The sequence below is a fragment of the Chamaea fasciata genome, unplaced genomic scaffold (assembly GCF_029207755.1).
Source record: "Chamaea fasciata isolate MVZ Bird 193981 ecotype frontalis unplaced genomic scaffold, bChaFas1.0.hap1 SCAF_4, whole genome shotgun sequence".
Classification (NCBI taxonomy): Eukaryota; Metazoa; Chordata; class Aves; order Passeriformes; family Sylviidae; genus Chamaea; species Chamaea fasciata.
In genome coordinates this window covers 3674552-3735499 of record NW_027094089.1, presented here as the reverse complement: position 1 = coordinate 3735499, position 60948 = coordinate 3674552, and the positions used below count along the sequence as shown (strand labels likewise).

General features: G+C 40.7%; 1 protein-coding gene across 1 annotated transcript; it reads left to right on the top strand.

Annotated features, from left to right (window-relative positions):
• Nucleotides 1-11618: 11618 nt before the first annotated feature.
• ENC1 (ectodermal-neural cortex 1) lies at nt 11619-24723 on the top strand. The gene is made up of 3 exons (XM_066180739.1): nt 11619-11757; nt 16391-18204; nt 21660-24723. Exon 2 carries the CDS (start codon nt 16403-16405, stop codon nt 18170-18172), a length of 1770 nt encoding a protein of 589 aa, XP_066036836.1. The 5' UTR covers nt 11619-11757; nt 16391-16402; the 3' UTR covers nt 18173-18204; nt 21660-24723.
• The last annotated feature ends 36225 nt before the right edge of the window (nt 24724-60948 follow it).

The window sequence follows — 60948 nt, the reverse complement described above, 5'->3', positions numbered from 1 at the left end:
CTGTTGAAAAGAATCTCAAGATTTATTGGGAAATATTTTGGAAAAAAAGCATTTTTAAGGGATAAAGAAAACCTTACAAAATATTGAGTTTCAAAAAAACCCTCCAAACAATACATTTAAATTGAACTGTGGACTTTAAGAGCTGCAGAATGGTTTTGATTGTAGTTAAACAGTAATATTTTCTTTGTATAGACCCTAGTAACAGATGTTCCTTTTTTTTTGGCAATCTGTAAGTAATCTCTTTTGTTCAATGAGCTCTAAGGCTTGTCTATTGTATTTGCAGTTTAATTTGTCAGAAGTGGTCAGATCATGTTATTTAGCTCCTGCTTCTTTTGGTCCTTAGTATTTGTATGACCTGGATGCTTTGTGTAAATGTTCCTTATAGGACTGCTATGAATAAGTGGTATCAAAACTAGACTGTACTAATCTAAAATGTCTCTTATTATTAATTTCAGCACTTTGTTTGGTCAGCTGAAGAGTGCTTAGAAAGCCAGCTTTGTTCAAGTGTAAATAGGGGGAATGTGCAGTCAAATGGCACATGGTGCTTAGAGCTGCCACAACTGATGCTGACAGGGCAAAATGGCTTTAAAGCAACCTCCTGGGTGGAGGAGTCTTGTGTTGCTCACATTTCGTCTTCCTTAAGTAGTGCATGTGTACCACCATATTTCTGCTTTCCCTCCCCGAGGGCTGTTGAATGTTAAAAAGAAGCTTGGAGATGGCTTTTTGCCTTGGCTGTAGCTGGAACTGGAGAAAAGGAAACAAAGAGAGGAAGACAGTTTAAGCCATATCTGTCTGCTGCTTTCAGTTCTGCCAAGAGTTCCTATGCTAACATGCCAATATTTAAAGAAGATTGCATAATATTATTAGGCATATGTTTTGTTATATGTAGACCTAATGTTTTTAAGAATAATCACACAAGAAGACACCTCAGTCAAAAATAAACACCTCTAGAGAAAGGATCTGAAGTCATAATTACACATTTTTATAAAGCTCAAGTTGATTTTCTGATGGACAATGAGATTTAAATCTAAATATTATCTTATGTTTCCTTGATTCTTCATTCTACTTCTGCAAAACTATGTAACTTTGAATCTTCCAATGTCTATTTTACAGGCTTTGCTATTCAGAAAGAAAAAGGAAAACACTTAGGTCCTGAAAGGGGGGAAAAAAATGTCAGGAAATAGGCTTGCAGATAGGAGTTTGATACTATATATACATGATAGTATAATGTTTTGGGGTTGGTTTTTTTTTCCTTTCATAAGGCAAAATGGTTTGAAGTTTAGAGATGTGTCTTCCAAGAAAAGAAACATGTAGAGAATGTGGTGGTTTGCTGAAGGCGCCCAGTTCTGTAGCCGGCAAAGGCAAACGGTAACTTGTCTCTACTTAATGAAAGCATGATTGGGTGCCTAATAAAATGACTGTGTAATACGGTATGATTGGCAGTTCCTGCTTAGGAAGCCAAAGAATAAAACAGCAGAGGTGTTGACATTCACTGGCAAATTCCCTCTGACTTCACAGGAGCTGGGTTTTAGTCTTAAATAAATAATGTTGAAAAAATGTGCTTCAGAAACTTTGGGTTAATCTGTTGGTTCAGATCAGGGTAGAGTGGATAACTATGCCTGCAGGCATTAACAGGTCAGACCTATCTTTTCATGGTTGTGGGATTTACTGAAATAAGTGCATCAGATAGGGTGTGCAGTACCAAAACCTATCAGGGTGGAATTTGTGCAATCCTTCCAGAATCCATCCATTCCCAGGGTGTGACTGAGTATATTTTGGCTGTGCAATTGGCAGGCTTCTCTCTCTGCAACTCCTTTTACCCTTATGGACAAATGCTGCTATGCAAGGAGGGCAGCTAAGGGAAATGTGTGTTTTTAACAGCTAAGGCACATGATCTCACTGTGCAAAGATGGAGCAAAACAGGAACGGTGCAAAGAGGAATATATGCAGAAAGAAAAAATGCCATTGTAATGAGTTTCTTAGGAATGTGTTTATCTATAAATAAGTAATTGTACCATAAGTAATAAAAAAGGGGAAAGGAATGTATTTAAAGAGGGAAGGGTGTAGATTGTTTTATATTTGTGAGCCTAGGTAATTTAAATGCATGTCTGTTTCACTAAGCATTATTGCCTAACTATAATAATTAGGGAGACATAACCACATCTCCAATCATCTGCCTACTATCTTCAACAAAGCCAGGATGTACTCATTCCTTTTTCAGATATCTGAGTTTGTTCATGATAATGGATTGACTAAACTGAATTTAACATCCTTTCTCATGATCTTTGGGCAGTCTCTTGCCTTGCCTGATGCCATATGGTTGCCACCTCACCACAGAGAGAGTGGGGAGAGATGGCTGCAGAACTCAGCCCAGATTTTACAACTATCACAGTTTGAAAAGTCAACTGTCACAGTTTGAAAAGTGAGGTCTAAATCATTATACCTAACAAGTACAAAGTTGAAGATTATGTTAACTCCAGAATAGTCAGTGCTGTAACAGTGGAAGAAGAATGAAGTTTTAAAGAGATTTCCTCTTCTTATAAGCCTTGTTGAAAAAAAATAATTCATTTAAATATCTTTTTCTTTTGGCTCCTTAAACAATGGGCTGGATTTTTTTTAGCTAATTTCTCAGATAGGAATATATTGGGACAGGCTGAAATATAAAAATGTTTAGACTTTAGTAAAAGGAAAGATTCGACAAAGTGTCAAAAGATTGCTCCTTGTTTAAATTTATTATAAAGATCATGGACAAAGTTTTATGCTTTGTATTTGTATGGGCTGGGAGTCCTGTGTTTTAAATGTATTTTCATTTCTACAGTCTGTTTATTGAGGTGCATTAGCATGAAAAAGCAAAACCACATCACATTACTTACTGCATGTTCTAGAAGTTCACACATTAATGCTGTTTGGTGGGAAATGAGATGAAGAAGTCTAGAAAATTTAAAACTGTTTTGCTCTCAGGCAACACAACTCTTTTGCAGAAACTCATCTTCACTACACTGCTCAGAGAAGCAACATAAAATAATTCTATTTATTAATTTTATAGAAACTAAATTAAATCTGCTGTGTCAATCATAAAGCAGAATTCTAAGTTGTAGGAGGGGTTTTTTTTTTTGTTTGTTTTGGTTTGGTTTATTTTGGTTTGGTTTTTTAAATCTGTTTTTTTCTTTTGATCTGCTTATGATCTGGGGTGATCAATGGCATTTAATGGAACCATTTAAGATTTTTGTCAGGCATTTTATATCTCTAAGATTTTCCCCATAGAGTGGAATGTAATCTCGAAGACCCCCAGCAAATGGAAAGTTTCTTTGAAAGTACTTGAGCAGGAGAGAAATAGAGGGTTTTTCCAAATTATCTTAGTCATAGAAGCTCAGGTGATAGTCTAGCTAAATCTTAGGATTCTGTTTGCATATGAATGCAGCTTTTATTTGCATTAAAATCTGGTAGTTCTATTAATGCTTATTGAGTTTTTCTGTTATTTCTAATCTTCATTTGACTGATGATAATGTAAAATTTACTTGAGATAATTTTGATGTCAAATTTCCAAATCTGGTGAATTTTCATGTAATTGGTCATCCATAAATTTCTTGTTGTTGTTGTTGTTGTTGTTGTTTTTTGTTTTTGTTTTTTTTTTTATTTCTAGATAAGAAAATGTGACTATACATGTACAAACACAAGCTCTGGCTAGGCCTGTGCATACTATGTGTATGTGTACATGTACCATAAATGTACTGGCATGGGACACAAGCTGAGACTAGAGATATCTGGTTAACTATTACTTCTGAGCTACTAAATCCATTTACATGTATTTGACCACTGCTCTGAGTGTAATACTGTTTCAAGACTGTCAGCCTCTACTCCCATCTATTTATTGTGGTATGGCAAAGCTTCCACATATTTTTCTATCCAGAATACTTATGATATGTGCAGTTTATCACAATAAGCAATGAATTTCAGCCATAGCCATCACAGGATAAGATTGCTTCCACAGCTTAATCTGCATTGGGCCTTTGAGGAAAATTTGAGATTTTTCCATCTCTTATTTGGATGTGGTGAGTCACTAGGCTTTGTTATTCTATTTGAGCAAAATTCTAAGTTCACATATAGATGAAAGCAGATTCTGAAAAGGAAATTGCTTGTTAACTGAAACCTTAAATAGTTCTCTTTAAGAAAGCACAAGTGATCAGTCAGCTATCTTCCAACTATGCACCTCAAGTTCTTTCTAATTTAATGTATTACCTCTTTTACATCTTAACACACAAGACTTGTTACAGAAGACAGAAGCTGTCTTTTGTATTTCCAAACTACTGTCTTTTCTTTAAGCCAAAATATACAAATGTTGATGTGCCAAGTGGCTCTTCAGGCAGGAAAGTAAAAACATGTTCAAACATGTCCTGGAGATTGGGAAAAAATGTGAGAAAACATTTAGCTCAAATAAAGTATCAACAGCTTCATTTTTACAACTTGCAGCAGCAATCAGATGTCCAATTAAATTCCATTAGCCTAAAATAAGACCGAGCTTTGAAGACATAAATCAATAACCAGAGTAAATGCCACACCGACTGTGTTAAGAGAATTTTGAAGCTTTACCCACACTACACATTCTTCTGAGTTTAAGCCCTGTGACTTAACTTGGCCATAGCTAAACCATCCAAATGAACATTTAGAGAAAAGGAGTAATAGGCCTTTTCTGAATATAGTTCACCTAAGATATCTGGTTTCCTCATCCTGGTTGAACGTGTAACTTGCTAGGCTTTCCCTGTTATAATGAGACATATCTTCACTCAAAAAGGTTTTGCTGCAGACCTAAATTCATCACACTGTACTAACTGTGAATTAATCTTCTACAAAGGCTTAGTCATTAAAAAGATAAAATAATTCAAACTACCACCATGAACAATTTAAAACCTCTGCATAATATATGGGTTCTGGGGTAGAATCAGATTCACTGGTTTCCTGTGTACACAAGAACAATAAAGTGTCAAAGTACATAAACAAGTCTTTTAAAACAAGCAAACGTGTCCTTTTAAGTCCTTCTCATTAAACAGACACAGCCTGATTTGGATACTGAGGCTACTTGTGCATTTAGTGCCTGAGAAACAACCCCTGCTGTAGGCATCATGTTCAAAAGTTTGATCTAAACCACTGAAATACCAACTCCATAGGACAGATTTCATTTTGTTAAAAAGTTTGGAATCAGATTACTTAGTCCTCACAGCCATCAAACTTCACAGATTAAAGCTAGATGAGTGAGTCTGTTTTAACCTTCTCATGTTCTGCCAAGAGCCTTCTAAAGTGTTCCTTTCTTAAGTGTTCTGAAGTATCTGTAAAAATGATACTTGAGAACATCCAGAATTAATGTGGCCTCAAAACTACTAATAATGCTGTTCCAGATGTTTGTGGTGAATTGCTGAACAGGAAAATTAATAAAGTCATACTTACACAAACAAGCTTGCTTTAAATTACTTGTCCAGATCTGTCCTAAACCCACTAAAATCAGAGAACTCTGTACTCGCCTTCTCCCTAAAGCAGTGGCCTCTAACAAATCATGTTAAGCTTCCTAATTTTTTAATGTATTCTTATCATCAGACTTGTTAAATTTGAAACAATATGCACGTTACAGTTTTCTTTGGTCTGTGGACCATTTTCCATAACCTCATGGCCTGAAACCTTAGATGTAGGTATTTGATAATGGAAAGCATGACTACAGGAGGTTTGTTTGCTCTCATTTTAGTTTGATACAGTGGATGATAATAGCACTGAGGCATAGACTATTGACAAGTGAGCAACAATCTGGAATTATACCTAAGATCCTGATCTACCTATATATATATATATACATATATATATATATATATATATATCTATCTCCATAAGGACACATTAACTCAAATTCTCCTGGGTGCTGAAAAACAGAAGGAGCTGAAATTTTTCTCTCATGTTTACTCTTATTCACCTGAATAAATCGGATAAGTTCTCTCAGCTAAGTATGAGACAGAGTGAGGGCATTTCAACCTCTATGCATTGCCTTCTTTTTCTCTGGTATCTGTCTGTGTATGGCTTGTCTTCTTCAGCAGGCCTGAAGAAGTGAATAGCTTATTCCATCCTGACTTGAGGGCAAAATATCTTCTAATGAGTGGAACAGTGAAACAAGTCGCTAAGGTAAAATGTTTTGGGTTCTTTTTGTGTTTTGAGACATACATGTCTGTGTTTGCAGACTTCAGTGACTCAAAGTTGCAGCCCCAAAAGATTGTATGTATTTCCATCTAAAATCCTTATCCTTAAACACATTCAATGAAGTCCTTAAATAGTCCTTAAGTATTAAAAGTCCTTAAATACCTTTCAATGTGCAATGCTAGTCACCAATGTAAAAACAGCAATTTAGAAGTGAATTACTGTTCTTAAAATGCCAAAGCAATTGTTTGAATGAATACATCTTTGTCTTCCTGCTTTTAATACTAACATGAAAGATGAAGACAACAAAAATGTCTCCATCATTTAGACATCTCTAGATGACATGTTGTACCATTTAAGTTATATAGTTCCTTCTTAAAGACTAAACATCTGAGAGAATATTACAATACATACCCCTATTCTCAAAGCCTCCTTAGTGTTGGTCAGTTCGGGGTGGGGATGGGCTGCTCAGGAGAAACTGGCCCGTGGTCCCTGGAGAAGTGAAAGATGTGGGAAACTCCTAAATTCTTATGCCGAGGTTGTTACAGCATGGAGGCTTTTCAGTGCGGCGTGGTAAAACCTGAAATAAGGAGCCAGTTTAGATGTCACCACTGGGGGCCACTGCTACTTAGCAAGAGAGAAGGAAAGGGACGATGCTGCATGGCCTGGAGTCTGCACTGCCGGAGATGGTTCCTGCAGAGAGGCAAGAAAATGACCCAGTTTGGAGTTGCTTAAGAGATGAGAATAGCCAGCAAAGATATGCACAGGGAACTGAAATTTCCTGACAATGAACATACAACTTTTGCCAAATGTCATCATGAGTGATGGCAGAAGTGGCAGCAACCACTCATTCTAGCAATGGTATTCCCAGTCCTATGCTGATCCACACATCTATGGGAAGGGCTTGCATATCAGTAATAATTGGGACCCCTTACTAATCAAACCTGCTCAAAAATAGGTCATCATCATCATCATCATGTTCTATGAACAGCAATCACTTTTCTTGCTAAGAAGGAGAACAGACAATATGGAATAGATGAAAATGTTTTTATGGCAGACTTTGAGGAGTAAATGGAGAGCAAGACAAAATGGAAAAGGATAAGATGGACAGAGAAATTACGTGCAAAAGAGGAGTGGCTTCTCCTTAGAGTCTTGAGACATATTTTTTTTCTCCATATTACTTATCTTTGTAAGTACATATTGCTGGAAATATTGATTCTGGACTAGATGTGATAGATTTTACAAGGGTTTCTCTGAAGAATCAAGAAATTTCAAAAGGAAATCTTTCTCACTCCAGACATTCATAATGATTACATCATTTACACCCAGACTGATCCGTCTGAAAATCTTTTGTACAAAACATACTCATGGAATGGAAACCAAGGCCTGGCTTTTCCTGTCTCTTTCCTATAATATGATGGCATGACTCACCAACTTCAAATGGGCTAATGTTCATACACTTTAAAAGTGACAAGGGACTCACACCTCACAACAATTTAGCACACTGATATTTTGGAAAGGAGCAGTTATGTGTCACACACAACAATATTTTCCCTTGCACGCTGCTGGTTTAGACAGCAGGCAGGTATTTTCTCTTCTTTTTGGTCTGAGCTGTCATGACATGAAGGAATGACATCTAAGGGCCAGCCTGACTGAATATAATCCTTTTGAAAACAAACACGCACACAGACGGGAAAGGCAGAACCAGGCAAAGAGGGATTTCTCACCTCCAGCACTGGTGGACAAACTGTTGTAATTGCTGCTAAGAAATACGGAGTGTTGACCTCCCCAAACACTTTTAATATGTCTATAGGACTAAACAAGCACTATAATGCGTTGCGCTGTATCCACACAAATCTGTTTGTGGGCCAGCCTGCAGAAGCACATCAAAGGCAAATGATAAGAAAAGCAGGTGTGGGTCACTGAGTGGTGTTCCAGACCCCATCCCCGTGGGAGAGCTCTGGCACTGGTACTGCTATTGTACATTGTTAATTAAATCATTCTAATTAATTCATTCAAAGTGTAAATTAGGAAGGAAAGAAGATAAATTACACTAATACATTTAACCCCATGCTGTTTATTTAGCAGTTGAACAAAATAATGTGGTTAAAAAGAGTCTAACAAGGCAAAAGCCCAAGACACAGCTGTTTAATAGCATTAAAAATGAGATCTCAGACTGTGCTGCAGGCACATACTGCCTGTTTGCATTTAAAAGGTTTGCCAATATAGCTGTACTGGCAAACCCTGCTAGTTTAGATGCAGCTGATACTAACCAAACAAAAACAAAACAAAATACATATTTCCATCTCTTAAGTGAAATAATCTGCTCTGGAAATGGATTATTTTACCAGTACAGCTCTGCCAGTGTTAGAACACTTGCTGGTGCTACTAGGGTAATCTGGGAGATCTTTTAGCTATATAGTTATGCCTGCAAAACATTAAAGTGCCAATAAAGCCATATGATAAAATTTGCTATACATTCAAGGTTCCAAGGACTTGTCTCAACACAGAAGCCAAACCAATTTAAATAAAGAGCAAAGTGAAATAATTTAGTTAATTCAGCAGTGTTCTCTGCATAGCAAGCAAGCTGGATTTGAGCTGAATGAAGATTTTCCTACCCCAATGTTTTTAGTCAAATGTGGCACTTAATTCTATTATTTTCATTAAAATGAGAATATTTAAGGGTTTATATTGACATACTCATTCTTTCAAACTTATTAAAACAAACAAACAAGCAAACAAAACCAATCCTAAGAGAATATCAATTTCACATGACTCTAGAAGCTGAGGCTTTGAGAAAAGGGCCAATTATCTTGTGATTTGTGATAAAATCATGATATTTAGTAACATTGAAAAGATCCTATCTATCCTGGCATACTAATACCAGGAAAAACATGTTTGAACTAGTTCAGTGGGCATGTTAAACTATGTCCTGGAATAGGCTAGGCCAGCTTTGTTTTCAGCAATGTCAAAACACAGATTGGCCCATCTACAAAACTGGCTTAACCAGAATACTGCTTAACTGTGATCTGACTTAGTTCTCAGACCAACATAAACCAGGCCAAAGATTTGCTTGGACCGAGTTAATTTCTTGAGTGTTTTTTCCATGCTAGCAAAACAAGCATTCTTGTTCTAAATGCGCTGTAAGGTCTCTTCAGACAAACCTATCTACTTCTAAATCTTGTGCAGAAAGGAGAAGAAACTCTTCGGGTGTTTTGTCACTTAAGCATAAATAAGAGCTCATTTGAGCACATCCAAAAGAACAACTGCTGTAGTGTTTAAGTATGGAGTGTGGAATTCCTTTTTCTTCTCATTTTCTCTCTGCTCTCACCAGTATCACTGCTTTACACACACAGAAGGGTCTGGCTGGCTGTGTATTTGTTTCCCCAACAGATGACTTAAATCTTCATCCAGTCATTCTGCCCTGATTAACTTCAACAGGTTCCTCATTTCATGGAAAAAAAAAAAAGGAAGATCAGTACTTCATCTGGTCATTCGCTTACGGGATTATTGCCCCATTTTTTTCATGCAGGGTATTGCCCAAATCTGCATGCTGTGGGCGTCTATGTTAATCCTGTATGTTGTCTTCTCTGTGGATCTTGTTTTTCATTACCATTCCTTACAGCTATAGTTCAGCTGTTGATAAGAAATAGATAGGTAACGTTATTCCATCATTTCCGTTTATCACCCATAGTGATAACTATGCCTGTTCGAAGTTTGTCCTAATACTGGAGGAAGCAATGTGTCCCAGTGTTTTCAGTTGGATAGAATGAGATAATCTGACTTTCTGGCACCAGATTGTGGAAGATTCACCATAATGGACAGGATTTGGGTGGAGCCTCTGCAGGTTTAGTTGGGGGGAAAACAGGATCAAAGCATTTTATAGTTATGTTACAATGAAAGGAAAAAACTGGACTAGTAACATGGACAATACAATGTGCAAAAAAGGTTGAACATTGACAGTCTAATCAAAATCCTCTCCAGGTACATGACTCAAGTGTACATTGGTGTCCATGAATACCCCTTGTGCAAGGTTGTTTACAATTTACAACAGCTTCTCACACCTAAACAGCTTTGAAACATTCTTTATTACACACAGACGTGCAAAATTTTTAGGCCACGCAACCAACCTGCAACACTTCATGTTGTAATAAAACAATATTGTAAAAAGAAATAATCTATGAAACAAATTAGTCTTTCATCTGCTCCCTGTTCAGCTATGCTCTCCAGGCTTGCATATGCCCACAGGCTGTCTAGAATTACAGATGTGTCCTGCTGTACACTGAGTGTGTGCTAATCTGCAGACTCTGGAGTCCAGCAACACAAATATAAATAACCCTCTGCTGGGGCAAATTGTTTGCAGGCCATTCTTTTCTTCAACAGGAGAAGTTCGGGTGACATTTCATTATGAAGAATGAGCAAATTCTCCAAACTATTCAAAAAGAAGCTTCCTGCTGGTGCGAGTAATTGTTCTTATCTTCCTTAAAGCGTCTTTAGACTAATACCATTGCTTTAAGTGATATTAGCAAATAGTAAACTAGCAATATGTGCAATGTTTAGTACGGTACTTATGTTTTTCTTGTACAGAGTCACATAATACCATCATGTAAACACTGTTGTTATGTCTAGAAGATGGTTATTGTTGAAATCAGCCTTTTGCAGAAACGCGTTTTTCACATACTATGTTAATTGGGAAATAATTAAAAGCAGGCCTCCCTTTGTCCTGCGGCGAAGGACTCCACTGGGCACCTCGGAAGCGGCAGCTGTGTGAAGACCCCCGACAGCGCAGTGACCGCAGGGCCCGCGGGAGCTCCGCGGCACCGCCCCGCCGCGGGACGAGCAGCGCCCGGCGGCGGGCTCAGAGCCCGCGATGCCCGGGCTCCTCCGGGCCCTCCCGGCCGCTCCCAGGGCGCCCAGGAAGGAGTTTCCCACCCTCTCCCTTGCTCGGTCTTCGCCACCCAACGGGACACGCCACAGGGACCAGGAGCCCTCCCGTCCCCGCGGCTCTCCGCATCCCGCGTAGCTATCTCCGTGCGGCGGGGCGCGCCCCTTGTTCACCCGGAACGCGGTGCAGGAGCTCCTACGGCCCCACGCCGCCCCGGTCGGGAGCGGGGCAGGGTGGGCAAGGCAGGAAGGAGAGGCCATCCTGCAACCCCCATCCAGGGCGACAAAAAAACCCCCACACACCTTCCCTGCCGCTGGCCGGGACAGCAACTGCGAGCGCGCTGCCCTCGTCCTGCCGTCCCTCCCCCGCCTGTCACTCACAGGCTCTGCATAAAGCCTCCCCCCGCCCCCCAGCCCTTATACCCCTTCCCCGCTCCGCCGCCGGGGCAGAGCTGCGGCTGGCGTGCCAGCACCAGCAGCAGCAGTAGGAGCCGCCAGTTCTCCCCTTTCTTCCGTCCCTCTTCCCTACCTCCCGCCCTCCTTTCCGCGGCCCGCCTCCCGCCGGCGGCAGCAGCTCCGCCCGGCTGCCGGCACTGCTGCTCGCTCCGCGGCACCGCCGGTCCGGCACAGCCCAGCTCCTCTCCCATGCGCGGCGCTCCGTCGCCCAGGGACCTCCGCGCTCGCCCGGGAGCCGCTGCTGTAAGTTGGTACCGCCGGCACGGAGGGGAGGCGGAGGGGCAGAGCTGGGGGCAGAGCTGCCGGCGGGGCTTCTCCGGCTGCAGCCGGGCTGTCTCGTTGGTCCCTGGCACAGGCGGACCCCGGCCCTCCTCCGCCCTGTCCGGAACGCCGGGTACTAGCGGGTGGGTAGGCATTCGGGGTGGTTTGCTATCTCCTGTACAGGCTGCCCCGTACGGAGGCTGCTAGCCTCTCCGGTGGGTTTCAGCTTCCTGCTCGGGGCCGGTCCGGAGCATCCCTCGGCGGGCGTGAGGCAGGGCAGGGAGTGAGCGAGCGCCTGGCTGCTCCCTGAGCTGGCTGCGGCGCTCCTCTCCCTGCGCCCGTACAGAAACTTTTGCACGTGGTTGTTGCTCTGTAAAGGAAACCAAATGCATTTTTAGCTGCTCGCGCTGGTTTTTATATCAGTCTGGGAAGAAGCTCTGCGAGTTTCTTCTCAGAGAGGGAGTTATTTAGGCGTTTTGATAGGACGGGCTAAGGGGAATTTAGAGTTGCATTTCTTTGTTTGCATATGATGAGCTGTAGTGCGTTCTAGCAGGAGCAGCGTGTTCTGCTTTCTGTCTCGCTACAGGTCCTAGGCAGCCCCTGAGCTTGAAGACTTTAGGCAGTGTCACGGTTTGCCTCTGCCACACTGATAACGTCGGTGCAGATTTAGCAATTGAAAGCGGTGTTAGTTACATCGATGGGATAATTGGCAGATTTCCTCTCTTTCAGCTGTTTCGCTGATTCTAAAGAAAAACGCAACCACCGCTGTGTAATTACACAGTCGTATTAAAATGAGCGTGCATCAGGGATGTGTCAGTGATTTGAAAATACTTAATTTTTCATTTGATTTAGGCTGAGACCTGCATGCTATAGAACTGTTAAGTAGGACAAGGAGCCTGTTGTTTAGTCTTAAAGAAGTGTTTACTACTGGGCTGCTGTGACAAGTAGCTTGTTGAAGTGTAATTATAAATCAAAGTCTTGGTTCAACCTCTGTTCCTAGATAAAATCTATATCTGTAGTTTACTGACCACTTGTTGTCTTTTACGTACAAATACTATTTCTAAGGGAAAAAAAAATGCCTGAAGGGAATTGGCTAATATTTTTCAAGATGAACATTTGATCACTGACTGTAAATTACCTTGCTGAAGTTTTTAAGGCTTGCATAATTTCCAGCACCAGAGAAACTGGAGCTGTCATTTTTGCATTTTAGTGTTCCTACAAGATTCTGGATTGACCTAGTTGCCAGAGACTCAGAAAGGCTATTTACAGAAACACTGCCTGTTAGTGAATGTTGCTACTTGATTCTAAGGGTGTTAGTTCAGCTAGTCCATGTGCAGTCTCGTCTCAGCATCACACTGGAGGAAAAAGATGTGTATAGATATGTATCTTTGTTCTTTTCAGGGAAATATGTTAGCTTATCTTAAATGTGAATTGGCATATTTTGAATTCCTCTCAGTAGATGACATTATGATGATAAAAGGCAATCTTACAGGAACAGTTCACTACCAGCAAGGATGTGAAATGTCCTTCTCGCTAAGAGACTAAGTCTTCTGTTATAGTAGGGTGAAATGCTGAGTGCCTTATTCAGTAGCTGTTTGAGAGGGGTTTTTATACAAATTTTTAATTTTTTTTTTACAGTGGTATTTGGTACTATGGCTGTGGGTGGGCTTTAGGTAACAGACAGTGATCTGTTCGTCCCCTCTGCATGTGGTCTGTAGTTCACTAGCCTCCACTGTGTGCATAACTGCAGGGTGGGTTTTTTATGTTTGCCTGTATTTTGTTGTGGTTGTGGGCTCATTCTGAATGGTGCTGAACAAGCATTGCTCGTGTGAGTACACAGCCTGGTGAAAGATCTAAATGCCTGCATCTGAAGGCTCTGATGTGAACTTTACCTGCCCCATTTCTGAACCCTGTGTGCATGATGAAAGAAAGTTTTCAGTATACTCTGAAATCCCCCAATATGTGGGGGCAAAGAAGAGAACCTGTGTTTTCATGGAGATCCTGACATGCCTAGACTGTGATGTCTACACACACATTCAGTTAACTGGAATGGAGGGTGGGGGGCACTGAGCATATCCAGATACTGTTTATTCTGTTGTTTCTGTTTCATCAGTGGGGTGTTTAGCTCCCATCCTGCTCCCTGGTGAGGAACCTTGAAAGAGTAACTCTTCAGTGTAAGGAAAACCTACCTGTAATCCGGTGAATACTGTGCCTTGCATCATAACAACATTTAAAACAGTAAGGTGCCTGGAAAAGTTTGAAAAATTTGACAGTCAAGTGTTCAGCTTCCTATTTGTGTCTTCACACTGCTTGTCTACTAGTATTTCAGGCCATGATCTTTCTGTAATCCTTCAGTTCCAGGAGATTTCAACCTGTAAATGGTCACTATCTTATTTTTGGCTATAGGTTAAGTGGGTTATTTTAGTCTGAGATTAGTGCTCAAGATCCTCCAATGCCATCTGGGTATTTTTTTTGCCAGACAATATAACTTCATTAAAGGCCATTTCATTTTCCTTGTAAAAGAGTTTGTGCTTTGGAGACATACTAGCTGCCTTAAGTTGTTCTGTGCTTAGTGCATTCAATAGATTGGCCTAGGGAGCACTGGTATTATATCTTTCTAAGCTTTTGAATGGTAGAGTGAGACAGATGCTCTGCCTTGTAGCTCTGATGCATAGGGCTCCTCTCTGTTTTGGAGGACTTTGGATTGTGCACCATATATTGGGCAGTATTACCTGCTCTTTTAAGTTAAGTTTTATCGGGCAAATTGTATTCCATATTAAAGGAAATGGGCTATGCTAGTTTTACAGTAAGGTGTGTCTCTACTCCTTACTTTAGGTTTAAGGGCTTTTTTTCTGTAACTGAAGAGAAAGGTGTGTCACAAACTTGTGTTGTTCAATATGGTGAATCAATTACTTTACATTAGCACAGATGGTGGTACTGGCTGTGCTGCAGTTAGACTGCAGGTGTTGCATGTTTCATGTACACAGATTGCTTGTTCTGAAATGGAGTCTGCTGTCCAAATTAAACATGTGGTTTTGATTTTGTCAATGTTTCTGGTCATATGAATCCAGAAAAATACATGTATTAAAAAGTGCTGGTTTTGAGGCTTGTAAAGCTCTTGTATTATGTTGAAGCATGAAATGTGGGAATGAAATTCTATAGTTCTGTACTGCTTAAAGATGCTCAAGTATATGAAAATGTCTGTGTGAGAGCAAAGTATATCCACATTAAAATCTTCACAAGTGGCCCCAGGTCATGCTCTGACTTAGGGCACTGCATGCTTTCCAGGTAGACCTTTTGGCCAGTTCTTTATTTGAAGGTGCAGTAAAAAGTACTCTGGATATGCAAATGGCATAGTAATTAGACAAGTTTGGTTCTTGGCTTTCTCTGAGTTTTCTCTGCAGTTTGAAGAGAGAGAAGTGAGGTTATTACAGTACCAGTCACAGCCACAGCTTGCACAGAATTCTGTATGTTTCACCTCCTACTACTTGCACTGTGGTATTCTGACCATTAGCTTTATGTTGCTGTGAATATTCCTCTCTTATCCTATACTCCACATAGATATGTGTGTATATATATATATATATATACACACTATGTACTATTTTGATTTGACTCTTAGTTAAATTTGGAAACTTGCTGCTGTAGTTATACATAGAGCTGCATATCATGGCAAGTAACAATAACATTCACCTCTAAACAGGATCTGAGTAGTGTTTTGTTGGTTAGGAACAGGGCAGGGCAGGATAGGATGTGTCTTCTGTTTTATGCTTCCTCAAAACTTCAGAATGAACTAATGGATTAAGCTTTGAGGTCCTGACTCTCCAGGTGTCTTCAGAGGCAGTGTCTCAGTGACTTTGGCCGGTAGTCAAAACATGTTTTTCTGTTGACCCTGCTATATCACTATAGCAAGCAGACACTGAGTTCTGTGAAATAAAGGTGGAATCTGTAGCATTTACTAACCTTTTTTTTTTTTTTTCAGTTACACAAGTCTAAATCTATGGTGGATACCAGAGTTTTATTTTTAAAGTTTGGGGTGGTTTTTTTTAAAATTTTTTTACTCTTTTTTTTTTTTTTTTTTTTTTTTTTTTTTTTTTTTTTTTTGGTGCAGTTGCATATGGAATCACTATACCAAAGGGAAGCTTCCTAATGGGATTAGTAGGTTTTTGTTCCCTATGCAGCTTTTGACATTCCTTAGGTATTCTGTCTGGTAGCTCTTCCTGCTATGATTCAGTACAGGAGAATGTTTCAAGCGTGTGCATGTGTACGTATGTAATGAATCAGCTGGTCTAGGTTGGGGAAGGGTGAGAAAATCAGTCCTGGTTCATTTTCTTTCTCCAGCTTACTTGCTTACTGTATTGCTATGAAAGTGGGAGATCAGGTTTCCCAAGATAAACCTGCTCTTGGGCAACAAATTTAGACTATGTCATTTATGAATCTCACCTTACAAAAAAATAAATGCATGCCAGAGGTAGATGTAATTCTCTGTCCACTCAGCTGTAAATGAAAGCTTTTTCTCTCCCATCCTATAGTGAATAATAGACACGCTTTTTGATATGTAAAACCAACAACGATTTTGACCTTTATTTATATCCAATTTTTTTTTTGCTTGTAGGTGTGAAACAAAATGTCAGTCAGCATGCACGAGAATCGCAAGTCCAGGGCCAGCACTGGCTCCATAAACATATACCTGTTCCACAAGTCATCCTATGCTGATAGTGTCCTTACCCACCTAAACCTCCTCCGTCAGCAGCGTCTCTTCACAGATGTGCTTCTCCATGCTGGAAACAGGTCCTTCCCCTGCCACAGGGCAGTGCTGGCTGCTTGCAGCCGCTATTTCGAGGCCATGTTCAGCGGAGGACTGAAAGAGAGCCAGGACAGTGAAGTCAACTTCCACAATTCTATTCACCCAGAAGTCCTGGAGCTTCTTCTGGACTATGCATACTCCTCCAGAGTTATCATCAATGAGGAAAATGCAGAGTCGCTGCTGGAGGCTGGTGACATGCTGGAGTTTCAGGACATTCGGGATGCCTGTGCAGAATTTCTGGAGAAAAACCTTCATCCCACCAACTGTCTTGGTATGCTGCTGCTGTCGGATGCTCATCAGTGTACCAAGCTGTATGAGCTCTCTTGGAGGATGTGCCTTAGCAACTTCCAGAGTATCAGCAAAAGTGACGACTTCCTCCAGCTGCCAAAAGACATGGTAGTGCAGCTCCTTTCCAGTGAAGAATTAGAAACTGAAGATGAGAGGCTGGTGTATGAATCAGCTATCAACTGGGTCAACTATGACCTGAGTAAGCGTCACTGTTACCTGCCAGAGCTGCTGCAGACAGTGAGACTGGCCCTCCTGCCAGCCATATACCTTATGGAGAATGTGGCCATGGAAGAACTTATCACCAAGCAGAGGAAAAGCAAGGAGATTGTAGAAGAATCAATAAGATGCAAGTTGAAGATCTTACAGAATGATGGAGTGGTCACCAGCTTGTGTGCCAGACCCCGAAAAACTGGCCATTCACTTTTCCTTTTGGGTGGCCAAACCTTTATGTGTGACAAGCTGTATTTGGTGGATCAGAAGGCGAAGGAGATCATTCCAAAGGCTGACATCCCAAGCCCACGGAAGGAGTTCAGTGCTTGTGCCATAGGCTGCAAAGTGTATATCACTGGGGGACGAGGGTCAGAAAATGGAGTCTCCAAGGACGTGTGGGTGTATGACACCCTTCATGAGGAGTGGTCCAAGGCCGCTCCCATGCTGGTAGCTAGGTTTGGCCACGGCTCTGCTGAACTTAAGCACTGTTTGTACGTAGTAGGAGGGCACACTGCAGCAACTGGCTGCCTTCCAGCTTCCCCTTCAGTATCCCTAAAGCAAGTAGAGCAGTATGACCCCGTGACCAACAAATGGACCATGGTTGCCCCGCTGCGGGAGGGAGTAAGCAATGCAGCTGTGGTCAGTGCAAAGCTGAAGCTGTTTGCTTTTGGTGGTACCAGCGTGAGCCACGACAAGCTGCCCAAAGTCCAGTGCTACGATCAGTGTGAAAACAGGTGGACAGTGCCAGCCACCTGCCCCCAGCCCTGGCGCTACACAGCTGCAGCTGTTCTGGGAAACCAGATTTTTATTATGGGTGGAGACACTGAATTCTCTGCCTGCTCTGCTTACAAATTCAACAGCGAGGCATACCAGTGGACTAAGGTGGGGGATGTGACGGCAAAGAGAATGAGCTGCCATGCAGTGGCATCTGGAAACAAATTGTACGTGGTTGGGGGCTACTTTGGCATTCAGAGGTGCAAAACGTTGGACTGCTACGATCCCACGTTAGATGTATGGAACAGCATAACAACTGTGCCCTATTCGTTAATTCCCACGGCATTTGTCAGCACGTGGAAGCACCTCCCCTCCTAACTGTGTATGTGTTGGCAATTACGAGTTATCAGGTAAGAAATAACACCTTTGAACCTCACTGTAATAATGGTTTTCAAAAAACTTTTCAGCAGCAGCTCTGAGGAGAGGTGAGTATGTTTGATGCAATTTTATATCTGAATCACCTCAGACACGTGTGTTCATGGTCTGCTGTCAGCCAGGCACCATGGCTGTGACAACACCAGATCCTGGAAGCAGTTTACCACATACCTTGCATCCACTTTTACAAGGCCTTTTCCTGCATGATTTGGATGCAAAGGACTGAGCAAAAATAACATTTTCAACTTGTGGGGAAATGCAGATAATCTTTTGGAAGTTGACTCTGGCTCTTAAGTACTAAATGCATGTTAAACAAAGGTTCCAATGCCATTTTTCTGATGACAGATTAGGTGACTCTGCATCCAGTAACAGTACCCAAAAAAGATAAAGTAAATTCTGATCTGAAGCCTGATAGTTAATTCACTTGAATTTCCATGCAAGCAGCCTTTAGATAAAGCTGCTGTCTTATGATAGGAGCTTTACAGGGAGTTCAGGCCTAATTTTCAATCTCAGCTAGACAGTGTGGTTGCATCTGCATGGACTAAGTTTGCATTTTCTCCATTGTTACACTTTAAAATACAGATTTTTCAAAATACTTATGCTTATATATGTTGAACTAGGTATAGTGTCAGGAAGATGTGTAATTAATATTATAGCCTGAAATAATTACTAGTCTATAGTACACACTGTTCCAAAACAATTTAATTATACATAATAGGCCAGGCTCTTACCAGATGCAACTTCAGCATTGTATCTTCTCACAAGCAAGTCTGAATTTGGTCTTGCGTGGTTGGTTGTTGTGCATTTCTTATTTTTGGGAGGAGGGGGAGAAGATTTTTGCTAATAATCTGTGTATTTTGCAACAAACCTGGCAGATTCCCATTTGTGTTGTGTTGCTTTTATTCCTCACTTCCTTTTTGTGGCTTTAGTACAAAATCAGTTACTGCTAGCCAAGTAAATATAGTGATGTCCTTGATCCTAAATAATCAATGCCCTGTGAATGGTAGGGGGTTTTTGAGGTTTGAGCAGTGTATATTGTACCCATGAAGGAAGGCAGGTTATAAGAAAATGGCAAATAAATACAGTTGTAGTAATTAAACAAGCTACCCATATGCCTTTGGGTTACCTAAAAGTCCGGACTGAAGAGGTTCTCCACAATGTAGGAAGAAGAACTTGTGTGTAAAGACTTCTCTAGGTTCTTCTGTTTGGGACAGATCATTGGGGAGGTTTTTTGGTGTTTTTTTTACAGCAGTAGACTGACTCTTGCAGTAAATGCAAACCCCAGAGGTCATTGAAGCAGTGTAGATAATGAAGTTACTCTTGTAGCTGCCTTTCAGTTGATTGGGAGTTTTGGTTGAGTAAAGAGCACAGGGTTGGGCCCATGCAAAGCAGCAACTCTGCTTTGAAATCTAGTGTGAAATTGAGCAGTGTTATGCCATGGTGCTCTTCTCTCAGGTGGTTGTTTGCCTTGAAAACACTACCTCTGTGCCTTCTCCCTTTTCCCCTCTTCCTGCTTTGTTTTTCCCAGACTTTTCTTTGGAAAGCACAGCAAACCCTAGAGACTTACGACGTCCTGGTTACTGGCAGTAATTCCCCCTCAACAGCAAATGGAAGCCCTCATTTCTGTGTGTCAGCTTCCTCCCTAGCTGGGAACTACATCTCGATATCTTCAGTTAATTTGTATTATTACTGACTTTATGCGGTTCTCAATGTTATCAGAACAGCAGTATTGAATGCCTGGACTCAGGTCTGTGCCAAGAAAAATATTGACTTATTCTTCTGAGTCTGGCTTAATTGTTCTGGAGTTTACAGTGCATGAAGGAGTGTTTTATTTTGAAAAAGAGCTCTCCGAATATAACGGTGCAAAAAGCTTTCCTTTACTCTGCAGTATCTTGTTAAAAGCCAGGGTTTTGTCTTCACTAACACACAAGATAACTGGCTTAACTAGCACACAAGATAACTGGATGTAGCTATAGACTGAAATCTCTCCAGTGCTGTGTGCTCATCCAGCAAGTAGGTTGTTTTTTTTCCTACTGACTCCTGCTGCTTTGTCAGTGGGTGGGAGAGCCAAAAAGGAAATTACTTGTGATTACTCTGTTTTCATGGTGCTGTGTGGCCCCAATCTGACAGCTTTTAGGAGGACTTCAGTCTGCTTTGTCTTGTTCTTCAAACTTGGGAGTTTTGAGTCCGGTTTTTTCCCCCTGTTTTAGAATTGTTTATAGCTTTTTTAAAGCTCATCCTATGACACAAAACGCTGTTTTGACTTCAGTGTTGATAGTCTCTTTTGATGGGAACAATGTCATGCTATGATGAAGAATGCCTAGGATAGACTAATCAGCACTGAGTGGACCCTTTTTTTAGACATAAAAAAAATAGCCCACACTTGCAGAAACACTGTGGACTGTTATGTAGGCTGGGTTGTTTCCTGTGGGTGTTCTCTGTTGTTCTTAGACATCACAGCCTGAGAGAGATGTAGTGTGTTCAAAGGATCCGTGAGTGCACTAGAGCTCATTTGCATTGTAATGAAGTAGGATTTGCCTTCTAAAATTCTAGCAGTGCTGTCAGAAATTATTGTAATGAACTGATGATGGTTTGGGAGCTAGAATTTTGATACAGCTTCACAGTTAAAAAGCAAAGGACAATCTCAGCACCCAAAGGCTGAGTTTCTCATTGAATAATTGATTTTATAAAGGACTCTGTGATGGCTTTATTGGTGAATGGTATATTGCTGTGTAAAAAGAAGTAAAGCAGTATTCTGCTTAAATAAAGAGTAGATGTATTTTAAATAAGGGAATTCTTTGGTCCTCTCACTGTTGTGAGTAAATTCAGTTCAGAATTTGTTAAGGTGAACAGAGGTATTGGGGCAAGACACCTTCACCTTCCCTTCTACTTTGCTCCAACCAGGTTGTTTTGGCTAAGGTGTAGAAAAAACTCTGCACTGAGTGTTTGTGTGGATTTTTGTGAAAGAGGAGTTACAAAAGGTTGTTTGCTTGAAACAAATCCACAAACTCTTAAGATTTTGGGGGAACATAAAAATGCGGAAGTATGCAGGATACATGAGATGTCCATCGTTTGAAGTGTATAAGGCCACTTTGATTTAGGTTTCAAGTGGCTGAATTTATATCCAAAAGATTAGTCAGTCTTTCTGCAGTCAATAGGATGGTTTGCAGGGTAGGATTAATACAATAATAAAGTCAGACTCTGACCCTAAATAACTGTGTTCCTGACTGGTTTATGTATTAGTAGTTGGGTGTTGCACATGAACCTTGAGGTTCAGGGTGGGCAGGGCAGCCCATCAACTAGGTTGTATCCTAAGCCTAGCTTTTAGCTTTTCTTTGGCATTTAACAAAAACTTTATGGTATATTGTTGCAGGAAAACCTTTTAAGTCATTTCTCTCTCCTTTCCCTCCACCTCTTCCCATGCTTTTAGTTTACTCCTTTATTTGGAGAAGAGAATTGGAACCTCAGATGTGGAGAAGTTTTAATGAAGAAAAATAATTCAGCATCTCTTGCATTTGAAGAAAATCATCTGCACCTTGTAAATTATCCAACCTAGACGTGAAAGAATGGGAGAAGAAACCCCTGTCTTCAGTGCTTCAACACGTGGTTTAAATATGAATGGACAAACCTGTGATTTGCTTGTGGATTAATGCTGATGTTAATCAGTCCTTCAAAGATGAAAATAACAGAGACAGATCTTCTCTTAGCTGTGCACCACACAGCGCTTGATTTCCATGGACCCCACTGTTTTTATGTGAAATTCAAAATGGTTGTCACCTCTCCCTGTGGTAGTTTGAAGTGCCAGTGCCAGCTGCAGGGGAAGCAGGCCAGGTCTGAAACAGCAAGATGCTGCTGTGAATGAAGATACAGCAGCATTGCTGCTGAACTCTGCTGGCTGGAGTGTGCTTGCCTGTGGGCAGTGCCTGCAGCATCTGTTACACCTTGTGTTGCATTGTCCTGTGTGCAGTAAGAGACCTTCTGCTTCATAAGGACCAGTCCAGTGATGAAATGTTTTTGCAACAGTGGGGAACACATTACATCCCGAAAATACTCACTGTTCCTGTTCCTCCCTGTATTTATAATTCAGTCTGTCCCTTTCCTATTATGTTACTTGTTGTAGATATAGTTATTTATTGTTCAGTGCTTGCATGCTGAAACAATGCCTGCAATTGTCTTCATGTTGCAAGGGCTTGTGTGAATTGTATGTTTTGCACATATTGTGATTGCTGATTTGCTCTGCTGCACAAAGAAAGAAAACTATTGGGAAACAGTTGGAGGTGGGAGGGAGGAGTGGCTTCCCAGTCAGAAATTGAAGGATTACAGGACAGGATTTTAAATACACATGTGCTGAAGGAAGAAGCCATGGAGGTCACTTTCTCAGGCCACCACCTCCTTGAGTTGCATGTGGTGTGTCGTGTAGATGGTGTCCTTGGAACATTTCATTTGTTGGTCATGCCTTTCAATTTCTAACCTGGAAATAGCCAAAGTCTCTTGCAACACACGCTTTGTGCCGCTTCCTGATTGCAACGCAAATACTGTGGAAGAGCTTCTGGATACCAAGCCCAGATGAAGTCATTGTCCAAACTTTATTTATTTATTTATTGGTTTGGAGGAGGGTTACCTACATCATAGCCACATTGTCCTGAAGGAGTGGAGAATGGTGATTCAAGAATAAAAACAAAAAGAACCTCAGCATAGGTTAATGATGAAGTCTTAAGAAAAGAAAGGAAAAAAAAAAAGAAAGAAGAGCAGCAATTTTGCACTGACTGGATTGCCTCATCCATCTGGATTTCAGATCATCTGAGCGGCCAGATGTCAAAGAACCAAGTGCTCTAGAAAATTTCTTATGGGGATAGAAAGGAATTTCAAACCTCTTATCTTAAGAAAAAAAGAAAAGCCCTCAAACTCTGCTGCTTTTTATTTTTGTTATCCTGGTGTGTCTTTAATCACTTGGTTGCTCAGAAGCCTCAGATAATCCTGAGAAACCAAACTTTGATTTTTAAATAAAATTGTTTCTTATTATTCTGGTCTTTGGACAGAGATGAAGCTACTCTTTTTCTTAGGAATTTCAGAAGCTTGTGTTTCACAGGTACTTTCTTTGCCAGATCCTGTCATGAAGCTTGTATTGTATTGTGTTTTTTCTTAAATGTTTCTGGAGCCCAATTTAACTGGCACATTCAGTAACATGGTTGATGTGTGCTGTGGTATAAGAAAACAGCTGCATGTGTGCATGCAAAACAAAAAATAGTCACATTGGTGATGCTTGCGTTTCTCTCTGTGACAGTGATGTAGCTGTATTTGTGAAAGCTTTGTCATCTGAAAGTGTTTTCATTGGTCACTGGAAGTTTCTCTGCGCTGCCTTACATTTGATTTGCTGTTTGGAGTAGACTCTCTACATTTCAGAAATAAAGTGTTTGGAGTTCTGTGAATACTGGGAGAACGTTGATTAATCAGCAGTCATTTGCAGTTTTTAAAAGGGTGAGTTCCAGCTAGATGTGATAAAATTATCGTTCCACTGATGAAACTGATTCCTTGAAGTGGTAGATTAAAAAGTATCTAAACCCACAGCCTCTCTACCCTTGTGTCCCCTTAGATGACCTTTAGCAATAGGAACACAGATTAGGATAGTCTCCTTTCTAAATCTCTGTACCTGCACAGGTTGACATGTTGAAGGAAACAGCCTTGAATTTTTGTTGCCTTTCATCTTGTGGATCACTCAGGAGTGTGAAGGGAGCCATAAAATCAGACTTCCTGTGTTTTGCATGTCCTCTCCCCAGGCACTAGCAATTACATAAGATACAAGGAAGTAAAGAACTGGGTCCCCAGGGGCCCCCGTGTTTGAGTAAGGACATGTAGCTTTGAGATCTGTGTTCTCTGTCAAGCTGATCAGAGTCCAGAGGTGAAGCTGCCTTGCATCTGAATGTTTAGCTTATGAAATCTGTTTTGTAGCACTGTGCAGCTTCCAAAAGTGGGATGAATCTTCTGCCGCTGTTTCCAAACTTATGGTCTGCTTTCAAGTCCTCAATTAATCCCTGTGTGTAGGCTGACGGAAACTGAAGTCAGGGTGAGCCTCTGGCTCTGCAGGGAGTACACTAGGCTCTTGCTCTGTGAACTGTTGTGGGAATCCTGGCAAACTACTTGACCATTTCAGTCCTGCAAAACACCCCGGACTTAGAAGCAATTGCAGTTCACAGCAGAGTGCACACAAAAACCCTGGCATAGGATGGGAAGGTTCCTCTCATTTTGCAGGCTGGTTACTGTAGAATCATGTAACAAATGACAACCTTCCACTTCTGGTATAATTTGCAGCCCCTTTTTGGTATGTCTGACACCTGTCTGAATAAGAGTGATTAGAAACAGAATAATGTTCCCATTCCTGGCCATTGAAGGTATGGTTCATGTGCTAAAAGAAAACTGCAAGTAGTAGAAGTAAAATTGTCTATGTTGTTTGCTACTATGTCTTAAGATTTTGTAAAGCTCACTTTTTTTCACAATGTGAAACTGAAGGTCAATAAATTATTAGATATTTCCTCTCCATGGAATGTTTATTTGAAGTGTTGTCTCTTCCTCCCCTCTTTCCTCACCCTTAAATGCTTTGAATCCTTTATAATGCCCTTTTTTATGTCCTCTTAAGCACATCAGCAACATGCAATTAAATGCTTTGGTTTAAGCTTCTGCTTCAGCTGTGCTTTCCTTCCCTTTGTTCTCTTCTGCTGCTCTTACTATGATCTCTATCTCGAAGTTCAGCAGTTAAAACTCGGAGAGCCTCAGAACATTTAAGAACAGGAAATGCAAGTTTGTTGGTGCTTGAAGTACAGTTTAGTTAGTGCCTGATACCACTTGGAAGTGGAATTAGGCATCTTGAATCCTTTCTAATTATTCTCAAGTGAGAAAATGCTGGCTGCTTGTAAAACATTCCAATTGTTCTAAATACATGTATAGTCAAACTCTTTGAAGTTTTCATCTCACCTATTTTTTTGTGTACATGGTGATGATGTCTTTCTTAGTATTGGGTGGGGGTTTTTTTGTTTGGTTGTTTGTTTAAATACCATTTTAATACTACTGATTTTCTACACTGGCTTAGCACATCTGGCCTGAAAGTGTTGCTGAACACTGTCCTGATATAAAATAGCAAGTTTTCAGACATCTTCTAAACTACCTCTATTAAAACTCCTGCAGCTCCCCTGTGAAAAGGTTTCTTTGTGTTCTTTCTTTGCTCAGAAGAGTTGGGGACATAGTATTAAATTACTTTCTGGCCTTGGCATGGCTTGGTTAACCTGTGTTTGAGATATTTGCCATCAATTTTGGCGGGGGGACTGGGACACTTAGAGAACCTTTAAATATGAAGAATACCAGAAGAAATCAGCCTTTCCACAGACCAAGGTAAGGTTAGATTAGTTTCAGTGCTTATTGCAAGATCTTTGCTGGACAGTAACCTGTGTTAGTTTCCTTTATTTGGATTTCAGCAGGGCATGGGATGCTTACAGCAGCGCTGGGCATGAACAAGCTGCTGCAGAGTGATTCAACTGATGTCATTTTAGGGCACTGGGTTACTAAATCTATGTGGTCATGGATTCACACTCCTTTGCTTGGAAGTTTTCCCATACTGGAGGTTGTGATATTTATGGTAAGAGTGTAAGAAAAAAAAAATTACATTTAGGTTTTAAACAACTGATGATCTGTACAAGACATCTGCAAGGCATTTGATTTATTATATTAAGTATGGAAACTAAATGCCTTGAATGATTAGAAAAAAATCAGCTCATTAGCATTGACTGTGGCTTCATCAAGCATCCTGGGATGATCAGCCCTGACCTGTGAAAATCTCAAAGGCCCTGTTTATGCTGGTAAATTGAATATGTCTGGGGATGGTCTGGCATGGAGACCATCTGGCAGGAAACAGCCTTGAGCACTTTGAGAAGCCACGTGTCCTGGCAGGACAGGGTGGCTGCCTTCAAACTGCTTGCAGTGGCTACTGGGGTGCTCTGGCTCCTGAACCCTACCCAGGAACACTCCAGAGGGAGTGCAAGTTTGCAAGGGCCAAAACCACACTGGGGCTTCTGGATTGATTGAGCAGAAGTGACAGTCTGTTCTGTGCCTGGAAAATACAGTTTGATAACAAATGCCATTGTCCCAGCTGGAACATGTGAGTTCCATCACCTTTAAGTCCTTGATAGCTGGTCAGGCTGATGACTGGTTGGATGGCCAGGCATCAATGACCTATATGCCGGTGGAGGTGGAGGGAGGAAGGAATGCTGTCTCTGAGTGACACAGATCTTGTAAGTGGGAAGGATGGGTCCTGAAGAGATGGAGTCATGCAGCTTCCTCAGGTTCAAGGACATGAAGATTTGGAAGTGCAGAGAAAAGTGGGTAGGAGTGTCCACACTGTAGGTGAAAAATACTTGGTGTGGCCACAATATTTGGTGGCAGTGCCCTGTGGGCTTTGCAGCAGGTGCATGGTGTCCCCTGGTTTCCAAAAAAGAAAAGGGAGCAGAATTTTATCAGAGCCACAGCACAAGCATGCACGTGGTAACACATACATTTGCCCATAATCCTGGCTGTCAAACACTGAATGAGACAAGTCACTTTTATTATAAAGTCCCCAGTTTTACCCTGCATGGCCTCATTTTTGTCCCTTACACCTCTTACACCCACATAATTTTCTCCCTTCTGCAGTGTGGAAGGCTGTGATCTGAAATTGTCTGTCTTCTGAGTGTGTGTATGTATATAAACCATACAGAAACATAAATACCATAGAAAAGTCATATGTTTATTCAAATTTTTGTGTTTATGTGTGACATGAAGCCAAGTTCAGACTCACTCAGTAGTAACATATGCACATACACAATGTACACAAAGACCATCTGTCTTCTGTGTGTCTTTAATAATGGTCTGTGAATTTTAAAGTTTAACTATTTGTTAGAAACTGTTCATTTAAATATGAGAATTACCCTTAAAACAAAACATGGTCCATAAGGCGTGACTGTGAATTAAAATAAGTGGCTGAATAAATTACAAATCTCTTTCATAATCATGTTTAGACAATGCTTCTGGCCTGACAATGCTCTGACACTCTCAGGAAACCGAACTAGACAATGTGTTTTTTTTTTTTTTGTGTGTGTGTGTGTGTGTGTGTGTGTGTGTGTGTGTGTGTGTGTGTATGTGTGTGTCTAGTTACCCTAGAAACCATAATCTGTATCTCTGAAGCAATGGGAAGCTATGAAGGAGGCAAAGCCACAGGAGTTTCTTCCAAGACCCCTCCTAATCCTTCTCTTATGTTATCAGACATCCAGTAAATTACTTAGTGCTTCGTAGTAGATGAACTTCATTAGATATTTTGTAATCACTCTAGAATTTGTGGGCCATGCCCTGATTCAAAGGAAAACTTTATGGCTGTGTTACTTAATTGCAATTACAAATTTATACCAGCCAAAGTCACAAATACAAACTTAAGATTTTACAGACCTGCGGCTCTTTCCAGGAGATTTTAACATACCTCACACATTTCATCCCAGGCTGCTTTGAGAGACTGGCTGTGAAAACTTGTCATCTCATTCATGTTGTTTATTGGCTTGAGAAGGGTTAAACTATTTACAGAGATATTGTCTCCCAAGACTAACAGAACTAGGTCTAAAATAGGAAGGACTCACCATCAGATAAACACACACAACTTGGCTTTTTTACATAGCAGTGAGGAACAATAATTCTTCCAGGCAGATGGTTACTCTTTACCTAAAGAGTGCTTATAGGTAGCAGACAAGTTTAGGGATTTGCTGGTAGCACAGAGTATTTACACAGACTTAAAATGTTATCCTGCTCCTTGGCATCCGTCCCAGTATGGAGAGGTACTGAGCAAAAAGAAAAATGCTGATTGGACTTTTGTCTTAGAGGCAATAGGCCTTCTTCTCTGTTCCAGGAATAGAAACATCTTGTCTAAAAACACTTGGTAAGAGTGTTTTAAAGCCTGGGGGTCCTGTAAAGGGACTCAATCAATGTGGACTTCCTCCTGGGGTGAATGGCTGGCTGGAGTGGCTTGGTTCAAGGTTTGGGAAGCAGCTGTGTGAGAGGACACTAGTGGCTGGTGGAAGTGTCCCTGAGTACACAGGATAGTGGTCCACCTTTTGTTTTCATGTGAATGTATCCTTTACTTTCCCTCACCCCATCTTTGCTCTTCTTGTCCATGCCTGTGGACATGATTCCATAAATTCCTCATACAGCTGTTGCCCAAGGCCTTCTATTTGGACAGGGAGCAGTGAATGCTGGAGAATTAGGCGGAAGGGAGGTAAAAAATCTTTTGAAGGCATTAGCTTATGTATTGCCAGTGAGTATGGCCCAGGAGCTATATACCATGACCTGATAATCCTGCAGAGTATCTGCCTTTGTCCTGCTCTACCTGTATATCTCAGGCACACAGCTTGTAGCTATTAGCTGTTTGCAGCCCTGTGTGGCACAGACCTGTGCTTAGCTGTTTCTGGTTAACTTATCAAAAACCCTGGAAGCAGGTGACACCTGATGTCATGTTAGCCATAAAAGGGTTAGGCATCAGTGCTGATGTATGTCCTCTGTATGTCCTCTTCTGGCTGAAGCATGCCTTTCATGTTTGATCCTGCAAATGGAGTTCTGGAATAGCTGGGTGGATGCAGATGCTCTTACAAGGTGCTGCCTCACCTTGCTCATGAGTCTCTGAACACTTTCCTGGTTATTGGGGGTATTTTATGTCTTGATTTATTGGCTACTTTGCATTTTCAAAAAATAATTTGAGTTGGTACAAGCAATTCCCTCTCCCCCACCTCCCTACACTGGTGAAAATATCTCCTGTTTGGTCACAGAGCAGCAACTGTCTTTCATCACCCGGCGGGTTTTTTTTTCCAGATTTATTTGCCAGTTTCTTTGTGGTGGATGTTCAGTTTACTTGATTTTCTATACAAAAGTGGATTTTTTTTTTTTTAAGTGTGAGTTGACAGTGGCTGGAAAATCCTGTCTGTGTCCTCCTGGCCACAGCATTGCAGTGTGCTGGGTGCCAGGGGATGAAGGGACATCATAAGCTTGGCTTAAAAGCAGCTTCCTGTGGGAGACGCTTTGGTTCTGCCTAGGGACGGAGGTGTTGTTAATTAAAGTGTTTAGAGTGGCACCTTGGGAAATATAGGAACTTTCTTCCAGTTGGAGCAAACCTAAGAGCCTCCAAGATGCTAGAGGAAGTTTCCTAGGAACCCAGGAAAGATTTTGTGGGGTTTCTTCAGTGCTCACAGTTGTTGGACTCAGGCACGACTGGAGGGGAAAAAAAAAAAACACCTCTTTTTTGTCATGCGCTTTTCCTCCAAGAAAACATGACATTTGTGGTCAAGCAACTCTATTTCGTTAACCTCACACAGTGCATTTGGGTCTGTACCTGAAAGTTATTTTATCTGACAAATAAATGCCTATAGTAGAATAAATAGATATCTGCAGTAAAATATTAACTTCTTGATCAAAAGCACATAGACACCTATGGTCCATCCTGCTGTTATGAAAGGGTTGAGCACACTCACCTCAAGTTTCATCAGGGTCATGTTGAGTTGCTGCTTGTTGTTTTTAAATTGAGACCACAGGCAGTAAATGGGAAAAATGACCAGAACTGTTAGTAGCCCCAGAAACTGGGGATGTGGACCTGGATCCTGACTCTGCTCTGAGGCTCAACTTCAGATAATTACACATGGAGCTGCCAATGTGCTAAGGCACATTTTCTCACTCTTTGCAACTATTTTGGTCCCTAGAAGTACAAGTAATTTCTTTCTCCTGCTTTAGTTCATTTCAAAGTTACAAGCATGAAAATAGTATTGTGGTAAAAAACCCTCCAAAGCATTAAAAACTGGTATGGGTTTTATAAATTCAGATATGAACCAGCTGGCTGTTTAGATAACTGTACGATCAAGCCCCCATAATAAGAATATTTAAATAAAAATGTATAGCAGTAATTTTTAACTTTGTTGGAAAGGTAAATACTGGATTAATTTTGATCTCTAAAATAGAAAAAACCTTTTTCCCCGCACTATGTCTGTTGAGCTAATCTGGTTAAAAGCTGGCCTATAAAATGCCTTAGCTTTCCCCATGTATTCTCAAATACAGTCTTTACCCTGAAAGCATGTCTGTGTGTGTTTAACTTCACACAGCCTGAGTATTCCTTTTGAGATCAGTGGATTAATTCAGAGACCACAGTGTTAGCAAGCATCACTTGCAGGATTGAGGCACATGCTAAAAGGAAACAATTTCATGAGGAAGCACTGCAGACTACTAAAATGAAGTGCAGAGAAGGAGCCAAACTGTAATTTTTTACTGAGGCCATCAAAAAGATTGGTCCATGGAAAAACAGATTTTACTTTCACGTATGGGTGCTTGAACAACACAATAGGCAGAAATCAAATACAATGACTTGGAAAATCCTATCTAAACAGAACCATTTCAGTACTTTTAGATTGTCACTGTCAGAATCTATCTAGCATCCTTTTCTTATCACACTATATTAGTTTCTTTAATATGCTTTATTAGTTTCATAAAATGCAGAAACGTAGTGTTCACTGAATATTCCCATCTAGACAGTGATGTGTGCATTTAAAAAAATTATAAATTACTTTCCAGCAATTTTCCAAGAACATTTTTCTTTTCAGAATAAATAGGAGGAGACTAACTACTTAGTGATCTTGACAGCCCAGTCTTAGAATTTACAATGTTTATGAAGAATTAGATGCAAAAACCTTAAATATATTTCTTTCTGTTCTTATGGTGATGAGAGCTAGTGATCCACCCATTTTCTGTTCCTCTGATGGAGATGTGCTCAGTGAATGTGCTGTTAGCATTGAGCATGTCTTGGAATCGGATGCTTGCACCAGGGCTACAGTCAGGCTGGGGCAGGTAGTTGTTACTCTAGCTCAGCATCCTGCATGGATTAATCACCTGATAAAATCCATCAGAGCAGTTGTGAGAAGCCCTGCAGCAGGAATCTGTGACATAGCTCACCTTCCTGAGGAGTTTCTCTTTGCTTTCCTGGGTCTGAGTTTCGTTGAAGTCACTGAGACTGTGTGCTGCCTCACCTGGAGCACTCTGCAACCAAATTCAGAGTTTTGATGTCTGCCAGCAGCCACAGTTCAGGGAAATGCTCTTTCTCCACCTCATTTTTCACCTGAGCCTGCAGTAAGGGGCAGAAGATCTTGAGCTGGAAAATGGTGCACCTAATAATTTTGTAGTTTTATTGGGGTGAAGACTGAAAATGAGTGCCTATCCAGCACACTCAGGCATCACACAATCACCCTTTCCCAGAAGGGCTGAGATTGGAAAGGGCCTCTGGAAATGGTGCAGCCTCACCCCAGCTTCCAGCAAGGTTGGTCATAGCAGGTTGCTCAGGGCCATGTCCAGTCAGATTTGTGTATCTCCAAGGATGGATATGCTACATCCTTTCTGGGCAACATGTACCAGTGTTTTACCACCCTCACAGTAACATATTTTTGCTTATGTAGAAGTGGTATTTGTTATATTTCAATTTGTGCTCTTTGCGTCTTTTGCTGTCACTGGGCCCTGCCCTCGAGTCTGGATGTGTCTCCACTCTCTCCCATCAGATTATATATCTCTTCAATTTAGCTGTGTTTTGAATATTTACAGGTGTTTCTCTTTTTAAAATTATCTGCTGAAATGGCACAATAGTAGAAAGAATGTTTTAGTGCAGTTTGCAATGAATATGTATGGTTTACATAACCTAGTACAGGCTACCTCTGACCCATATAACCAAGATTTGACACTAAATTAAGAACAATGTATTGTCATATACCTGCTGAGTTTAGAGCCTCTTGTGGGGCAGGCAGTATCCATCAAACCACAAACTCCCTCTATTATTGTGTCTTCTTAATGGTTGGGCTTGGTGATCTGAGGGATCTTTTCCAACCTTAATAATTCTATGATTCTTTCACAAGGACTTCCACTCTATGAACCCTGAATTATACTGATAATGTATACAAGATATAGTCAGCTTCTCCACCATATGCATGTATGTATTTTCACAGTACAACAAAGAAAGGATGAACATTTTTGTGATAAGGCATTGTCCTGACTTTGTGATGCTTCCCAAATGCTATCCCAAAATTATCTAAAACTTTCTAAATTTGCCATTTCTTCAGAACAGTGAGAAGTTTTATTATTTAAATTACTGATTTTTCTTGCTTGTGAATGCTCTGCTTGTTAAATACACAGTTTTTTCTACTTTTCTCAAAAGACATGTTTTCCCAAACCAATAAATAGAAGAGCCACTTGAATCTCTTTTCTGGAGAGATCCCTTTTGAAAGTTTCGTCCCAAAATTTGCCCTAAACCAGGATAGGCACCTAAAAATCACTGTTATTTTCTAGACAGGCTGTATTTTCCCAAAGGACAAGGCAGATAATCTCTGGGATTGGGGGGGGGGGGGGGGGGGGGTTGATTAGCAAAAATCTGTGATGTTTGGAAGGAAATTATTTCCTGTTGTTATCCAGTAAGTGACACTTTGTGCCTGTAGATGGATCTTGATTCTGAATATTTTTGGTAACGCAGTGCTTACAAAGAAATTAGTAGGAAATGGGTATGCGAAACAGAGCATGACCTTATTCAGACCTAGAGCCAACAAAGTACAAATCTTGCTAATTGTGCATTCTTTTGGCACTGAAATATTGTAGGCAGAGAAGGTGTTGTTGAAAATTCTAAAATTATAGTATGAGAGGCTTTTTTTAGGAGGCATAAGTTTATTAGTGAGCAAATACTATGTGAGTAAAAATATCTCCAGAACAAGGAGAATTTTGTAGGGAAGATTCAACACTTAGATTTATATTGTTTCATTTTTCCATGAATTTCAGCCATAATCTTTCACCTACTGTTTTTGAAGCATGACAGTTTTTAAAAAAATTTATTTTCAACCAAAAAATTGAGTGTTATTTCTTCAAGATATTTGCTATTAAAAAGGAGCTTAATAAAGTTAAAATGTTCACTTCTTTCTCTTTGCATTAAAGAAAGGTGATCATAGTGCCACTGGCCTGAGCTACAAAGGGTTTCATGAGCTGTAGGACTATCAGATCAGTGCTGAAAATCTTAATGTGAATTTCAGTTTCCAGCCTCCCTCAGGTATCACTTAGTGTGATTCAGATATTCATATCTAATCCTGCTTTCATCTGATCATACATAATCTCTTTGCAGCCTTCTTAACAGAATGCCTTTTGGTAATAAGGCCTGCCAGAGCTGTTCAGGAACTGGAATCTCTCTGTCTCCAATGGAAAAAATCTCAAACTTGCTGGCAACATTGAATCTGGAATTTAAATTAATGCAAATTTGTATTTATTAGCTTGAGAAATTAAAAAAAATCTCTGATGCTGCTACGTCTACCAAAAAGATACATGTTTTTAGATCTACAGGAGTGTCTGTACACTGTGAAAATGTACCATTACATCAGCCCATGTTCTCTGCAGGACTTCCTGACTGCAAAGCCAATGAGATTCAAGTCTAACTGTTGTTGCTAAGAATATTACAGGTACATCTGCTTGAACAATCAAGTGAAAACTTCAATTTTGGTTATGTAGAATAAACAAGTGGAAGCAACATGTTCTACCACATAATGTACGAAGAATAAGAAATTGTTCCTCCCATCTGGAGGCAATCTTCCTGAATGCTGAATATGACATGCTTTGAATAGCCTCCTGTTCTGGGTCCAGTTCATGACAAAGTATTGGAGAGTTTGGCTAAGAGCTGTGTACTGCATTACTGTCCCTGCTGTCAGCAAGGAGGAGACTGGGCTGTTTGTGACTGCTGCTGAGGACATTGTACAGGGGGCATGCTCTGTGACCTCTCTGTGCTCTTCCCTGTGAATTTTGGAAGGATGAGGTTTCATAATTCTTTCATCACCAGAAGGTGATGGGGAGTTGTGATGTGCTCCAAGGGAACTTCATTAGGCACTGCTGGGAAACATACCCTTTTGGAGAATTTGGGAGCCAAGCAAAAGAGCTTCTTGTTTCCCAGGCGAGAAACAAAGGGCTGAGAAAATGGTGGGATGAGGAAATGTTCATGAAAGGTGGCCTTTGTCAGCAACTTTCACTTCTTGATTGATGCTGGGCGTTGGAGTGACTTACACAAACAGGACAAGCTGCATGGCATTGCACTTTGCTGACTTCAACCAGAGCAGGTTTTGCCTTTTGCATGTTGTGATCAGTTTTTGATCAGTGAATTGAGACAGATCACTCCTGTTCAAAAGTATGCAATGAAGAGGTAAAAGCATCCTGTTACAAGAACAGAATCTACTACTTGATCAGTAATATCTGTAAGTTAATAACTTTAGGAGAATGTAAACTTGTCCTGGCAGAAAGTATGCCTAGACCTGTTGTAAAATAAAGCGCAACACGTTAGTGGTTTAATTTACTGGCAAACGTGTAGCCCATGGGTTCTAGTTTGCTCAGCCATGGGAAAAGCCTTGGTTGTCAGTTCCTCTTCTTGCCAGGGTAGAAGTGACGACAGCTGAAGATTTATTTGTCTGTCACACTTCCCTCCTATGAATGAGGAAGGAGTCCAAAGGGATGATTAAATAAGCAGAATTACTTAGAGGAGATATGTGAAAGGATGGAGGAAACTGAGGTAGAACTTTTCAAAAGCTAACCTAACTGGTGGAGAAAGAAACTTCCCAGCAGTGACAACTACGCAGAGACCAGGGAGCAGAGATAGGAGACTACTCCTGCTGGAAAAGCAAATCTCTCTGAGATAGCAAGAACTGGGTGCAAGGCAGACAGTCCTCAGAAGACCAGGAGTATAGTTTTCAGTTGAATTCAGGTCTGTGAACACAACCAGTGTAGGGAGCACCACCGTACAACTTGTCTCAAGGTCTTTTATGCAGCCTCTATTCCAAAATACTCATCCAGATTTTACCAAATGAGGAAAAAAAAAAAAAGGCAGCTGATTTGGTACAAAATGCAAGCAGTTAAGATGCTTTTGTATCAGATTTTATCCTGTTTTCACACCTATCTGCTAAGGTATTGCAGCTATTACAGTAGTTGAAGGGTTTCTTCATAGAGTTGCATCGTGGTGTGTGACTCCTGTGTGGTGTTCTGTCAGCTCACTGAGCACCACAGGTGCCTGACTGGAGTCTGCTTCCCAAGCCCTTCCACTAGAAGATTAGGACTACACAGCCAGGAAACTTTGGGAAGGGAGAGCTGGTATGCAAGAGGGAATAAGTAGGAACGGGCTCTTTAGAAGAATCCAAAATTAACTTTCTTTGAATCAATGAATCAATAAATTACACTTTTGCTCGCATTCAGTTGACTTCTCTGAATCAAAGCTTACCATCATGTGTGTATGTACACACATATAAATAGAGGTGTAAACGTAGAAAGCACCCTTGCCCTCATACTCAGCTGTCCTTTGCAGCACCCATGTGTGCTCAGCGCACTACTTGAATTCACTCATTTTTGTGCTGATAAGGATGGAGTAAGAAGTTGAACAGGGCAGAAGAGGCATCTGCTTTGGACTTGAATTAATCTTTCAAATCCAGGCTGTGAGCTAGAGAAGTATTATCAAATTAAGTATTTTATTATGCAGCAAATCACTGCAGATGTTCAGAATATTACATTTAAGAGGACGATTGCAGCACTATTTTTTTTAGCAACAAGGACATAATTTAAAGTTAGTGCTATATTCTGTGGCTAGACCATAATTTTTTCTGTTCATGGCTTGGACTGACAGAAAGTTGTGTGGGCATAGATAACCATTTTCTAAATCTGAGGAATTGAACCTTGTAGAGGGCCAGACTATGTTAGCTGAAGCACTAGCAACTTGCTGAGAGTACCAACCTGAGCCCAGTGCTACTTGTTGGCTTGGGGGAGGAAGACAATTCTGCCTGACTGAATGACACCCAGCACACAATTTAGCACTGCATCTGAAAGAACTTCCCATAAATGATAGGATGCCTTATCAAAATGCATTTAAAATCTTGCCTTTGGGAAGCCTGATTTTGCAGTTTAGGATCTAAGAACAGCCCAAATGTGCTTCCCTAGCTGATATATGTATTTTGTGCCCACTGATCCCAGGAGCTGGATGGTTTCTGATGTATTTGTTCTTACAAGTCCACAGTGGAAGGCTCCCTGCTATGCTTTGGCAAAGAGGGACAGAGAATCTTGTGTGGGTGATTCTACTGAGCAATCACTTGAGTAGAAGGAGTCACAGGGATGTAACCATGCAAACTGTAATTTTTACTGTTTTATGCTGTGATAACAACAGGGTTGAAAAAGAAGTTTGTGGTGTGGGACAAAAAAAAAGTTCTAATTTTCTGGAACTTTAAATAGCATGCAGACCTTTGGACCACCTTACTTTGAAAAACAATGAGCTGGATGGCCAGAACAAAACACGAGGAAAATTTGTTTAAAGTGAAATATCTTGACATGCAAAGATCCCACATACATACTTCTTCCCTGATCAGCTTGACAGTCAAAAAGTTGTGCTAATATTGTACCTATGCTACGCAGTCCCTTACTGCCCTTCCACCTCTCCAGCACAGTGTCTGCCAAGGAGTGAGTACCTGGAGGGTCCCCTGCAGCCTTGGTGACAGGGTGACCTGCCATGCAGCCAGCACACATGAGAGAGAGCCCAGCTGTGCCACCACTGCCGGGGCACAGGGCTCTGGTGAGTTCAGTTGTGTCCATGTAGCTGTCAGGACACATGCACCTTCCTTTTCACCCTCACTCTATCAAAGGAAACAAGGCATTTCAAAACAGAGGTGCACATGAGCTAGTGGATAAACGGAAAATCTCTTCTTTTGGTTAGAGCCTAACCAGCATTTTCAGCCCTGCATTCTCATTCTCTCTCACTCTTTTTTTTTAATGTCTCTTCTGAAAGAGCTTAAGAAAGAGTCTTTAATTAACCAGTAAATAGAGTCTCTTGCCACTAAGGAGTAGATTTAGAAGATCCCTCTAATTACTGGAACCAGATTGATTGCAAATACCAGTTTGGTTCCTGTTCAAGTGAAGTGAGGTTCTCATAAAATGTTACAGAAAGCTTTCATTTGCATCATTCTCGCACTCCAACCAGCATTGCTATTACATAAGGGGAGGACTTGTTTAAATCCATATGTTGATGCAGTTCAGTTGTTTGAACTGGAAGGGCAGGAGAATTGGATTCACATGACAGCTTATGAAATTTAAAGTGGAATTCTCACAGCTGATTTCTTGTCGTGTGACTGTATGTCTCACAGTGTGTCTTGGCAGTCCAATTGAACCAGTCAGAAGTTGACCATGAACATTGTTTTATTACGTGAATTCTCTAAGTCAAGGTTTATAAGTACTTTGGAGAACTTTCTTACTGACATTCTTCTAGAACCCCTACCTTGAGCTGTTTTTTCTTGTCTAACAGAATTACAGAATCATTTATGTTAGTAAAGACCTCTGAGATCATTGAGTCCAACCTTGTCAACTAAATCATGACAGTAAGTGCCACATTCAGTCATTTCTTGAACACAAGTCTTCCACGAAAGCACTGAGGACTCTCAATGTGTTGCTGTTTTCCTTCCATGCTTTGTCCCCTCTACTAAGGTATATAAAATTATGTTAATTTAATTTCTCTTAATGCTTGTCCTTTTTGGAATCATCTGGTTTAAATTTTGATTTCCTGCTTAGTATGAAACAAGTCTTTTCTGCCTGACTGCATAAGGAAGTCACAAGTCATTAACAGCTTGTGTTAAACTACACAGTTGGGATACACAGTCTGCCTACAGTGTTATGTTTTGCTAAGGTGGGAAAAAAAATATACTGAATGCTGCAGACTAAGAATGATGATTGATTTAGGGAGATAGTAGAAAGACTTTGCCCTGTCCCAAAAATCATTTACATTTGCCTGAAGAAAGTCCAAACTAATGAAAAATACTTCCATTTGAAACATCAGCTCCCCTCCAGCAGCAGCTTCACTGGAGCTGCTTGCTCTCAACACCAGAAGGTGTTGTTAGAACAGGTTTGACCAGTTACTGCAATTCAGAGAACTGTTTAAATAGTTTTATACTAGTGTTGCTGGATTAATCTGTGTGAAAATACCCCTATTGCTTCAGTCACCACCACAATGTTCTAAGATGAGCCTTCACCTCTGATCCAAGAATTATTGCCTGCATTGGTGCCTGGGTTTAGCCCAAACACTGTGTCAGCAGCAGCAGTGCCCAAATTCCCAGCTCTACAAGCGTGGGATTGAGAAGAACTAAGGGAGTGGGAAAAAAAGTTTGGCTGTAATAGCTATGAAAGAATACAATGAGATCCTGTGGCTCTTTCTGCAGGAGAATGCTCTCCTCTTTCTCTCTCCGTTGCTTCAGGGTGTGTGTCAGTCAGCTCTGTTTTTGGATGTAATTTCAAAACAGCTAGTAAATAATGAGCTGTGGAGGAGAAGGCCTTCAGCTCTTAGTAATGACCAAATGATAGAAGGAAAGGATAGAGAGGATCAATGGCTATTCATTGGGAACAATTCACAGACAGGGAAGGGAACAGAGTAGAGGCATTCATTACTAGGTGGAGAACAACATGAACAGAAAAGATCCAGGCCTGCTGGGGTTAATGGCTGCAATATCTCTATCTATTATTGAACAAATCAAAAGCAAAATGTAATCTGTTTTTGCTGTAATACCATACGTCAATGTATCTCACCTCACAGCATGCAGATGTTTCAACCTATGCCCAGAACAGGTTGTCCAGCATAAGAAACAAGAAAACAAGTGTTGTTTTCAGATGTCAGAGAATAAGAAAATAGTGGAAAGATCAAGTGGAGATACATGTTGGGGGCTTTGCTGTTATAGTGCTCTGGAGGAATTACAGACATCAGGCTATGGCTGTTGATTCTTAAGTGCTTGATGCATTTCTGGTTATTTTATTCCTCCTTATGGGAGAATATAATGGGAATGTTCTATTTTCTTTCTTTCTCCAAAATCTGATCAGAATCAAATAGACTGAAAGCCGATAAGTGGATACATCAGCCTCTTGTTTGGCCTACCAGCCAGGTATTGGCAATCATGTCTGCCACTGATTTTATCTCACAGATCTCTTCAACAAGCCCTTGTGGTCCTAATATATTATTCCAGAATTAGTACTACAAATATTCATGTGCACTTTGGTCTCAAAGGAAATATGATCAAGTTTTCACTAGAGGAAGAAAAAGGCTAACAGCTGAAACTGATTTTTTGGATAAAACAATAGCAGGAGGGTTAGTGGCTTAGTCTCTGGGCTCATAAATCTCTAGTTAGAATTCACTGAATTCTTGTTTCTCATATGTAAACTGAAAATGGATTTTGCAGAACTGCATGAGGGTTCTCAAACAGTGGATATGTGAAGAAGTCACTGAAGATAACAGGTTACTGTACATCATCTGATCTGCAGGTTCCCATGCCTGCTCCTCCTCCATGGTCAGGGTGAGCTAGTTTGAAATTGTGTGCCCCTTGATGAAAGATGGATGAACCACTTTTCATTTGCCCAGTGATATTGTGAGATGGAAACATCCATAAAGGGGACATGACTGTGGGAAAAAAAAATTGACTGCTGGCTTTCTATTCAATGGCTACATGTTATGTGTCCTTCTCCACAGGATCATCCACTGGAGTACAAAGCAAAGTCCAGAAAATGCTAATGCCTGTGGCAGCTGTGCTGTGCTGCATTTCTGTCTCCTGTGCAGTGGTCCCTAGTAGTGGTTAGTGCTTCAGATACATTCTCTCCTGACTAGTGGAAAGATGTATTCTTCTGGGGCTATTAACCCAGCTGACTTTGAGGAGATCCCAAAAACGGCAGCCACCACAATGCCTGCTCTGTCTCATTTAGTATACTGGCTGGTCTTCAAGCATGCACCCCATACAAAGGAAAGCACAAAGGATTCCTCAGCTCTTTGAATTCTTTAAAATACTGCAACTATTTCCATCTTATAAATTTGCTCTTGCTTAGTCCTATCCTAATTGTGATCAGGTTGGCTAGATAAGCTATTGATCTTTCATCTATATAATATGCTTTTGGCCTGAGGCAAAACTAGAGTTGCTCAGTAATGTCAGAAGAACCAAACTAAAATAAACATCCACTTCTGATGTAATTTCTCCAAGGCTTTCATTTGTATGTAAAATATTCAATCTAGCTGAAAGCTGTGGTAACCTCTTCAGGCAGTGGCTTTTGCTTTCCTTTGGAGGAAGACTATTACAAGGATTATCAGTCGAAGCGACAAGGTGCTTATTCTGCTCTCATTTCCACCAGCCTGGATCAGGACTAATTCTATTGACTTCAAGGATTTAGTGGCTGTGAGGGAAGAATGTGGGTGAAAAGGTGCTCACAAAGCTGCAGCAGCATTTTGATGCCGATTAGCACTGTTAAGCATCAGCAATCTGCTGCTGCTGCGAGCCAGAGGCTTTCTAGAATTAGTGAGAGTGCTCTGAGCAACAATAAAGAATTCACTTGCACGAGGGCAGTGCTTTTAAAGGGGTGTTTGGTAAAATATATACCAGAGTCATTCCCTCCATTTGTACTGCCTTTTGAAAATCCACTTCTTCTGTTCTGTTTTGTTTATATGTTTCTCAAGCATTGATCTTTACATTTGAGTTTAACATTTCACTTCCTATCTTACTTCCATCCTGTCAAATAGAGTTTCAAATAACTGGAACCACTTGTCTTTCATGATCAAAGCGATAGAGAGACTTGTGTTCTCAAGCTTTCTTGGCAACATGTCAAGAACAAACCCTCCTTGTGCGTAATATATAACAATATGGTTTGTTGCACTGATATATTTGTTTGAAGAAGTGGTAGCTGCATAGATTTTAGGAAGACCATGAGAAATATAATTTAAGAAATACAAGAAAAACTAAAATCAGACATAGAGGGACTTAATTTTGCTATAGGGAAACAGCAGATTCATGGGTTGTAAGGTCAGATGGGACCTTATATTCTCTAATTTGACTGGCTGTATAATTTAGGCTAAAGAATGCCTTTTTAGTATTTCTCGCAGCGGGATTACTCGTGCCCTTCATAAACTTTTCCAGTTAGTGATATTGCTTAGTAATTTATTAAAACTCAATTGCAATAATATAAAATGCTGAGTAAATTTACCAGTTATTTTTCTGATTTCAGATGCTGTGGGGTCAGTGACCTGCAAAACCTTTATGATCCCTGTGTTGTGAGAAGAACTCAAGGGCTGAAGTCATGGTGCCCTCTGAGTCTCAAGAAAATCTATAGGTCAATAACCTTTTATTTCTGACCTTTTAACTGGCTCTAGTGGGCCATGAAGACCGAAATGCCAGTTCTTTCAGATTCCTGGGAAGCTTCAAGCCTCTTGAATCTAATTCTCTCTGAGAGTTTTGCTCTCATATATTCAGGTCACTGATACTGCAAAAGCAACTTGCAACCATGTGCGAGGGGGAAAATTTGGGGCATCCAGGGTTGGGTGACTAGTGCTACACAGCAAACTCAAGGCAGTTGTATAGCTTGGGAACCACTCTTCTGCCTGAGAGCAACCCATAGCCTGGTCTCACCTGACCATGCATTTTCAGGAAGAACAGGGATGCAGATTCCTCATGTGTTTTGTCTGGATGAAGACAGACAATTCACTGGTCTGAGAGTAGCTTCTCTCCCACTCTGCTGTGTTCTCCACTGTAAACTGCACTTCCATTTCAGTCATTCTATCTTTTCCTTTCTTTCTAAGAATGGCTTGTCTAATTATGCTAACATTAACTGTCTATTCTCCTAACTTTTCTATTAATGCCTATTTTGCAGGCTTCTAAATGTTATAGATTGCCTCAGGACTGTTTTGAAGACAACTTCAAGACATGTTGACTTTGAGGGATTGAGGGATAAAACTCTAATTTTGTTTAATGCCACCGACATGCAGCCACTCCAGAATGTGGAGAGAAAGGCTATTTTTTCCCCATTTTTTTATTTCTCCCCACCTGAAAATCATCTTGAAATCAAATAGGATCCATGTTTTAGGATCTCTTCCACTTCACCTAGGAGAATGAAAATCAGGGGTGGTTTAAAAGGTTGAAACCAGGAGCTGACCTCTTTGAGACTTGTCTCTTGTTCACTTTTTGAACAAGTGCATGCAGATACACCTACACATCCATCCATGATGAATGGGGAAATACTGTCATGCAGAGTCATATTCTTTTATTCTGCTTTTCCTTCACTAACAGTTGCAGAAACCATTGTCATTTGCAGGGTAATGGTGTCCCTCCTGTCTCAGAGAGTAGGGAAGACCCCACAGAAATGCCAATACCAGTCTACAGTGATTGCTCCCAAGCAAAAGTATAAAGAAGTATGAAAGTCTCATCCGAGACCTCTCAAAACCCAATCCTATCAGGCACTGAGGCTGAAACCTTGCTGGTGTTCCAACTGAAGAATGTTCTGCAGAGCACAGAGGGCCAAATCACTTGTGTGCACTCAGGTGGATCACAGGTACTTTTTAAGTGCCTGCAGCAGCATTGGTGTAGAGGGAATAGCATTCCAGAGTTATGGCTGTAGTTTCAGAACAGATCAACTGCTGACCTACACTTCTTTGTGGGCTATTCTGTAAGGCCTCCTTCTTTTTCAATATAAATATGTGAAAAAGACTATGCTGTCATACCTGTATCCATGAAGCCTTCCTTAAAACTGAGAAGCTGAATCCTATTTGCAATATAAAAATTTACTTCCCCTTCATCTTTGTACTCTGAGATAATTGGAACATGTATTGACCAGAGCTGTGGAAGATTCAGAAAAGTAATTTTTTGCCATTTAAAGAGACTGTAGGAATCCCTGAGCACTGGCCAGCTCTAAAGGTCTGAGTGCACTGTGGGACTCTGCTCAGTGCTGCTCTGGCAGGAGGAACATTCAGTGTAGTTACTGCCTTCAACACAGTCATTCCTGATGGCAGCTGGTTTCACTGGAGCTGTCAGGAGCCTGGGGTCAGAATGACTATTCCATATCCTGCAAAATCGACTGCTGTGGCTGTCTGGGGCCTTGATCATCCCAAGGCTCCAGCAGACCAAGTTTCTACAGTTGCAGTTCTGGGTTGTGGGTCACTGGACAATGTTGTGAGAGTAGTTAATTGATCTCTTCAGGTTTGGCTATCTGGGTCATCACTGAAAACCAGTTCCTAGGGAGCGTTTCAGGGCCAATGATCCTAAAACATCTACAGTCCTTTTCTGATGCACTAAATTCCTGGAGCAGTCTCATCTATGACAGCTCAGTGCTATGTTTCCTTCCTGTTCTGAACCATGGGCATGCTGGAGTAGGCTGGTGTGGGCAGGAGTCTGTCCAGACTTATGGTTGCAATTCTTGGGCCAGCTCCAGGACTGAAGCATGACAGGACACTTTCCATCTCCATACACCACCTCCTTATGGGTACACAGGACATGACATTTAGTTTCATTGAGGAGCAAATCTGTTTTGTTTTCAGTGTTGTATCAAGGACTGGATCTTTTTTGGAATGCTCTTGAAATAATCTGGATCTCTTCAAGAGAGCCCTACAACTGTTAGAGTAGGATAATCTCAAGGTACCACTTGGTTTTGAGTGCTAATATGATTTTTTAAATGGAGACAGGTATATCTTGCACTGGCCCAGCCTCCTGTTTATGCAGATAGAGTCAAAACCAGAGCCTCCTGAGACACATCACAAGTTTTCCATGGACTTTGGTGGGATGCCAGGAACATTGCTGCCTGAGACAAAATGCTACTACATAGGAAAAAGCCAGGGTTTAAACTTCAAGGACTTACACACACACAGACAAGGAGAGTTTATTTGCATGACAAGCTCAAGGGTATCAGCAAAATATAAGGATAAACTCCTGCTTATCTCCTTTGTGAGAGAAAATTCTTAAAAAGATTGAGTTGGAAAATTTTTCTGTAATGAGAAGCATTATTGCAAAACTCTGATTAATTGAAAAGGAATCTTTCTTGAGAAACATAGCAACTCTGTTGAAGACATAGTTAGCAAAAGTTTCTCACAAAGAATTGGAACTTCATAAGTGGGTGCCAGAGAAATGGGAAAGGAAGAAATGGTGGAACACATACATCTGACTCTACGGGATCAGGTCAAAGATCCTATTTTTTTGTCAGGTTGAATCTAGATGCCTATGGAGAGAGGTTCAGAACATGGAATACATATGATGAGCCTTCTTTACATACTTGGAAAAGACATGGAAAAGACATGATGGAAAGACAATGAGGAGAGAGAGAAGATGAGCACATTCAAGTCAGACAGCAGCCCTGGGGTAGGGGCTCTCACCATCAGGCCCTGAGTCTAACAAAAGTCTGGGCTTCAGCCAGTCGGGGCCTCCCAGTAAGTGAGCACCATGAGGAGTGTCACTGACAGTGTGTGTGTGCATCTTTAGCCTTTCAACAAGCATTCATTCAGATTTAAAAAGAAAACATTTTTCAGAACTGTTCAGTCCCTCAGGATATAGAATTTGCATGCTGTGGCCAGTTCTGGGCTTGTTCCACCACAACTCTCACCAGTAATCATGTTAGAGTCAGAAGTACCTTTCCCACTGTGGTGGCAAGGAACTTTGTACAGGAGAGCTGTCTTGATCATTTCCTTTGCTCTTCCCATCAGATCATCAGATAAGTTCCTTCCTCATGCTCTTGGGTGTGGTGGTACTGTATCAAAGAAGATCATTACCACCTTTGATACAAAGGCAGCGCAGAAGTGTGATCTGCCTGGCTAAAAGAACAGTACCTATTAATAATGAGTAAATATTAAGCACAACATTTATCACAGTCTGGGCAAATGATTTGCACAGCTCTTTAATAAGAGGAAACACACAAGGACTGGGAAATCTGGATTTCTCTTGCAAATTCTGAGGCACATCTGCTTGTGTTGGTACCTGTTTTCACTGCTGGACCACCACACTGTTTCTCACCTTAGAGCTTGGTTCCTTCCCCAGTGATTCAGGTAAGACATTTCACTGGCCTGATGACATATCCTGAGTGTTATAGCAACAAATCAAAGGTTTTGGAACAAAGAATTCATGTGAAATTATAGCAACATCATTTTACTGTGGCAGGCTACTTTTCTGATATCTTCGAATATGTATTTTCCTCTATAATGCATTTGTGCTACATTTTATATAACTAAAGGACACAACAAGAAAAAATATGTCCTTTTTTCCATCCCCATTTAGGACTTTTTTTTTTTTTTTTTTTTTTTTTTTTTTTTTTCTGTCTTGCACCAAATTCTGATGTGCATTCAGCAGTAGAAAAACAGTTTGGAGTGCAAAACTGAAAAGTGATAAAATGCTGATCATGCAACAGCAGGGATCTAAATGTCTTTAATATCTAGTTGGTTTAGAGTGACATGATTGTGAACCATGATTGTTGGGCCTGCAGTTAATATATGGTATAAAAAACCATCTGATTTTATAGTCTATAGTTTATATATATTGACCATAAACAGTCCACAAATGCAATGATTTTCCTAATTTCAAATAATATGATACAGTACAGTAATAGGAAAGGTTGCAGTCAAAAGTATCCTTGACGTGTTTGTGCACATTTCTCTTCTTGATAAAATACTTTTGCTACTGGGGACACTTCTTCCTTGCTGCCAAAATGTAATATTCAGGTTTAAGAGAAAGTGACAGGCAGAGTGTCATGATGAAAACACATTATCAGTACAAGAAAATCTATAATAAACGCACATTCTTGCATTAGAAGTCTTACATGTGATGTACATGCTCACACTGCATGGATGACTTGTCAAAGCAATGCAGGCCTAGAGAAGGCAGAGGGGCAGAGGAGAGGATAAAACAAGTTGGAGAGAGCTGCTGCTTGGTTATGGTGCTTTGGTGGTTTATGACAAAATTAGGCATTTAATACCAACTTAAGTCCCACAAACTATGTTTGCCACTTTAGGTCCAAACAAGACAGGGAAAAGGATATGCATGGAAGGAGGTAATGTGGAATAGCAGAAAAAGAAATTACTTGCTAAGGTGTCTGAGCCATGGCTCCTGCCTGCTCCGGCTGCAGGGGGTAAGGACATTACTGTTCTTGCCTTTCCCAGCCACCCTCTTGCCAAAGGGCACCACATTGCACAGCCTTCCCCACTGATATAAACTACTATTGAACCACTTGGGTTCAACTTGTTGGGATTTTTTCTTTTTTTTTTTTTTTTGATTTTTCTGCCTCTTTACAAGTGAAAAAATTTGAGGGAGAGCTCACAGAGAGTTGAAACTTTAGTCCATCCCATCCATCCCAGCCATTGCCATTGAAACCAACAGGAAATGCAAATAAAAGCCTAACACCCTGAAGCTATATAAAAAAAAAAAAAAAAAAAAATTAAAGCATCCTCTTTTCTAATGAAAAAAAAAAAAAGTCAGAATAGCATAATTTTCTTCATAGCATTGAGTAATCAACATTGGCACCCAGGAGGTCTATTTCTGAACTGTTTTATTCTGCATGGGTAAACTTGAGAAATTCAAGCCAAATTACTTACTGACAGACTCTCCTGCAAGACTTACACTGTAGAGTCAGCAGAAGTGACTTTGAATGACCAATTATTTCTGTTGTTCTTGTGAAAAGCTGGTATTTTACACAGCCTGCCCTTCTTCAAAATTGCCTAGAGTAGTTTAATGTCACTCTGAAAATTTACTTTTAGTGGCAAAGGTAGTGCATTGTTATTATCGGTGGATTGCAGGAGTGCAATGACTAATCTCTTAGTCAGTTATTCCCCTGCACATTCTTTAAATCTGTAACAATTTCACATCATGTAATTCTTACTAGAACAAATGAGGCTGAGAGATAAGCCTTGGGGAAAAGTTAAAATTGCTGAACAATTTTGAATGAACAGACTAAGCCATATACACATTGCTTCTTACAGTTTTTTTGATTTGTATATTGCAAATTATGAATTAGGTTGCATTTTCTTAAGACATGAGAAGTAAAAGAAATGAAAAAGTAATTTGTTTCATATGCCTGTGAGTTACATACTTTTAAGTGGACACTGCTGTTCAGTGAAACCAGTTTTCTTTGACAGATTGCTCTGCTACTGTATTTGATTTAATTTTCTACAGAACAACACTAAGTGAAATCTGTTATGGTTAAAGTAGTAACATGACTTTTTCCAGCACTGTACTCAAATCAATCATCTTAAGTTTTTTTGTTTTGTTTTGTGGTGGGTTTTTTTTGTTTGTTTGTTTGTTTTGTTTTAAGCTATATGTTTAAAAATATATTTACTTCAGGGCCAATACTTACACAGGCTAAACCCAGGCAAGTGCCCTTCTGCCCCCCATAAGCAACAAGAGGAAATGGAAACTAAGAATTAAAGCAATTCCAGCATACGGACTCAACTTTTTTTCTGTATGGCAGAAGTACCCTGCTTGCTCCCAATGCAAATTTGGTGAATCCTCTGATGGCAATTGCCTCATTGTAACTGATGTCCTGACGTTATCCTACATTTAAAGGAGAAACCTGTGTCTGGAGGAATTTGCAGATTGCTGGACTTTTTGCTTATTCTCTTCCTACTTGTTTGTGCATCATTTAGGAGAAAGTTCAGATGATTTTTACTTGTAGGAAGCAGCAGGAAGCTACCTCACTTTCTGGGAACCCAGCCTGCTGATAAGGTTCATTTTCTCTCAGATCCAGGGTGCAGAAGTGAGTGAACACATGAGTTTTGTCTTGGCTGATGTCTGCCCTTTTTCCCACTGAGAAATGGACAGGAGGGAGTGTGGGGTGAGTGTAGTGGAGCCACCCTAGCAAATTTCCTTAGTGCAGGATGAGAACAAAACTAAAAGGAAACACATAAATATGTAGTCACCAGATGACACAGTGAGAAAATGTCAATCAAAATTGCAGAGTTAAGAGTATGACTTTCTTTTCTGAGCTCAGATGAACTCTTAATTGCTGCAGTTCACCAAGATAATCCTGGGAAGAAACATCCTACAACCCACATGATGCCTCTCTGCTTGTCCTCTGATTTCTGGTGACTCAAACTATTCTCAGACGGGGCTTTCTTCTCTCCTGGGCTATGTAAGAAGTGCTTATGAATGTTCTCATGCTCATATTAGTAGATATCTGGCTTCCCTGAGAGAAGGAAATATCTCTTTAAACAGGTATACAAATGCAGAGGGGACTAGAAGAAGGGTTTTCTCAAATGCAGGGTCAGTGTTGTTGCAGTTTGGGCTAGTCATTTGACATTTCATTGAACAGTATTAATGCTTCCAAAATATGCCCCAAAGTAAGTACACAAGCTTACTGAAACAAATTATTAAATATCTCTTGTTATTTGGTGGCTATCACACTGACCATCTGTGGGGTTTTTTTTGTTGTTTGTTTGTTTTGTTTTTTTTTTTTTTCTTATGGTAGAACACTTCATGATTTCAAAGTATCTAAAAAGATAGGGCAGAACAAAAGAGCTTTAGTGTTTGGATTGTTGGTTTGGTTTGGATTTTTTAACGCATTTTGCTCCCCATTTTTCCTCAGCCTTTTCCTGTGATGGATTTTGAAATTATTTGTCTATGGAACATTGTAAAGCTACTACTGGAGTCTTTTAAAGTGTTTCCTCCTATTGACTTTTCTTCTCAGCAGTCATTACCTTTAGACCTGGGTTTTTTCTTCAGTCTTTCCATTGCCATATAATTTTATTTTACTGTATCTTGCCCATTCATTGTTGGTATAAGGACTGCTTACTTTGGAAAGGATAACTGGCTATCTTGTATTTAGAATGAGTTAATATAAAACTCATGTTCCACAGTTCTTTTGTTCCTTTTCTGGCCATGTCTCCTCACTGTCATGTTTGTTTCCTGAATATTTGTTTTATCCACATGATTGCTTCCCCTGAAACTTTCTCGAAAGAATTTGTCCCATCTATTCTATCTCCTGCTGTTTTATTCTTGAAAATTGAGAACCTTCCTTTCTTGTACTTATCTAGTAAATGTCTTGTATCTTGAGATATTCCTCTTCTTACTTGGGCAGTTTTTGTACAAGCAGGCAGACTCATTCATTAATCCATAACAGTCTTGGTTCTACGAAGAGCTAATTGAGAGTCAAAGGTTTATAACAATTGGGCTCTCACATTTATATCACTGTGCTGTCTCAGCTCCTTCTGAGGTCTAACAGATCTGTTGAAATGTCTCCATCAATTCCTGCCACAATAGAAGAGTTTAACAGGGCATTTTTTACGTTGTGAATGGTGGTTTGTTGTTGTTCTGGGTTTTGTTTTGGTTTTGGTTTTTCAATGCAGCCTTTTTGTACTGACAGTTTATCCAGCAGTAAATGTGTGATTTGACAGGTTTATGGATTATGCAAGGAAAGGAAGGGTAAGTTTATCCTAATGATCATTTTGTTCTGTTTTTCTGATATACAAGTCTTTCACATTTATAAATTCTGTAATCCACAGGTTGTGCACACAGAAAAGCACTAAATATTTGAAGGATATTCAATTTAGAATGCTATTCTGTTTTATTCTGTCCTATCCTTAGATTATTTGTCCCACCATATTTTGTATCACACAACTTTTGGTCCAAACAGAGTCTAAAGGAGACCAAATTGGTTTTGATTACTGTATTACATCTGAGCTCCATTAGAATCAATAAAAGTTTTGCCACTGATTCCCTGGAATTAACTAGCTATCTAGTCAATTGTAATGTAGCTGATGAAAATATAACTGTTCTCTTATTTCTGCCTGAAGGATGACAAAATCAAATTTGTTTTCTTCCTACATGTTTTGCTTTCTCCAGTAATCAGATCAAGAGATCACAGTGCTTAGAAAACAATACTAATTCATGTAGAATCTGCAATCCCCACAGTGTCTTGATGGCCCACGTTCATAATTTGCATTGTTTGCTCTTCTAGAAAGCATGAAGCTACCTGCAAACAACCAGAATATCCTGCCCATGACTAGAAGAATGAATACATGTGGTCAAACAGAGGCAGCACATTGTGTATTTGCACTGAAGTTGAACAGTTTGTGCCTTTCAACTGGTTTTTCTTTAGCAGTGGATGGGGCTGGGAGAAATCTGGGGCAGTGGCATTTTCATGACCCAAATTTCTGTGTAATAGCTCCAGGTAGGGACACTGGGATACCTGAATCTCCTGTTGGTATTGCACACATTCTGTGCAGCTGGTTAATAGAAGCATTTAATAAATTTAATGTATTTAGGCAGTGGGAATTTCACCCATATCCAAATGTACTGCGCAACACATCTGCAAGAGATCCAATGGCTTCTGGATGTTTTGGAGAGGCTTATGTATATAAACTGCATGTTCAAATGGGCTTTCATGTGGGACACCAGGGCATGGGCTGAGGAATGTGTAGTGATTCTGGTCAGAGGCACTGTACCTGTTTTTCAACCTGGTTTAGGTGTCCACTGGCTGATTCTGAATTAATCTGGTGATAGCACCTAAGCGGGTCTTGGTGTGTTGGTACAATTTCTTTGCACGGAACACCACTGATGTATCATCTGGGTGTGACTGTAGAGTTTGAAAGAAGGTGTAAAAGCTCTTTGTCTCAAAAAGTCAGTGTTCAGATTACATGCTTGGCCACGTTACTCTGGAGAGGCTGTATAATCTCCTGTCTTGCCAAACAGATTTCCTAAGAACTGATCTGATCTAAGGCCTCTCACAGCAGCTGAACTTATTATTCTGTGATACCTTACATGTTTGTGTAGCTGGGCTGGCTCATGTTATGGATATGGGAGGGATGATAGTTGGCAGGAGGACAGATAAGAAAAATCTTTTCCATCTGAGGATGTCATTCCATGCTTTCTTCAACAACAAAGTCAGCTTGGGAAATCTCACTTCATCCTCAGCTCTTCATTCAGTCATTCTTTCCCACCCTCCTTTGCAGCCACCACCCTTCCAGTGGTGGTGATAGCAGTGCTTGTGAAACATGCTGCAAACCAGGTGTACTGCAAACCAGCTGCAAAAAGGTTGCAGACAGGGGAGCATAACATTACCAAGGGCATGCAAGGCTGTGGTACAGCAGAGAAATAGGCAGCTCTTGGGATGGAGGAACTGGAGCTTCTAAACCATCTTTGCCATCAGCTGGAAAATGTGTTGTAAACTGCATCCTTCAGCATTTCTAATACAGCCATTCTCATGTGTACATCACTGCATGAGCCATAAAAAGTTGCCTGAGAAGCGCACACTATATAAGAGAGATATTTTGAAGATATTTTGAATGTACAACAGAAACAAAACAAGATGCAAGCAGCCTTGGAGAATGTGGCAAGGCAGAACATTAGTTAGTATATCTGTGTTGTTTGGCATGGCTATGGCTTGAGATGTATGTGGGGGAAAAAAGGGAGGACTTGTGAATAATTTGAATAATCAGAAAGCCATTTTTGGTGTCTTGCCTGTACATAGGCACAAAGATTTGAAAGGACTCACGGAACTGGCATGATAGGAGGGATCAGAGAGCTGTTGTGGTCAATCAGGCAGCATCAATCAGTACACATGTGACTTGCTGTGAAGCAGGTGTCATGCTGAAAACCATCATGATTCCAAAATATTTGCATGATAAGATGCAAGATCCAGTGCAGATGTGGTGGGTTACAGACAGCCTCAAGGAGGAAAAGTTTAAAGAGAACTGTGCACTGATGGCTATCCCAGTAACAAATTATTTACCCTAATGAATTCACTTTAAATACCTCCTCTTCAGGGTTCGTATGCAAACCTCTTAGGTGTGTGTTGCCCTCCTCTCAGATGTCAGAGGTATATTGGCCAATGGGTTCTCCAGATTACAGTTTGGCAGGTAATCTTTTCTCATGGGTACCTGAGCTATTTTTAGGTAATGCTGCTGCCACCTTTCTAAAGGTCTGATAATAATGGCTTAGGGTGCTGATCTCAAGCACGTGTATTGCTTCTTCAAGGCAAGCAAAACTGTCAGGGATCAACAAGGAGATTTATGAGCTTCGCTGGAAGCAGTGGGTTTTCCTGGCATTGTGTTCAGCAGGAGCAGTGGGTGTAGGAAGGGACATGCTTTCTGCTTTATGTGAGCCCTGTGGGGAAAATTTTTGCAGATAGTGACTATGGGAACCAGTTCTTTAGTACTTGCCTGGCAATAAAATTTTAAATATCCCCTCCAGAATGTGCCTGCAGACTGCTCCTGGGCATTTAGAGGTGTGGAAAAAAATAACAGGAAATGAAAGAAGCCACCTCATTTTGGCAAGAAGAGCATGAATTCACCTTTGTGAAGATGAAAGGGCTTCTCCACGTGCTCTACTGGACGCTTTGAACCAAGACTATTTGTCAACAGCTGGAAAAAGGGCTCACTCCCCAATGTCACCAAATGGCTTTTCTTCACTGTAAGCAATTCTCCCAGAGAAAGAGCAAATTTTCAGTTGAGCTTATGATGGCAAAGCCTCTCCTTTCTAGTTTCAGGCATTTTGTTTGTAAGTAAAATGTCTGGTAAGACTTCACTGGACTGCTAATGACCTTCTTTTGGTGACTGTGATCCTGGGCAGGAGATCAGGATGTGTTTGATGCTGTACCGGAACAGAATGAAAAGACAGTTGCTGTCCCCAAAAACCTTGTGCACTCTGGATGTTAGAGATTGTCTAGGCATGTAGATGAGCAAAGGAGCACAGTGTCTTGTGGAAGCAGATTCAGAATGACAGGGGACTCTGCATCCCAGTCCCCAGGCTCAGCCTTGTTTGCATCCTGACAAGGAAGACTTCTCTAAAGACATGGAAGAAGGAGCTCTGTGGCTGTGCTTGGTGCACCTTCCAATGATAAGGGCTCCAGAGTAGGGCTGGGAGGTGCCAGCTGCGAGGGTGCAGTCAGGTTATAAGCCTGCTATGCAAAGGTAACATCACAGGAAAGGGAGGATGGCACCCTTTCTGTTCTTCAGGATCCAATCCCACTCCCCGTGCAAACAGCTGGCAAAACTCCTGGTGCACTGAGTGGGACCTGTCAGGAACAGCAGAGGCCTAGGATGCCATCCTTGACACCATTTTTTGCATCTGCCAGGTGTCTGGTAGGCAGTGTTGTCACACTGGCTCCCTGAGGGGCGTCAGCTGCCAGGCTTGTTGGTGCAGTTCCCTGAATTCCTGGATTCCTGGGTGGTCAGGCCTATTGCCATAAACATACCAGCCAGTGTCTGGGTGGCTCCACACCAGCTGTGGGGCCTGCAGGCTGCTCCTTGGCAAATATCAGTGTGCAGCTCAGGCTGTGGTGGTCAGACAGTGTGGAGGGGTGTTGAGGATGCTGTAGGGAGCAGAGGAGAGAGAAGGATAGCTGACACTCTAACTACAGGAGACTGGGGACATGGGGATGAACTGGGGGGGTTTGTTGTGGTCTAGCTAAGGGAATTGGGAGAGCCTGGAATACTTAAAGTGGCGGTGTAGGGGAGGTAGATTAACTGCAGCCTGAGAGTGACCTATATTTGAGATTTGTGGTGTTGTGTAGGAAAACTCAATAAAGCAAGGACATTGCAACAAAGTGGGAAGGTAAAATGTGTATAAAACATAGGCAAAATGTGTAAAAAAAGGTGTGGAGGTGGTAATGAAGGATGTGAGAACACTGTGGTATGTAGGAGGGAAGGAGGGAAAAGCATGTTTTATGGAAAGAATCACATGTTGGGAAATAATGCCCTTTGTGGCCTAATGTTTATCCTGAATTGTGGAATTCTTCAAGCATTGTCTATACAGACTATATCCAGCCTCACACTGGATGCTGCCTTTAAAATAAAATAAGGTTTCATTTTTTATTCTGAAATAGCAATATGCAGACTAATAGCCATGGCACAAGCCACAGGTTTTCAGGGATTGGATGAAGCATACCAGTCAGAACTAATCCAATTATGATTTAATTTTTTAAAGATTTGCTTTAATTTACCATATGGTGTAAATTACAGCGAGTTTACAGCTCTCTCATTTTCACTTGCCTTTTACCAGAAATGCTGAATTACCATGATGGCAACTGGAAGTACCAGGACACCTGAAAGGAGACAGCCTGTCCTTACAGATTTTCATTTGCAGATTTCTGGGCATATCTCTCTGAAAAGATCAACACTAGTTGATTATTTTTTAATATTCTGTAATTTTAATTATGTTAGTACTCTTTGAAGAGGAGTGGCTTGAGAGACTGAGTTGCTTCTTCAGCTGAGGAGTGAAACAGTGAGGGATATGTTCAGATATGTTCAAATATTCAGATATCTCAGTTTCCTGAGATATCTGCCATGCCTGTCACTGTGGTGCCTAAGTAACACATACTGCAACAACACTGCAAGAAATCTGAATGCATTATCAGTGGCTTTGCAATGGGTTATGCCTTTGTTTACTGCTGGCTTCCAGAATTTTGCTCCAGATTGACTTAGGAGACATCAGCAATTAAAACTAAGGAATTTTTATTTTTTTTTTACAAACAAGCATCAGTGCTGGTTAAGACTGAAAGTCCTGCAAAGAAGGGTGAGAATAGGGTTTGCCTCAAGTGTGTGTTTGATTCTGAACAGACCACAAACAAGGGTTGTTTTCTCAGAACCTTTGTGAGTGACACTAAACTACTGTTTACTCTCTTTGAACCCTTTTCTCCTGCCTCAACCTGAAATTCCTACCTTTGTGTAGGTCCTGGCAGGATGAACCTACTGAGGGCTGCCAGCAGGCATAAAACGTATGGTTCCCTTGGATTTTTTTTATCAGTTAGGGTAAATCAATCAAAGAAGCTGGAGATGAAGCCTTACTACCACAAGCCCTTTTCCTCAGGAAAGAAAACCATCTGATTCCAAGCCCCAGGCATGACTAAAATTCTTGCTAACTTTGACTCTGACACAGTTAAGACAGTGGAAAACTTGTCTCAGTCATTTTCATCCTACTCCAGGTAACCATTCAGTTTTAATTCCACTCCTTGCACCTTCATGTTGTAATATGAGCTGTGGGTTTCAAACACATACCGTGAAGTACCCAGATAAGAAAAAAAGTGCAGTGATTGACTTTTTGCAGACAGGTAACTTGCAAAGGGGATGTTTATGTAAGACACAGTAGAGACCCATTTTCCTGGCTAAGAACTGCACTTTGAAAACAAAGGTATTAAAACTTCAGCTGGTCACCTGTCATAGCAAGAAGTTTGCTTTTTTTTTTTACCTCCAAGACTTATTGCTAAACCTACGTAACCCTGAAATGTAACTTTTAAGTGTGATTTATGGTTATGATTAGATTTGTAGTATCAATGTGCTCTTGTAAACCCCCTTGTTTTCCTGTGAAGATGGGGCTATAAATTACCTGCGAGCAGGACCACTGGGATGAAATTGCTCAGTTTATTCCAAAAGCTTTGCTGTTGTTTGGGTTTTGGTTTTTTCTTTTAAAACACATACAAAACAAACAAACAAACAAACAAAAACCCCCAAAAACAACCAAAAAACCTCCCAAAAACAGCCCCCAAACAAACAACAACAAAAAAACCAAACAAAACCCACCACCCCAAAACAGCCCCTGAAACAAAAAGAAACCCCAATCCAACAATTATCACATAATAAAATTACATGTAATATTTAATTATCTAATGGGACTAGATTAAAATATTCCCAAACAAAAAACCAAACAAAAACATGCAAGAAGTAGTTGAGAACAAAACAGCCTGTTGGAGCTAGAAAAAGAAGGCATAAATTCTAACTGTGAGGACAAAAACATGGTCAGAGTGACTGTCATCTTCCCTGGGGTTAAAATGCAAAGGCTTTAAATTGTAACACCACTGAGAAATCAGACAGATTTTTTCTCCTCTCCTAATTCACAGAGGGCATTATGACAAAATGAGAATACTGCAGATACTTTGGAAAATAAATTTATCAGTGCCTCAGACTATAGCTTGCAGCTGCCAATGGTCTGGATTGTATTCAGGAGATTCTAGAAAGTCATGCAAAACAAACATTAAAGAGAAAAACAAAGGTTTTTCTGACATAAAACCTCGTAGTGGTGTTGTCATTTCAGGGCTGCCATTTCACTATACCCTAGGTTAGCTGTTTGCAACTGAGTGTGCATGCATATGTTTAACAATTCACTTTACTGATAGAAATGTGTCAGTACCTGATCCTGGTTTGGATTTATGAGATCATTGCTTGCAGCATAGTAAAAGAAATATTTTCTTTCCTTCAGCCTGGATCCTAGATCATCCTCTTCCCATCATACTTGCTGGGAACTGCTTCCTCTCTCACCATATTCCTTTTCTGAATTCCCATGCTTGTGAGGCACTTTGAAGTACATCATGATGGTATAATTTTCCTGCTCATCCACAGGCTTAGTGGGATTTTCCATGCAGGAGAGCACTGTGGAGGCATTGCACCGCATGGGATATCTACCAGGATAATTTTAGGAATTCAGGTGTATCTTGCTTCTGTAGGGCAGAGAGAGGAAGGGCAGCCTTGGGCCGGGGAGGAAGGGCTGTTCTTGGGGACAGAACCCTCTCCATGTGGGCTGGAGATGGTGGAAAGGCTCTTAGGACACAAGGAGGAATTGGTCAGGGCTCAAGAGTTGTCCTCAGTGAGCCAGGGCTGGCTCTCCAGGTGATTTCAGCAGGACTTTTGAAGTGTTTTACTATGAAGTGCTGTAATCACAGGAAGAGGGCAAGAGGAAAACTCACCTTGGGAATGATGGTCAGTGGGATGATCTGGCCAAGCAGAAATAAATTAAAAATTTTTAATTGCCTGTGAGAATACCAAATGAAAAAGTGGGAGGAAGAGGTGTCAGTTTCATCCTCACTGAGACTGCTGAAATGTCCATAGGAGTCAGAACAGCAAGATTGGATGCTGGTGCCCTGCATCATTTCATGTTTATCTTATGAGTAACCTTTTGATGAACAGCAGACTTGTGTGCACTCCACAAATATGCAGTCTAAGCGCTTAAGGTGCTGTTCTGTCTGGTTCTTTTGTCATTGCACCAAGAACACTGAAGAAACAGCCAGAGGGCTTGAAAAGATCACTTTCCGTGTCTTCATTCAAATATGTCACTTTTTTTTTTTTGAGAGACAGAGACAGATGCGATGACCAAAATTCAGTGGTTGCATTAAAAGTGAATTGTTTGTGTGAGACAAAAAGCAAAAAAAAAGTTTTGAAAATCCATCAGTGCAGTCTAAACGATGAGCCACTTTCATTAATTTGAGTTATTTAAACATCATCTTTGTGCTGAGCAGGATGAGATAGATTCCAAAATGAAGAATAATAATGGTCTTCCCCAGCTTTATGATTTCTCTATCAGGGCCAAAAATTCAAATGTATTACACAAAGACACAGCTTTCATCTCATACAGAGGCCTTATTTTGTTTCAGAAGGAGTGTTGGTGTTATCTAAATTTTTATTTCTTCTGTTTGAGTAGGCAACCTCCAATGGCTGACTCTGAAGCTACCAGTCTGTAGTGTCACCAGATTGGGCCAGAATTGCTCCTCTGACACTGAATAGGTACTTGGGTTTTTCCCGAAACCGTAAACTGAGAAAACATAAGCTTGCCTAAGAAATTTATCAGATCTAATGCACTTTTACTGGGATGAGGAGGAAATACAGCAGTGGTAAACAAATACAAGAACCTATTGTGACTGCGGCTTAGAATCACCAGGAGACCAATTAACACCTTTTTGTTAGGATTAACCATTATGATGTTTTCAGCAAGAGCCTTAAATTAGTACTTTCTTGTAGTTCAAAGTGCGACTACACTGCAGTTACAAGGGAAGTGGAGATCAAAGCTCCCAGAACAAATAATTACACGAAGGTAAATTCCGTCTGATGTAGGAAATAGCAGAAGCCTCCAAAGAACAGCAAACAGCCTGGCCGGGAGCAGCCCGTGGGGGTGTGAGACACAAAAGGCGGCTTTCAAAGGGGGAAACACCTCTCAGGGCTGGGTTGGGATGGGAATGGGGATAGAGGTGAATCGGCCCCTCTGAAACCACACCGTCATGGGGGGATGCTCTCTGCTGTGTCAGCAGCTCCTTTAGGAAGAGTTTTATTTCCTGAGGTTCATCACTCAGCTGAACCGGTGCTAACACACAGCATAGAAATCCTGTGTGAGGTCTGTGTGCTCGGCTTGGAATTTCAAAGGTAATTAAGGAGGAAAAAGCCTATTGTGCTATATTTGGTGACTGGTTTATTTTCTTGGTGTTGGTCCTGTGCCCAGGAGAAGAGGTTGCGGGGTGGGAACAATGGAATTCCCCTTGGTGCCTCCATGTTCCTCTTGAGCTCTTTCAGTGGAAGCTTGCCAATGAAAAATTTGCATTTAAATAAATAACTCTGGAGTTAATTGAAGTCTCATTTTTGATGCAGTCTGCAGTTAGATGATATTGTATCCAATCTAGACTTTGAGCCTAAAGTACAGGGGACTTTCTTTCTCTTACCTAAAATACCAAAAAAAGGCTCCAGGCAATGAGTAAATGGTTAGAATATTTTAGTGGAATTCTGAAGGAATCACTGGTTGATTTTTTTCTTTATTTTTGCTGAAAAGCACTAACAAAATGGGTAAATGACAGCTGAAGAAGTGAGTTTTCACTACTTCAAAGAATAACAGGTTATTTAAGGAGAAAGAAAACCCAACCAAAGAAAATATGGAAAATTCTGAAGGATCTTAAATTTTCCATTTAGTCACTTTCAAAGTTTAGTATTTCTTGGATTTTTAAAATTATTTTATTTTATTTTATTTTATTTTATTTTATTTTATTTTATTTTATTTTATTTTATTTTTTTTTTTTTTTTTAATCCCAGGTGGATCCAATAGAGGGTTAAAGTGAAGGAAAACATGTAGCACAAAGAATGAAAAAAAGTGTCCTGTTTTGGTTGGCATATGAATGAAAATTATACAGCACAAATATACTTGTCTTGAAAATTAAATAAATTACTAAGATTCCTACAAATGACACTGCAATTATTCTCCTTCTAATTAGAAGCCGGGAAATTTTAATTCCATAAGCAGTCTCCTCGTTATTCTTCTGGGTTATAAAATAAATATTCCTTCAAAGACTGGGCATCATGGAATAATAAGCTAACACTTCAGCATGAGGTTGACTCACCTGTTTTCTCTCAGCTTGCGCTCTGCTGACCACCTGTATTTCTGTCAGCCTCCTGAGTCAGATAAAATACAAGTCACACAATTAAATATTTATTGTGACCTCAGGGTATGCTGTATGAGATCTGCACTCAGTTAGGAGCTGGTGTGTGCTTGCTGAACTGGTCCAAAAAGCTTCACCAACAGCCTAAGCACAGCTTGATTCAACCTCTTTTCAATTTAATGTGAACTGACAGGAATTAGTATCAATACAGCTATGTGCAGTGTGTTTTTAATTATATGAGGTTTGAAGCCATTTAATTAATCTAGTTTAAATCAAATACTGGTTATGATCTTGGAAGTTTTTCCCTCAAATGTGTTGCTTAAAATAAAAGGATATAGGCCAAGATATTTTTCCTCCCCTCTCCTGGGCAATGCAGAGATTAGCCGCCACCTTCTTGATCTAGAAAAAATACCAGAGCCCACTGATTTTACATATATAACTTCCATATGGGAACAAGAAAAAAACTTCCTTTTCTGCAAAACTGAAACTCTTTCTAGGTAAGTTCCCATCCCCTTTAGTTTGTCTTTTTGCTACTAGGAAAATTTGCTACAATATTGACTGTTGTGAGAAATGATGCTCACTTTTAAAATTTCAAAGGTTTCTTAAACCTTAACAAACACAACAAAATGACCGAATTAGGAAAATTACAGCGCAGTGAGTGTGGAACTAAACCGCCATGTGCTCGCCCACAAAATGGCTGCTCTGCCTTTTATACCCCTGGTGGTGCATCAGGTGACCCTGGCCCCTCCCAAAGCCTGCCAATCAACTCTTCCTCGCTGTCCATTGGTGGAGATTGCATTCTCACAGCTTGATTGGATGTCAGGTGTTGCCATGCCATGCCCCCTGGTACCCAGCCTGCCCTGCTCCCAAATGTCCCACCCAAGGGGCACAGGCGCAGCCCTCCCTCCATGTGTCCCCACTACCAAGGACATCCCCTGGCCACCACACAGGGGAAAGGGGACTGTGGGGAGAACAGAGGACATCAAAACAACAAATCACAATGACAAAACCAAACATCAATAAAACTTCTCTTAACATACACATAACATTCATCCCCTAATTACTAGAGCCAGTCATATTACCTATTTTAATACTGTCAAGTCAATATTCATCAAAGTAATTTAGCTTTTTTGATGAAATGAACATTTATCGGGCTGCTCACCCTTTTTCTGCCTCCTTGAGCTACTGTCACACTGCTGGAGCACTTGTGGGGTGAAGCCAGCTAGAGACAGGCTTCCTAAGCCCACAGGAATGCACAGAGCTCTTGCCAAGCTGCAGAACTGTGCTCCACCATGAGGGATGGTTTGTTCCCAAGTGTCTCCTGCTAGAGAAAAGCAGGGTATTTCGTTACTCGTGCTACACCAGGGTGTCTAAAAGGGGTTGGTGTGTCTCATGCCAGCCCTGGCCAGACCCTTTTGTTCAAACTCTGGAGGCTGAAAATTTCATGTTTTCTGTTCCAAAAGGTGCTGACCCTCAAGCAAGCACCACATTTAACTTGAGACCATGAAACAGGCTTCCAAAACTGAGTGATAGCACTGGGGTTGTGGGTGTGTAGTTTGAATACTATTATGTGATCTCACAGGGTGAAACCCTTACATTTAAGATTTTAGTATATAGTAATACGTGAAGCAATATGGAGGATTTTGGGCATTGTCTGGGTCTCTCTTCTTCACCTTCTTTTTCATGGGTGTTTTTTTCTAATTGGGTGAAAAAGGTCTGTGTTGTGGACCTTGGGTGGTCATTATTGGGTCCAAAATATAAATGAT

Excerpts from the sequence above, each read along its gene's own strand:
- ENC1 (XM_066180739.1), top strand. The coding sequence starts at position 16,403 with ATGTCAGTCAGCATGCACGAGAATCGCAAGTCCAGGGCCAGCACTGGC.